This window comes from Sinohyriopsis cumingii, chromosome 3 (genome assembly GCF_028554795.1).
Source record: "Sinohyriopsis cumingii isolate HCF-2022 chromosome 3, ASM2855479v2, whole genome shotgun sequence".
In the NCBI taxonomy this organism is placed as follows: domain Eukaryota; kingdom Metazoa; phylum Mollusca; class Bivalvia; order Unionida; family Unionidae; genus Sinohyriopsis; species Sinohyriopsis cumingii.
Window position 1 is genome coordinate 145,036,405 of NC_142963.1, and position 72,089 is coordinate 145,108,493.

At 37.4% G+C, this 72,089-nt stretch overlaps 1 protein-coding gene across 3 annotated transcripts; it reads right to left on the reverse strand.

Annotated features, from left to right (window-relative positions):
- Nucleotides 1-9,552: 9,552 nt before the first annotated feature.
- LOC149804069 (orexin receptor type 2-like) lies at nt 9,553-36,674 on the reverse strand. 3 transcript variants are annotated; one of them, XM_089953955.1, is made up of 2 exons: nt 36,384-36,674; nt 9,553-12,423 (listed from the first exon to the last, which is right to left on the reverse strand). In XM_089953955.1, exon 2 carries the CDS (start codon nt 12,405-12,407, stop codon nt 11,163-11,165), a length of 1,245 nt encoding a protein of 414 aa, XP_089810081.1. In that variant the 5' UTR covers nt 12,408-12,423; nt 36,384-36,674; the 3' UTR covers nt 9,553-11,162. The 3 variants fall into 3 exon arrangements, with proteins under 3 accessions (XP_089810081.1, XP_089810080.1, XP_089810082.1); XM_089953954.1 differs by lacking the exon at nt 36,384-36,674 and adding an exon at nt 33,793-33,910; XM_089953956.1 differs by lacking the exon at nt 36,384-36,674 and adding an exon at nt 20,536-20,644.
- Between the last annotated feature and the right edge of the window lie 35,415 nt (nt 36,675-72,089).

A 72,089-nucleotide genomic window follows, 5' to 3' on the forward strand; every position in this document is an offset into this window, starting at 1 on the left:
GGACGCCTGCGATCGTCGTTGCCACGGAAATACAAATAGTTACAGTTACCGGTGCCATCATTGTTATCGCGGATAATATTATTCCAGCACCAGCAACGGCCGCGGATACCGAATAAACAATCACGTCGATGATAACTAATCGTCGCTGATATTTTTTTATTTTTGTCGAGTATACGTCGATGATATTTTTCTGCGATAACTGCCACGCACGCGCTTGATTTTACCTGTACTTGGATGCACTCATCATAATTACCTAGTAAATAATTGAGGTGATTCAGCTATGAACTCCATGACCCACCAATATGATGTTGGCGCTTTTGTTTTATTGGTTTCTAACGTAAATGTTTCTTCGATGTTTTTATTTAATAAAACAGTCAGAAAATCAAGAAACCTGTCACTGGGATGTCTCCAGTCGTATTCTTTAGTTATTATTCTGAATCTTATATTGGAAAATATATATAATCGGTACACGCCAGTTATCGCAGAGGTGTATTTGAAAGTATTATTTTCTGACGTCCACGTTGATGATCCCGTCAGTGTCGTAAATAAAATATTGTCTATATTTATTCCTGCTGGAATCTTAACGAGGTTAGTTTTTCCAATAATTCCAGGAATTAATAATTCAGTTCCTTTAAACAGATCTATGCTGGTATTGATGTCAGCGAGTTTTTTGTTAATTTCATTTATTTTTTCAGTGATACCACGGATTTTAATATTTTCTCCGAATATCCTTGCGGTGTCATCATCAATTTTTGTATCAGTAATTTCGTCAGTTTTTTTGATATTTTTTTTTGGAAGTGTAGTAAAATCATCCACGTGAGCGTTATACTCGGTTCGTCGAATTAGGTCATTTAATTTGATATTACTTGTTTTTAATTTTCCGTGTTGATCTTGAAAAATGACAACTTCTTAGGATCTATTCCTGATATCGCTAAAAGATTATTAACGTCGTCCTTTGTTGCATATTTCGACAAATCCACGTCGACGGGTTTTTTTAACATTCGCGATAACAGAGTTTTTCCGTATATGTCAACCATTATAATAATGATTGATTTAATTTATCAGAAGTATATTCGTGAACAATTTTATGAAAAGGTTTAGCTGATTTGGATATCGCTGCAAGAACATTAATTGCTTCACGGCCACATATAGGAGGATCAGCAAGTGTCTGCGTCGGTAACGTAGAATACCAGGTTGGGACATTTAATTGTTTCACATAATTTAAAAATTCTCGCGGCGGTGCTAGCCCGTACGAGTCAAAGTAGATAATTTCACGTGGATTAATCGCGTAAGCAACCCAGTGCGTGCCAGCACCAATACTGTCATCGAGATTTATAATTCCCGTCTCGGTGTTATTTGGATGCTCCGGTAGCTGATCTCTCATAAATACACCTCCGAAGAACTTTATTTTTAGTTTTTTAGCAGCGTCGGTTAAATCAAAATTTGACATCGGCGTTATCATTTGATTTTAGGATACCACTGCGGCGGTGTTCCTGGCAGTCGGAGGCCTTTTCCGTACCATGAAAGTGTTCCTGGCAATCTTAGGCCGTGTGCTTTTTTTTCCGTATTTTCCTCCTGTTATTTTTTGTGCTAATTTGCTACCAGCGTACCCGGCAGCACCTAACGCGGCTGCTTTTTCCGCGACAGGAGCAGCTGCCGCTAACAGCGCTGGCAACGCAGCTAGCAGCGGAAAGAAACCACCTGTCTTAACCATGTTTTTTATGGCGCCCGCGGAGAGATCAATTTGAACCCCAACATCTGCCGATTTAGCTTTATTAAAATGTTTTTGTTGAGTTTTAGTTAGCGATAATTTATTTGGACCACCATGAATTTGATTGTTTTTTAACGTTAATTTTACACCGCAGGTTTTTGCTGCGTTTGATTGAAGTTTTTTCATCTGACCCGGAGTTAGGGTCACACTAACATGTTCGTATGACATTATTTATAAATAACTCGATTGATCTAAATTTAGATCACATTTTTTCCACGGGGGCGTCATTGACTCTAATTCGGCCACCAGTACCTTCAAGAAGCATAGATTTATCGCTAAGTATAACAGCAACCGCTCTGAATTCATCAACTGCATTTGGTTTATTTAGTCTACATTTGAAATGTATATCAATAACGGTCTGTTTTATTAAATCAAAATGTTCCAGTGAAAAATAATAGATCGGGTATAATGTTGTGAAATCCAGTTGGGATATTTGCAAACCAGTATCACTATTTTGATCTCGCCCCATGTAACTCAACAAGCGATGATGTACACGTGCTACTGAATTATTTTCAAAATCTATTCATATTTCTTCAGATGGTTCTTGATGTCCATTTATCCGTAATGATACTTCAGAAACACCAAGTTTATCAAATATCATATGACTTCGATTTTGATTATCTAATCAATCTGTATTTTGAAGAGCGATAAAGATATGTCTTGGCGCAGAAACACCTTGATGTGATGATATATGCCAAGTGAAATCGCCATTTACCCTACTAGGGATACTATCAGTAATTGTTGTTAACCATGATAACGCTGATTTACCACCTTGATTCATAAAAGAAAGTATTTTTGTTCTTCATCTATTGATGGAGTCATTACTGGCATCCATAATGTAAGTTTAGATAATACTACATTAGCATCAGCAGCACCAAATTTCCAGATAGCATCATTGCTATTGCCTTTTCGATAAAGAATAATTGTGTGTTTGGCTCCAAAAATAACCTTTCTGACATCTCTGCAAAATCCCAAAATGTGAGATAATGGAATTGCACATGAGAATCTTTTATCATCGTTTAACATTTTGTTACGTGTAATATATCCCAAATTCTGATTAAGATTTTGATCATACGGCAATGTAAAATAACCAGCTGGTCTAGGTACTGTTCCAGGCGCGGCAACAACTGATGCATTGTGATTCATTTGTATGTAATTAAATGGTGATGTGCTAGGAAGGTTAGTGTTATCCTTGTAAAACATCATACTTGGACCAGCTGATCTAGTAAAATCATCTGAATACCTCGGTAAGCCTATAATCGTTGTAGCAACATCAACATCATTATTAATTGATTCAATTTCTTTTCCATCAATCATATATATGGCACTTTTAAATAATGCCATAATACCATTATTAACAAAACCAACTATGTTACCGGCTGCGTATCGCACATTAACATTATTAACAACGGCTGTTGTTACAATTTCACCTGTAATCTCGATAAATGCCTCACGAGGTAAAAAATACCTACTTGTATCCTGAACTCGTAGTTCAATTCGCCCATCCTTATTTGGTTCAATTGTATCATATGAATAATGTTGATAATCTCTCTTTGGTTCATCTTTACCTACTAATGCATCCATGTCAAAAGCTGGGTCGAAGACCGTTTCCTGGTATTATACTTGTATTTATTCGTTCAGCTTCTCTCATTAGCTTTGATAGTTTTTGATTTTCTGTCTCCTGATTTATCAACGATGCTAGTTTTTGATTTGCTGCATCATTTATTACCTTGCTGTCATTGTTGGGCATCAAAGCGGTGCTGGGTAATCTGACCGGGACATCAGCGTTAGTTTTTACCGGTTGTTTTCGGCGTGCTAAATTTAATATCCTGTCTTTGACGGCGCTAAACGCTTTACTGGCAGCGCTACCAATAGCATCAGTGGTTTTATCACGAATAAAATCCATAGCTTTCATTGATAACTGTTTTACAATAAGTCCCGCCTTAGGAGCTATTCTTGTAACAAAACCTTTAATAGTATTACCAAATCCATCTCCTTAAAGGAGACCAGAAACCAATGGAAATATAGAATAATAATAAAAGTACTATAGCAGAAAACCTTATTCTGAAGTATCATCTGCGACTGGAATGCCAATATTTAAATATTGGCCTATCTTCTAGGAGCTGAATTTCCGTGACCTCGTATGCAAAATTTCCGCGCCTATTCGGTTACTTTCGGGATGTGACGTCATAGTAGCGACTCCAGCAACCCAAGTGGGAGTTGCCAGAGTAAAAGACAATACCGTTTTGCGTTGCTTACGTGTGTAATAGAACATTAAGAAAAGCCTGTGAACATATTTTTTTTTCTTTTCCGAAAGATAAAGGCATCATGAAAGAATGGGTACATTATTACAAACGAGTCGATTTCAAAGCAACACCATACAGCACTATGTGCACGTTACATTTCTCAAAGGAATGTTACGAGAGGGATCATGAAAAAATAGCAGCTCAAAGATACGCAAATGCTAGGCCTAGACTAAAAGTTGGCGCTGTTCCAGACATACCTTTGAACATTTTAAATCGTGGGAAAAGCGTTAAACGTGTGAGTTACGAAAATGGGCAGAAGGACGAGTAAGTGACCACAAAATGCAACAATCAATCCACATATCTTTAGCAGTGCTAAAAACAAATCTGATAGCCCGACACCCTGGGCCCCTTCTGGTTTTAGTTCCGGCCCATCCTGTATTCAAAGTGAGGTGCCCGTCAGGCTTGTCGAAACAAAAAGTGTTTGCCTGAGGAAACTTTGATCGCGCTGGTGAAATGAGTAAATGTATTTTCAAGATGTTGACATACATGCCTTAACACGGCACAATCTAAATCAAATCACCACTGTCGTAGGTGAAATTTAGATTTGATTTTAATCAAATCGAAGCTTTGCTAAAAATAAGATTCTAAACCTGTCGTGTTTCAAGAAAACACAATTTTCAGTAATCTTATAAAAATTAAATTTAAAAAAAAAATGCATTGTATACTGTAGTATGCATAAACGGTAATCTGTATTAATTGGAACTGATATAAAACTATTCCTTGGGCAGTTTAAAAAGGAGCGATTAAAAAAAAGGTCAAAGTTTCACATTAACTGTCTGACAATAGAACGGGGGAGGGACTATTGACCCCCCCCCCCTGCCCCAATGTGCGACCGCCCATTTGACGTGCCTTTTCTCGCTGTGATACGCCTTATTATTCCCCCATGACAAGCCCCTTTTGCACACTCTGGTCAGTTCTGGCTAAATTGCAAAATAGCTAAAGTTTTGATTTAAGTACGCAAACAATAAAGCCTGTGTGACTAATGAACAGAATCCTTATCCTTACATTGATCTTGTGAAAAGGACTGCCCTTCGGACATACTTCCAAGAAACCATGTTCGACAGTGTGTGTATGTATAAGCACCAGCAATTGATTACCAAATAAACGATGCCTATTTTGTTGTTACTTACGATGCCATGGACTTCATTTTAACAGTTCAAATCTGCAGTCACAAGTTACCGTACATCTGGCAACTGTTTTTCTCAAGTTTTATGCCCCACCTTATTTTCTTAGGTTTAAGTCTTAATGCATGTAACACTGTTTGCTGATTAAAATATTTATTCAGAATTAGTTCTTTAGGGCCACATATACTGCATGGTATATTTTGTTTTATTCCTTGTAATTTAATCATGGTAATTAAACTTTTCATATACGGTAGAGGAATGTCAGGTGTTAACTGGCCGAGTTTCTTTGGCGGAAATGGAGATGCGATTTTGTTCGCAGAGAAAATTTCAACGTGATCATTCATTAAGCTAATTGGTGACAATTTTATTCTTTTAATTATTTTTTTTTACTATAGTACTGTTGTAGTTGTTTAAAAAATCTGAAATTTACTTGAATAATGTTTAATCTTCACGTTCTATTTACTGAAGAAGAAAAAAAAAAGAAAAAAAACTGTTGTATGATATTAATTATTTCGTCCAGTGCCGGGTTTAGACGTGTGTGCGTGTGATTTGAATTTTTAACGTAGCTTTAACAATTTTTCAGTCATATCGCTACGATGTCAGCAGTGTGGCAGTTTAGACTGTGGATTGCATACGTTATATTTAAAAATGGTTTGGGGTTGGGTTTTTTCTTCTGACAAATGAAAATTGACAGACATAATGTAATAATCGGGACTTCGCTACGCAAAATTGAGAGATATTACGAGATCGGGATGTAGATGAGGAAATACCCCCAAAATCGGGAGGTTTTTCTCCCGGCTTGAGAGTTGACAGGTATGAACTGTCCGGGCTTGTGGAATTTCATTCAGGACTTTAGTTTATTTAAGTCACCAGCCCGGGGCCTGTGCCTAACAAATTTCTTTTAGTACTTATCAGTACAGTACATAAACTATTATATCAGACTGCAGATTCAACTTTTGAATGTGCAACCCAAATGTGGTCTCCTGTCTGCCTCGCTCGCCAATGTTTATGTTTGTATTCGAGGACTCGCTAGTATAGCGTCACGGTACCACGTGATCTGTCGTCTCATTAAAACTCGGAAAAACTCGGCAATTTACGGAATCGTGGTATCTTCCACGCAATATAATCACTACCCGCTTACGATGTTTCATTTATAAACATTGCAGTCGAATTAAAATCTGTAGAGAATTACATACGTAAAAGGAAAATTTTGATTTCTAGTCTCCTTTAAGTAACCACGTACACTGGTAACCGCGAGTTTATCACCCGAACAGGCATAGGTCTGCGGTGATTTTTGTGTACGATCATTTTATTTAATTGTTTATCTTTAACAATTAGTCGCTGTAATCGTCAATGATTTCATCGATGAGATCACGGTAAACACTAATATCCATGATGCCGCCGCTAAATAATCTTCTACAGATATCAGTTGCTTCATTAATTATTTCCGATGAGTTATTTCCAGCTCGTTTTCCCCCAGTAAGAATTTCTAATTGTGATACATCGTTGACAACGTTGACGGGACGAATAGAATTATTTCCAAAACCACTACCAGTAGCACCATTATTTGAAGATTCCGGTGATGAAAAAACTGAAGGATACTCCGGTGGTGAAACATCAGTAAAGGGCGGTAGACTTACTCGTTCAGGTTCATCACCATATGATGATCTTAAAAATTGTGGTATTTTAACTCGTGGTGATGATTCTGGTAAAACTGGTAGACTTGTTCGTTTAGGTTTATCATAATGTGATGATGTGAAAAATTGCGGCATCTCATCAGATCGTCTTCGAGATGGTTGAGGTCGTTTTGCTCTTTCTTCGAATACTTCATTTACAAATTTTTTAAAACCCGGATCATCTAAATCAATACTTTTTGATTTAGAAGCAAAATATATTGCTGGAATCCACCTTTCTGCACCTATTGTGTTAGCATATTCTGGTTTCAGATAAAATTCTTTTAGTTTATAATTATGTGCAGCAATCTCAATTGCTTTTTTTTTCGCTTTAAAATCATTAATAGCATTTGTTCTAAGTATATCAGAAGGAGATGGTTTCGATTTATATGCTGCAGAAGCTGTTTCTTCTGATCCTGGATCATATTTTTTTCTAAATATGGATCTATTCCTGTAGGTACATCTGTTTTATGTATTCTGTAATACTCTTTTACTACTTGCTCATCTGCTTGCTCAATTTCTTCTAACAAGCTTTTTTGGTCTGGTTTTGGTCTATCTTTCCTTTTTTCCCTTCCCATCTTTTTTCTTTGTTTTTCTTCTTCCTTTTCCATCTTTTTTCTTTCTTTTTCCGTTTTTTTTCTTTCCTTTTCTTCTTTTTTTTCCATCTTTTTCTGTCCTTTCCTTTTTCTTTTTCCATCTATTTTATTTCCTTTTCTTCAGCAATTTCTCTCTTTTCTTCTTCTCGCTTGATCGATTCTTTTTTGTGCTCTAAATCCATTAGAAAAAGCACGATAATCATCAGTACTTTTATTAGTTATTCGAGAAACACCTAGCCTTGCTTTGTATATCCAATCAGCCCATTGTTCACTACTAGCAACCTTAACATCAGTTTTTAAGTAATCATTTTTACGTGAAAAACTTTCATAAGCAAAAACACCAAGTTTACGAAAATCTTCAAGATCATTAAGTGGATGAAACGCTATCCTATTTATAGCTGTGGCAGTAAAATAATCGTCGTAAGCAAGTTTACGTTTTTTAGGTTGTTGAGGTGTAGTTTGAGTTTGAACTTCAGTTTGATATGGAAATAAAGGTCCAGGTGGAGGTCCAGGTGGAGGTGGAGCCTGAGGTTGAGGTTGAAGTTGTCGATAACTATCAATAATATCTCGAGTCATAGCTATATCAGTTGGAAGATCTCGTAAAATTCCTTTTATTTTTTTAGCCCTTGACGCAGTTTTTTTAACACTGGAAGAATACCTCTTTTTCTTTCTTCGGGATCTTTAATATCTCCCAGTAGAACTTGTTCAGTAGTCTCCGTAACTTTTTCAGCAGCTTTTTTAGTAGCTTCAGTTACAGGTTTAAATAATAACTCAGATGACTCCGCGAAATCTTCCATTGCTTCACTTCTTGATTTTATCTTTTGTTTGTCAGAATTTCTTAGTGGAATATATTTCTTTATTGATTCTAATCGCTCTCGTGCTAATCTAATAGTACATGCTTCTCCAACATCCATCAATATTAATATATCAATAATTTTAATTCATAATGATAAACAAATTTACGAATCGGCCTCGATAAAATATTTCGATAATACGACAGCAGCAGGGAGGGTCAGTCCTAAGGTTGTTTTTATATTCTTTCACGATTTTTAATCATCGTGGAAGCGTTTATTTTGCAAAATCAGCCCTTTCTTCGAACGGAATTTTCGTGGAGGGTTTATTTTGGAAAATGCTCCTTGGTCTGTTCGCCCACCCTGCTGCTTTAGCAGTGTGCTTAAATCATGTAAAATTTCCAAAAGTACAATATCCAAAAGAAATATCATCCACATTACATTAATGTAGCATAGAGGTATGCCAACATTCTCTCCATTGTGCATGTTTTAAATGCGAACTACTTCACCTTACATACGTCACTATCTCAAAAGTACATATTATCTGGTGAGCGCCCCCTTAATGCAATAATATGTACATTATTAATTTTACGGCAATAATATGTACACTATTAATTTTACGGCAATAATCTGTACAAATTTATATTTTAATGCAATACTATGTACAGTATTAATTTTACGGCAATAATATGTACACTATTAATTTTACGGCAATAATCTGTGCACATTTATTTTTTAATGCAATAATATGTACAGTATTAATTTTACGGCAATAATATGTACACTATTAATTTTTATAGCAATAATCTGTACACCATGACCATTAAACAAGATTTTGTTTAACGATAAAGAAGTGTTTAAATTTCATTAATGTGTCTATAGCCTGTTTCGGTAACCTCATTATCTGCCCTTTCTTTTCGAGCTCTTTCGTGTATGGAGGTTGCGCTAGAAGCATTTCCGGTAGGTATTGCAACTGGTCGACATTCACTCATTACAAAACAAAACGAAGTGAATGAAATTATATTTCGCGTCATGGGCTAACTTTCAAATTAAACGTCCTAAATAAATGCGCGATAAAGTAATTAACGAATTATTGTTAGGAACAATGAATAAAATCATATATCAGTGGATATGTGGATAACCTGTGCAGATACTTATAACTGATCTTTTTTTTAAAATGTCGAAGAAGATAATTTAGAAATAGTAAAATAGTGAACACAATTCCTTGGCAAATCAACAACAATAACAACACGAATATATAAAAACAAAAACAAAACAACTACAGTTAAGCTGAATGTTGAAAGTAGCATTTTATTTAAGAAAGTCAGTTATGAACCTTCATTCATGATGATGTTCTATATTATGCAAAACGCTTAGAATATTCACCTGATGATGAAATATTCCCGTTAACTTTCCTTAATCAAACAAATCACTTAAAACTAAAATAAATAACTTTCACTGTGTACTTTATTTCCATTGTGTTAAAGCTTTATACTATCCATAAATTCGGCAATCAACATTATTTAATGTGATAGTTTCCATTTGCTAACGACAATTGCATACTTTCTCAAAAGGGCACTTTTCATCCAATTATTATCGTCAGTTTTAAAAATGAATTCCATTTTCTGTTGTACGATTCAAACAGATATGCATGCATCTGATGATTGAAAACTTCTTTTTAATTTTTCAATGAAAAAAATTAAAAAGAAATAATTTCCATTGTTTATTTCATTTCCATTGCGTTTAATTTTTTCATTACGTTGTTTTTGTCATACCTATCTATAATCTACTTATCACGTTCCTCACAAGCTGGACCGTGTATCACAATTATTTTGCTAACGGCAAGCTGTATCCTGTTTTTTTTCTTGGCACTTTAAAGGCATTAACGAGTTTCTGTATCCCCCAAAGTGTTGGTTTTTGTTTTCCTGCAACAAATCAAAAAGAATTTTGAAGAAACAAAGTATTTATTATTCTTGTTCATGGGTTACTCATTGCTATTTCCATATTATTATTTTACGATGTGTCGTACTGACAATGTCCCTGGAGCTGGTCCCTTTGTTTTCCTTCCTGGTATATTTATTTATGACATATACTTCCTTCCTCAGACACTAGGTCTTACGACTGGTGTCTGTATCAGGGTCCCTAACTTTTAGTAATCCTGACCAAAGATGAATCTATTGTACTGTGTATGTTATATATGTATGCTATATTGTTTTAATCATGTAATATTCTGTTTATGTTAGGAATAACCACTTTATATATTTTAATTGGCACCACATTTTTTATATACTTTGGTGTTTTTTGCGTACAAAAAAAGAGTGTAAATTATAATAGTCTATAAAAGTATGTGTTGTCATTGTTCTCCTGTTTCGGTCTAGTAATTATTTTCTAATAGTGACGAGACCGTAATTTTTCTACATAGTAGTATAAACATGTAGTTCCCTAGTCCTTTACCCCATTGCAATTGTATGATGTGAGAGGGGCTAGAAATCACTCATGCGTCATGATTAACATAACTAAATACAAAATACTAGGCAAAGACTCTTCGTTATTAACCATAGCATTTATCTTCTTGTCCAGCGGCTTAATATACCGGATGTAGTATATACCTTATACGAGAGGGAGATAATTAGGTTATTGAAAAGGCCCATAGGGACATTTTTTGTCATACAACTCAAAGATATACAGTATATAATTTTATTGGCGGGCACATATTGTAATGACTCACGAATTCTGTACAATAGGATTCCTATCAAACGTTTATTGAATACCGTTTCCATGCATTGTCTATTGAATACCGTTTCCATACATTGTCTATTGAATACCGTTTCCATACATTGTCTATTGAATACCGTTTCCATACATTGTCTATTGAATACCGTTTCCATGCATTGTCAATCATTACACAGCATCAACATCTTTATTACTTCTACTACTTCTGTTACTTTTCAAAGAGCTTGTTTTGAATCCAGATCTCGCGTTGATACCAATCTTGCACGAGAATAGTTGTTTCAGCAGCTTAAAGCTGTGTCTCCTAAAAGTAACGTTCAGAAAGCTATATATGATTGGGTTTGTAGCATTGTTTAGAAAGTAAAACTTTGAAAATAGCTTTCCAATCACGTCTTCTGCATCCGTCTGTCTCTTTTCAATGTCTTTAATTATTGATCGAATTGCCATAATAACGATAACGGGCATGTAGCTGACGACAAAAACGACTGTAACGATAAAGAGCATGACGGTCGTTTTGCTGACTCGAAATCTATGAACAGCTTCCGCTATGCTTTCCAATTTTGGCCTTTTTGTAGTTCCTTTCCCGTTTATCATCCTGTTTCCCGCTGAATCATCATCGCTTTCGCTTGACAGAACAGTATCACGTTTGGTCGGCACAACTGGGTGTATTGGATCGGAATTCATTTCAAATTTGCAACCCCGTTTGGCGATGTAGTCCCCAATAACCATGCTCTTTCGCTTCCTGATTTCAATCCAAATTCGGATGTAAATTGAAGTCAACAAAATCACACTGAAGATGAAGACACCGCAAAGAATGAAGTAGTAAACCTTTGAAAAAGTTCCTTTCCTGTAGCTTTCTTCTATTGAACAGTCAGCACCAAATATTCCGTCCATATGCGTTTCGGTCTCTGAAATTCCAAACAGAATCACCGCTGGAATAGCAATCAGAAGAGCGACAACTCCTGCAATGATGCAGAGTATCTTGATAGTTCTAATTTCCATCATCATAAGCGGCCGACATATTTTGAAATAACGGTCGATGCCAATCTCAAGAAGAATTATTACAGAGCCATAGACAGTCACTGACTCCGTATAACGCAGAACCTTGCAAAGCACAGAACTGAAGAATGTATAGGTGTGGGTCACGTCGTATATTTCAGTCGGAAGACCAATGACACAAGCCAGAAGGTCAAATACTGCCATGGTAAGAATGAAGTAATTCGATGACGTTCTCCTGAACTTTTTGGAGTACACATAAAGAACCAAACAATTTCCAACGAGTCCCACAATCATTACAGCAAGCAGGAAGACAAAAATTGGAATATACAGTACAGTCTTTTTGTCATTTAATTGCTCTAACAATATGTGAGAAGTTCTCGATTCGACTGTTGTCGCGGATTCATTCCCTGTCGCCATTGTATCGTTTAAAATTCTGAAATAAATGAAAACAAGGCCACATCAATATTAACGTTGTTTTTATTTACTTACATTTTGATATTGCATCAGACCATATAAAAGGGTATCACTAAAAAGCGTAAAAAAAAAACCCCAGAACTCGTCCCGCCCCCTCAGCTTGAAGAGCGCAGAAATATTTGACCGTCTTCTTATCCTCCAAAATGACATCTCGGGAACCTTTTATCTTCCGATCTCTTTTGCATGCCGAAAGTTATTTCCCTTTCTATTTCTTAATTGGATTGTTTTGGCCAAATTTAGTCCTTTCTAGATGATAGCGTATTAAATACTTGCGAGTACTGTGTACAATTTATTTAGCGATGACTTTGATATAGTTGTTTTTCGTGTTTTGGTTTTGGTTTTTAATCTTACGATATGTTTTCAGTACTGGAAATGTGACAGTTGAAATGGTCCAAACAAATAATGACTGGCGCAGTCGTGATTATTGAAGTGCAGGAAAGCAATTTACATCAAATTTAACAGCTCTAGTTCAAACGTGATACCGACCCAGAACAATGAAAACATATGGTGAATGGATGTCAATTCCATATTTTGACTGCCTTCGGCATTGATTTTTCGCATCATGTTAACCTTGGCTGTGCAATGTGACACAGCAAAATGATAGGATGAAAACGAAATGAATTTAACTACGCGAAGTGGTTTGAATATTTCCTCATTCTCACACATCCGGATGTACACACCTTCATCCATGATAACAGTTCACCATGTCGTACATTGCAATGCTTGTTAAAATACAAAATAACACTACAGAATTTGTATGCAATTTTTTTTGCAAAATAAGCATTTTTGTACTGAAATTGCGTGTACTTTAGAACCAAAAGCTATGTTCCATTGATGGCAAAGCGAAACCTGTATATATTAAAACGTTATGAGCCGCTATATTAACGACAGATAATATACAAAACGAAGAATACTTCAGGGCAATCAAGAGTTTAAAAAGTGTCACAGACAAATTGTATTCGTCAACTTTGAGTCAAGTGTGTAGAAAAATGTAAATCCTATATCGAAAATATAGACTAGTAGTAGAAACAATGTTTGTATAAAGAGTCTGTATAGTTTTGTATTTGCCGTCAGAATGTGCCTGATACAGCGTTGTCGGAATATTATTACTTTGTTTACTTTCTTACTTGCACGTGATCATTTGTTGGTAGATATGGTAGGTAGGACGTGCAGTCGGTCTGTAAGTCAGTAGTAGGTGGTTAGATTGGTAATTTTGTACTTACTGCTGTTTAGTTCTCTCTCTCTCTCTCTCTCTCTCTCTCCAAAGTATTTATATGTACACGGATTTCCCATCGGCATTATGTATTCAGTTATTCATTCATTTATGCAACAATGTTTTGCATATGCATTATGTATTGTACATGCAATATGTAATGTATATGCATTATGCATTACATTGATTTGATTATGTGCCGTTTTGCAAACGTCAAAAATCAATAAAGTTCTCTTCTGTTTGGTTGGTATATTTGTGCGTAATTATGTATGTCTATGTAATATAAACCGACAAGCTGTTTTGTTGGGGAGGGGGTTCTGGAGGGTTGCAATTGCAAAATTTTATAAACTCGCACATAAGAAATTTTTAATTGTGTGTAGAAATAGGTAGAATTTGCCCAGTAAAAGACGATCCCCACCCATAAAAACAATATCAAAAAAAGGGAAAAACCAACGAACTTAAAACAGAGTTTGATGTAGTCAGTATATATGAAGGCTGGACTTACATAAGGTGGTCAATTCTGAAACAAACAAACAAAAAATAACACCAACCCCCAAAAGTTGAGACTGTATATTAATTACTCATTTTCCATAAATTACGTGCTGATAACAACGATGACAACTGAATCGTCAGCAAACTGCATTAAAATGTACGAACTAGATGAATGTAAAAATGTTCTCAACCGTTCACGTCAGTATATAAGATGATCTGAATGTTTTTTCTTCAAAAGTTTTTATTTGAAACAGTTTCAAATTTTGATACAGTTTTGCAATTGAAATGAATTTTCACTGATTAGAATCGGATGCTTGTCTTATTTACAAACAATTAAAGCCGTTCGCTTTTCTACGTCTCATCGAACTACTTAAAGAACATGTAGAATACTTCTGGCTTTTTGGCAGTGGCATTATGTCAGCCAATCACAACAAACGGTCGGTGTCGGAAGAAATCAGAGCTGCATAGTGAAGAAAAACAACAGAAATAAATAGATATTACGTTAGTTAGTTAGGTGCGCTATATACATTGCTTATAATAAAATTTAAGGGTAAATTTTGTTTCCACTCAAACGCAACCATTGTATACAAAATGAAAACAAAAACACTTTGTTAAAGCTAAATGTAGGCCCCTAATTTTCTATATGTAATATTTGTGAAAACAATGGCGTTCATCATGGGCATTAAAGAAACAGCTATCTAATACACAGACCAATTGTTTCAATTGGCTTGGATTTCAATATAATGCAGAGAAAAAAAATGATCCAAATGCCAACGACATAAATGGCATGTTTCACGGTGTTAAAATTTGCTCCAATATTTAAACAACTACTTCAATTACAAGTTTATGCACAACATGTCTGGATTAGTTTGGATAAGCCCAGTGTAAGATGGGTTATCTGGTTTGGTTTGGACTAAGTCTGTTGTAAGGTGCTTTGTCTGGATTGGTTTGGACTAAGCCCGCTGTAATATGCTTTATATGGTTTTGTTTGGACTCGGCCCATTGTCAGGTGGTTTGTCTGGTTTGATGTGGACTAAGCCCGCTGTAATATGCTTTATCTGGTTTTATTTGGACTAAGCCCGTTGTAAGGTGGTTTGTCTGGTTTGGTCTGGACTAAGCCCGCTGTAATATGCTTTATCTGGTTTTATTTGGACTAAGCCCGTTTTAAGGTGGTTTGTCTGATTTGGTTTGGACTAAGCCCGCTGTAATATGCTTTATCTGGTTTGGTTTGGACTAAGCCCGTTGTAAGATGCTTTGTCTGGTTTTGTTCGGACTAAGACCGCTGCAAGATGCTTTGTATGATTTGGTTCGGACTAAGCCCGTTGTAAGGTGGTTTGTCTGGTTTGGTTTGGGCTAAGGCCACTGTAATATGCTTTATCTGGTTTTGTTTGGACTTAGCCCGCTGTAAGGTGATTTGTCTGGTTTGGTCTGGAATAAGTCCGCTGTAATATGCTTTATCTGGTTTGGTTTGGACTAAGCCCGTTGTAAGGTGGTTTGTCTGGTTTGGTTTGGACTAAGCCCGCTGAGCCTGTAATATACTTTATCTAGTTTGGTTTGGACTAGCCCGTTGTAAGGTGATTTGTCTGGATTGGTTTGGACTAAGCCCGCTGTAATATGCTTTATCTGGTTTTCTTCGGACTAAGCACGCTGTAAGATGCTTTGTCAATTTGGTTCGGACTAAACCTATTGTAAGATGCTTTGTCTGGTTTGGTTTGGACTAAGCCCACTGTAAGATGCTGTATCTGGTGGAATTTAGATACCTCTGTACCACTTTAAATAATAATATTATTGACAAATACTTAAGGGATACTCCAGTTTCACAAATTTGGGACATCGACGACATTCAAAGAGCTGCCGATCGATTTATACTAAGCAGTGTATGTCAAGTTCTGAAGAGAACGTACTGTATTGTCCTGTATTTATTACAACAGAAATGAATGTACACACACACACACACACACACACACACACACACACACACACACACACACACACACACAGGCCTTCCTTATTTGGCTAGATTTTCAAAACAAATCGAGTATAAATAGCTTGCTATTTTGCCAAGGGGCGCACTAGGGGTTTTTAAATATTGTCATGTATGATCATTACGCATGTTCTGGTTCAGATGTGCACGTGATTATCAATTTCAAACATTATGACAGTGAACAATAGTAGTTTTCTGTGTTGGCTATGTGTGTTCTTTTTCTTCCTTTCCTTTTCTTTTACAAAGTACACACGAGTTCTGCATACCTTTCTGGTGGAAGACATACTTTATACGTGACTTCTGTTCAACTTTGATACTTGCCAATAATTAATGATAATGAAAATGTCAGAAAAATGAACCGAAAAATTAATTTGATCACTCAGGTAAATATCAAACCTTAATAAACTTTTATTCTTTGTGTTGTTATTGTTATTATTGTTAACAATAACAACAACAACAACAATAATAATAATAACAATTACTATTACTATTATGATCATCTCATTATTATTGTAAATTATTATTATGATTATTATTATTATACATTATTATTATTATTATTATTATTATTATTATTATTATTATTATTATCAAAAGTGTCAGAACTATTGATGCTACGGTTAATTCCTGGCAAGCCTGGAAGTAATTCAGATTCAACTAATTATATCTTCACATATTTTTGACAATCTACGATATACATTTATTACATTTGTTATTATTCGGCAGACCCAAAATATTCCTCCTTTATCTTTTTTGAGTAGTCACATGTATTTGCCCTCATCGACTACTTGAAGCAAGTGAAGCTAATTGTTTGATCGATTTTCGTTTTCAAGTGGCTAGAGTAGTATTATTGCCGCTTACTGAAACATAGTGAAGCAGGTTAGGCCATGTAATTTGTGCATGAGAACAGAAAAATCAATTCAGTGACATTCGAAAATTTCCAGGACTCTGAAATGATTCCCATACAGAATGGATAAGAAATATGGAAAAACCAGAAAAAGCTTTTCCTTTCGTATATACCTTTATTTTAGGGAGTAGCTAGAATTTACCAGAAAGGGGTAGGGGTGGGGTGGGGAGGAGCACTCAATAAAAGGGGGTTATATCTCTATGGTACAACTATACATCTTCTGGCAGGGTATAATATCCTTTGTAAATGTAATAGAGAGGGGTCACGTTCCCAAGTAAACAATCTCAAGTCCACCCCATACCCTCAGTGAGAATTTACCGCTTCCTTACCTTCTCGATAAAATGTTTCTTTATCGTATATCTCTTGTATTTTGTGGGTGGGTGGGTGGGGTGGGTGGGGTAACAGAACAAGTAGAGTTTAGGGGTTAAAATGTGTACAATATTTTTGTTTGTTTACATATCAATTTAGCTATTTCAGTTTAATGATGGCGTGTTTAATTCGTAAACCTTTGTAAACTTGGATGGTACATTAGTGTCCGGAAAGCTCACCCGTGGGCACAACTGTTGTATTTCGGAGGCGAATTTGAGTTTTACTGTACAAATCAAACACACCCATAGTCTTAATTCAATCGAAGCAAAGATAGCCGGTTTACTCTTTAAGGTTTTCGACATGCAAAAGGCAGCTCCACATCCGAATGAGAGATGAATAAAAGACAGGGGTTACATCCAAATCAAATATAAACACATGCTCTGACAAATAATTTACCTTTATTGATGTGAATCGTATCTGGGCACTGTAGCCAACTATATTAGTATAAAATGTTATAAAATATAACAAACTCAAAAATCTCGTTTGCCATCTATTATTGCCTGAAATGTAGGAGAATTTGAAAAATAATTGTAATCTTGTTTTAAGTGAAATTTGTTGTTAGTTTTATAATTCAAATGGACGTTTTCAATAGATGATGATGATGATGATTATTTTTATTATTATTAACACTTTGACAAAACTTTACTAATAGAGCATGTACTTTACAATATTTAATACATTATGATCGACTTTCAACCTATCAGACGAAGTTTTACATTTGTAATGTGTAACAAAGCGTGCTATCACACTCATTATGAACATCCGGAACTCATCAATTTGTTGTCATATCTTAGCAAGATAAACAGGCCATCTCGAAAACTATGCTTTTATTGTGGACATATGGAACAATATCAGATGTATTATTAATATTTATGTTTTTTTGTATTCTCTGTTTGATTTCAAGAATAGCGAGCAATATCTGCTCGATTTTGGGTAATGTTTTGACCCCTTTGCCTAATAGATTAACCCCTTTGCCTAATTGATTGACCTCTATGTCACATTTAACTCCTCTGCATGTACAATGCTGCTTCATCTACAGCCAGCTTATAAAGAAATATTACATTGTCTTAGAAAGATAAAAAAATTATTAAACAAAAGAGTTCAACACCCCACCCACCATTAAAAATATCGTTGTATTTTCGATGTGTTTTTATTACTATTACCACTACTACTATTAAAGTTATTACTTGTGCTAGTAATACTACTGCTGCTGCCATTACTACTACTGCTACCACCACCAACACCACCACCACCACCACTACTACTACTATTACTACTACTAATAATCATTATTATTATTATTATTATTATTATTATTATTATTATTATTATTCAAACCAACCAGCATACAATATTAAGCAGTATTGGTTTCCTTCAAAGGAAAAGTAAATTGAAAATGCAAATAGGACCAGGGTAACATTAAGAAAGATAATAAACAAAAAAGATTTTTAAATATAAATATTTGAACAATACTTCAGTCAAACTTCCTTTCTTCCGTCTTGCACAAAAATTCCCAAATCATCAATTCAGGAATTAAGAAATCGAAAAGTGGATACATATGTAACTGAAAGAATGTATTGTCTCCTGTTCTGCAGACAAATCAATTTAATAAGAGAGATCATAGTTAGAAGAAGACACAAGTTATCCATATACTTAGCAGGCGAGACAAAAGTAAGTTAAAAAAACACTACAGCAAATGAATTAGAACTGCATCAAAATGTTCTGTCCACCAAATATGCAATCAAGACAAGGGCGAATTTGAAAGATTTTAGAGATCTGATATTTCATACACATCAATATATTGACTATATCTCACAATGCAGTGAGTATCGTAGTTATGACAGGAAATGTCACATCATGTTATTCGATTCCTAGTAGAATACCACAGAACGTTAAACCTCTGTATAATTTGTTATAGCATCAACTAATTGTCTGGTTATTTCATTTCTCTCAGGATCATTTTTACTTCGACAAATTCGTATAAATCAACGACCACAAACGGGGATTATTCGTTCTTTTTTCCACATATGTTCAGTAATTGCCGTGGTTTTTATTAATATTTCTATTTTCTTTATTATTTATCTATAATTATTAGGCTGAAGAGTGACTTAATAATGCTGAACATAAGCGAACTGATTACCGTTGTTATTATTATCATTGTTATCTCTCTCTCTCTCTCTCTCTCTCTCTCTCTCTCTCTGTATATATATATATATATATATATATATATATATATATATATATATATATATATATATATATATATATATATATATATCGCATAATATAATATAATATAATATAAATATAATATAATATAATATAATATAATATAATATAATATAATATAATATAATATAATATAATATAATATAATATAATATAATATAATTTTGAATGTGAATCAACATATCCTATCCCGAAACTCCGGTTGTTGGAAAAGTGATATATGTTTCGGACCTTTCAAATGACCATATGTGTTGCCCTTATTCACCAGTTACCATGACTACGAGGAGTCTAATTTGGTAACTGAATCAATAATGGATCATGCAAGTGAAATAATCCTTTTCTGCCGAGGTTGTGCTATGATTTGTATCTTGTTAGCGACGTTTATCCATAGCAAGCAGATAAAAAGAAGAATATTGCCAAAATCAAAATAAGCAACAACTGAAATATTAATTTAACATTACCCCAATATAACTTATTAGATCCCGCAAATAGATCCCGTCTCGCCACCCTATATATATATATATATATATATATATATATATATATATATATATATATATATATATATATATATATATATATATATATATATATATATATATATATATATAATCAAAGACAAGTAATTCTAAATAATTTTGCTATCACACATGCAACTCTGAAATAAATATAAAGTTTTCAAGCTCTGTGCCGCAACCGTTGTACCGGTATATACATTTTCCCCACAGGTATAAGTGTTGACAGCCATTTGTGCTGGAGTTTAACACATTATAATGATTAATCCACTATTCCTACAATACTGCAATGGTAATATCAAATTTGCAAACAGAGCTACGCTTGTTAAAGCTTATCGAGAAATTCGTTTAGTGTCAATTACCCACGATATTCACATATGCTACAAACATCTTGTTGAATCCTAATCCAGTCCAAAAGATGCGAACGAATAACAATGGCTGACGAACGTATATGTCGATCAAATGTTTATATCAATATCATGTAGTAAACAGCACTTATCCTTCTCTATGTTATAATTATAAAGGACAGGATCCTAAATGTCACGAGGGTCACAGGACCCACGTATTTCCTATTTATGCGAGTAAGCACTGAGACTGAAAACGACGATCATCTACCGTATTTACCTGCGTTAATATCAGCATGCACAGGCTATCTGTAAAGCATTTGCAGATATCGGTCTGAGGGGTATAAACCCCCACCCCACCCCGACAATAACGACGCACATTATCGGTTTGCTTACATTAAACGTATACGTTTTGATCTCGTACCTTTAGAAAGTCGTGATAGTGCTGAGATTATCATAATGTACATGACGTCATAAATACGTTAGGTTTGTTTACAACTAATTAGTTGTTTTTTTTTTGTACCTTAAAGGAGTGAAATGGAATGATTTGTTTTCTTTTAAATTTAATTGAACTTAATCAACATGTACAGAGCCGTTTCAAACTCTCTCCAGTTAGGTAAACAACGCAACTGCAGGCACAGACCGTTTAACTTGGAGAGAGGAGACGGGGTGGTGGTGGTGGTGGGGGGGTAACTCAGCCTCATTCTGAATCGTCATTTCAGTAAGTTCAGTGTTTGAATGTTGGCAAAAAGATGAAAATAATGACAATAACAATGATTGCTGGATCAAAGCTTACAAATATCTGTAGTTTCTGTTACTTTCGCAAATCGCTTGCAAAAGGAGACAAAAACAAAACTAGACGTTTCTGAGTGGCTTTTCGAGACAAGCGAGAGCGCCATTCTGGTAGCAGCTCGGCAGCGTCTAGCAATATGAGCAACCTTGTCCTTTTCCGATGAGAGTTGAATAACTTCGCCTTTCTCCGCGAAAATAGGAGATCATTATCATGAATCTTCAGAAACTGTTAAATTTTCGATAGCCTGGCCCAACCTGCCCGCCTTGGCTTTCATTATGCAACGGAACGTCACGCCGTCTAGCGCCCTGAGTTTGGGGCGCCTGGTTCTCCTTTCACTTCGCTTTAATCCCAAGGTCCTTTCCTGACTATCGTTTGTATAGCGATGACTTTCGAAGTGGCACTAATGACCCAAGGTTATCAAACTGCTCCCCAGATGATGTTCTTGCCTCTTTCGAAACGCAGCTGCCACCACAAGTTATCTGCAATTTTCTAGCAGTAACTCCTGCTGTAGTTTTACTCCCACTTTTTAGGACATTGCAAAATGTAATGGAATATATAACAATTTTAAGCTTTGGTGTAGCAATTCTAGCACTCTAATTGCTAATTTTCTTTGCTACAAATTTCAACGCAAAAAAGACTGAAATGTCAACTTAAAGCATGTCAGATCCCGGGGTCACACGATCTGTACTGTCAATGGTCTTGTTTACCCTACATCACAGGGCAGTTTGCCAGGCCATTATCCCAGTCGGAACGTCCTCAGTCTTTTCAGTCGCATGCTAGAAAAAGGTATCAGATGTAACCATTTGGAACGTCCTCGTCCATTTTCGATGCGAGTAAAATAATTATAATCTCCGAAAGAGACGTGGCGGTAATCTAGTCACCTTTACGTTATTGATGCTATTGTGACGTAATAAGAACTACGGGTTTGACGTGAAGATCAAAGTGTAAAAGGATATTATTTACATCTGATTTTGTCTTTTTCTAGCATGCGATGGAAAAGGCAGAGAACATTCTGACTGCGGACGTAGCCTGACATTTGCAATTTCAAAGTGAGTCCTACGGAGCATGCATTGAATGCATGCCGATAGTTGCATTTCGTATACTTCAGTTATATGCAAAACAAAGATTTATCGAGAAAATGCAAAGGCATCGAACTAAAAAAGAAATTTCATTCGTAACTTCTAGAACCTAGGCCAATCCTACCGTCTTTCCAATCGTACAGATAGCTGAGATAGTCCGAATAGGTTGCGGTTTATTTGTTTGCGGAGAAGTTTCAGGCGAACCAAATGTATAATTGTTCTGAAAGTGATTCTGGTGACTTACATTTGAGCCGTAATTTTGCCGCGCACAAAGAGCCGAAGACGTTCGAATTGGTAGCTTGACCGACCTGGTCCGTGTCGGCTTTCAATGCTATGTAATGGAGAGGCAAAACACGGCCTGTGTGGAAAAACATGACGTGAAATGAAATAGAGATGGCCCAAATTTGGAGGCCCTATACCACTTCATAAAAATGTTTAAAACGTTATATATATTAGTTACGGAGAATGTTATATGAATCATTAAGTTGCATATATGCAAACCTATCGTCTTGTTGACGTCATGCACATTATGATATCATAATCTCGATTTGTTACGTCATGCACATTATGACGTAATAATCTCGAATTTTTTAACCGATTTTTAGAGAACATGTCAAAACAGCAGGGCACCTCAGATGTAAATATTAGCCATTTTAAAGTGCCTTCCAGCTCGTGTTGTTACGTCATAATAACTTCATCGATGACAGAACGACTCGATGACGTCTCAGCAGCAATGGCAACGTTTCAGGTTTCTTTGCAACGCTTTACTGCACAATGTATATTTTGCTTCCAACACTCTTAACCGTGCAATGACCCGATTTAACGCCTTTATTGAGAAATCCAATTAAGATACCCAGTACTACGAAAATAAAATCTATGCACCCATACCTATCACTTATACGGCTGAAAAAAAAAAGAACCAAGAAAAGTTAATAAGAAACGAATCATTAGATTATAGTACAAGACACACGGGTAATTTAGGCATTCAACACCGACTATTTCATTAATGGGTGTCATAGTTATGAATCTGATTTTTCATACCTTTTAAGTGGCAAGTATTCTCTTCATTTGGATTCGTATACATACATATTTCTTTAAAAGGTCATTATTTAGACACCCCGAGATGTACATAAGGCAAAATCAATTGAAAAGAGCGTAGACATTTTGGACGAAATGAACCTAAATGTGTGATCAGGTACAATGCGGATTGAATGTCGCGCGCTCTGATGTCACAATGAAAGCTACCCATATTGATAAACAAATTCGTACTACCCTCGATTGTGACGATTCCACTCGACGCGCTCTTATTTTGACCCAAGTTTAGTACATGGTCACCATTGTAAATGTCCATAGCGATAGTTAATTTTCATCTGGAAGTTTCTTGGTGACAGTTACGATGTAGATCATTCAATAATCCGGATTGAATAGACTTTGGTGACAGAAAAATAGTGTTAAATTTAAAAAGAATGATTTAAATTTAAATTAAAATGAGTAAATGTGCATACATGACCCATGTGAATTGTACTATAATCGCAGGGTTAAATTAACTACGATGTTTAATCTACATTTGTTCAATGCATTATCGTGTCCACTATTTTGTATCCGGCGGTTGCGACGTGAAATCAAGATTTGAATATTACAGTTGCAAGATTGTTTTGATAATACAGATTGGAATATGCCATTTGTTGAACCAGTTCAGCCCATTATTATCATCAAAACAGAGAAATTATAAGAGCAAACTTCCAGCTTTGGAATAAAGCTCTGTGCTAAATATAACTTTACATATGTACACCGCTTAAGTTTAGGTCCGTTATTTCAGGAAAAAGGCAATACCAAGCAATACGAATGCAAATGAAGTCCTCATATATTCGTCGGTTTTTAGAAACAAACAAAATACATTAGTCACATCGCACGGAAAATTCTACTCAACTCCACTAATCGATAGAGTATGTTTATCAACGTAAAATCGAGGAGTTATCTTTAGAGAAATGTGTGTAAATACTTTTTAAACTTTATTTAATGTCACATAAAGTTTTATTTTGTTGAATTTTGCAAGAAAGTTGAGATAGGACAGTAAGTTCCTCATTGAGTAAACCAACTACTCCACATAGCAAAAACCATTTATATCGTTACATGATACTAGAAAGTGCAAATCAATACTGATTATTGTTTTAACAGATTTTCAAGGATTTGCAAAACCTTAAGTTTTCAGTCAATACCAATATCTAATTACTGTTTCTATTACCACATTTTATTTTGGTAATGCATTGATAATGAGAGGATAGGATGGTTGACAGATTATCAGATTTCGAAATGCGAGAACTTTTGCCAGCATAAATAAAATCACAATAAGATAAAAGTTAAACAATTGGTTTGCACTATTAAATGACACAAAGATTATATAAATTAATAAATTAATTTGATCTTGGTCTTTGAATTACTTAAAAATGACAACAGCCATATTACAATGATATAAAAATACAATGAGGTATATATGACACGTTATTTTTTATGTTCTAGTTTCATGATTTTGCTAAGCAGGAAATATGTGTTGCTTTGAATTTACGGAATATAATACATAATATATGATAAAATATACAATACATAAAAGTACTCTTACACAAATCAATTTAGAAAGTTTGAGAATTAAAAATGACTTTATCTGTGCATTTAAGAAACGTCATTTCTGCAGCAGGCATGACATAATTCGGTCATTGAGTCAAGGGGGTGAGCAATGTTTTTTATTCTTTGTCACATATGCTAAAGGACACATAATAACAATATAATCATTAAAATTGTTTGAGGCAAATAAAATGATTTATGAAATTATTTAGCTTCATTCTATAAAGTTACTGTCGGTGATTATTTCACGATATCATTATTAAGTTATATTCAACTTAGCTTTATTTAACAGCTTTTCCTATAGACAGGCAAATATTATTTATTTATTTATTTATTTATTTAATTATTTACTTATTTATTTATTTATTTACAATATTTTAGGTCCAATTAAATGCTTTTTATAAGAAAACATACAAACTATGTGCCTTTATGGAGTTATTTTCAGTGATGAGATAAATTTAAAAAAATGTTTATACAACTTTAAATGAAATGTATTTAATATAGTTATTATTCTGAAAACGATGAAGCTGTCATGATTTCAGAGACATACATTCTCACTTGCACTGACTGTCTCCAAATACGATATTCTTTCTGTGAATGCTTATCTTGATTGTAAACTGTTTACTGATATTTATTTATGTATCAGTAATGATGATATTCGTCCTCTCCATAATTACCCCATAATTAAACTATGTTTAATAGCAACGAAGAGCCTAGTATATCCGATTAATCATCTGATAATGTCTTGTCTTAATTCTCTTATTAGTCTATAAAACGACAATGCGAAATGAAAGACAAATGAACCATCTTTGTTCTTTGCGTTATTTCTGAGTTGTGCGTGATTCCGACATTGATCTTTGTGATTGTTTCATATATTTTAAAGACATTTTCAACAAAACTAAATCTTTATTTAGCAGTTCATCATATTTCTTACAAATCTCTTCAAGATTTCAAATATTTGTCACCCAGTGCTCCAGTTAGTTAGGAAAAAACTGTGCTCAATTTGATCATAGTGACCTCACACTGCCTTATATAGCATCCCATTCCCCACACAGCCCACATCACTTAAATACTTGTTTTAGTCTGTTCTGTGTTCTATAACTTTCACATTTTATTATGTTTTATTTAATATAAAATATTTGTACGAGTGGAACTTTGTTCTTCTATTTCAAAAAGATGACATCCTATTTTTTTGAAAAAAAAGAATGTTCTTTGATTAAAAAAGAAATTATACTAATGTAGTTGTTTAACTACGTTTCAGAATTGCCATTTTTTAAAAATCATGCCACTTTGTAAACAATGTACATATGCAGATCCTTCAATATTAATTGGTTTATAACTTGAGTGTTCAGGTAAAATATTTTTAGTAAGACAGCCTATGTGTTCAATCAAACCCTAAAGGAGATACCTTCTACTGCCCATACATACACACACACACACACACATATGCACACACACCTTAATAGTATCGCTCTTACTATAGTAACTAGGCAGTTTTGTATATAATATTTTTTAAAATTTTGTTATACTAAAATACGTTCTTTATATTCTAAATGTATGACCAGTTCAGTTTATGAATGAAAATATAAACACAGAATATACAGGCCAAACTTTAAGTGTTCAGTCTTGGAGCTTCACTGAAAAAAAATAAATACCTATCATGCCCATAGTACATGCAACTCGAATAATTTAAGTCAAATCTTTAGAAAATATTGGTCTTCTTAATCATAAATTAAGAAAAGTTAAAGCATGACTTATTTGGTCAAGAAAGAGGAAATGTCAGTTGAAATTAATACTGAAAATGTGTAATATTTTTGTAATGACTTTTAGACATTCAATGCAGGATTCGGTTGCCATGGCAACTAACCATTTCATCCCCTGCAATGTGTAACAAATTATATCCAACATCCATCCAGTGTCCACAACAAATTTTCCCCTATACAGAAGATTATTTTTGCGCAAAAGGTAAACTGGATAGTGATGTGAAATTACAGAATTAATGAATATGTCCCACACAAATCATGCAGTTCGACTACAATATTGATGCGCAGCAAAGGATTAAACCAGATAAATATTTTAAAATATTGTTTTTTTCCTTTAAAACTGGCAGGTATATCATTCAAAATTAAAAGTGCAGGTATTTCATCGCTGTTTGAAACGTCTGTTATATTTCAGTACTATTTTTTAGAGGATTATTATCTAGCTGAATGCTCGTCCGCCAAAACCATTCCGACCACTACGGAGGCCGAAGTGACTAGAGGTCCGCCTCGTATGTGAGAGGTAGCGGGTCCGAACCCCGGCCAAGTCATAACAAAGACTTATAAAAGTGGTACTGGATGCCTCGCTTGGCGCTCAGCATTAAGGCGTTAGTGTTAAAACTCGTCGGCCTGGTGTCAGGATAATTTGACTGGGTGTGACATGATGCTACATGTCTGCGGTATGATGCTCCAGTGCAAGATATCACTATAAACTGTCACACTGCAGACTTCGTAGCGATATGATTGAAATTGTTTTGAAGCTACTTTAAAAATCCAATTCACACACACACACACACACACACACACACACACACCAAAACCATTCAAAATTCGGGAAATATGGTTACGGTATCCATGTGTTACTTGTAGTGAATCAAAGTTATGCGACAATCATCGGAAAGAGAAGATACTGTTCCAATTGCCATTACCTATGAATATCATACATCCTGATCTGCCGTCCTATAATACGCATGCAGATCGGGATCGACGCTAATGGTTTTCAAACCATAGGGTGTACCCCCATTTTGCTGCAAACTATGCTACAGTAGATCTGGGTCTGCGCTGTTCGCAATTAGGTGTGTCCTGTATCTGGTGTAAATACGGTACATCATAAAATTAGAAGTTGTTTTATTGGTTTGTTAAGCGATTGTAACCATACACAGAGTTCTAATAAGTTAAATATTATTCAAACTTTTTCAATAGCCATTTACATGAGATCACATATTCAAGCTTTTTCAATAGTCCTTTAAAGGAATCGCTTATTCAAACTTATTCAATCGTCCTTTAAAGGAATCGCTTTTTCAAACTTTTTCAATAGTCCTTTAAATGGATCACTTATTCAAACTTATTCAATCGTCCTTTAAAGGGATCACTTATTCAAAATTTTTCAATAGTCTTTTCAATTGATCACTTATTCAAATTTATTCAATAGTCCTTTAAAGGAATCACTAATTCAAACTTTTTCAGTAGTCTTTTAAATTGATCACTTATTCAAACTTATTCAATCGTGCTTTAAAGGGATCACTTATTCAAACTTTTTCAATAGTCCTTTAAAGGAATCACTTATTCAAACTTTTTCAATCGTCCTTTAAAGGGAACACTTATTCAAACGTTTTCAATAGCCATTTACACGGGATCACATATTCAAGCTTTTTCAATAGTCCTTTAAAGGAATCACTTATTCAAACTTTTTTAATAGTTCTTCAAATTGATCACTTATTCAAACTTTTTCAATCGTCCTTTAAAGGGATCACTTATTCAAACTTTTTCAATAGTCCTTTAAAGGAATCACTTATTCAAACTTTTTCAATAGTCCTTTAAATTGATCACTTATTCAAACTTATTCAATCGTCCTTTAAAGGGAACACTTATTCAAACTTTTTCAATAGTCTTTTATAAGGGATCACATGTTCAAAAATTTTCAGTAGTCCTTTAAAGGGATCGCGGATTCAAACTTTTTCAATAGTCCTTTAAAGGGATCACTTTTTCAAACTTTTTCAATAGTCCTTTATAAGGGATCACATATTCTAAATTTTTCATCAGCCCTTTTTTTACACGGGATCACATGTTCAAACTTTTTCAATAGTCTTTTATAAGGGATCACATGTTCAAAAGTTTTCAATAGTCCTTTAAAGGGATCACTTATTCAAACTTTTTCAATAGTCCTTTATAATGGATCACATATTCAAAAAATTTCATCAGCCCTTTTTTTTTACACGGGATCACATGTCCAAACTTTGTCAATTGCCCTTTACAAGGGATCACATATTCAACATTTTTTCAATAGCTCTTTTTAACACTGGATCACATGCTCAAACTTTTTCAATAACCTTTGAAAAGGGATCACATATTCAAACTTGTTTCAATAGCCTATTACAAAAGATCACATACTCAAACTTTTTTCAATAGCCTATTACAAGAGATAACATATTCAAACTTTTTCAATAACCTTTTAATAGGGATCACATATTCAAACTGGTTTCAATAGCCATGTTCACATAGATCAAGATCAGTTGGCACGTGATCAAGATGGGTAAAATATGGCAACTCACTAACGTAACATCCTCAAGATACGTTCAATGTACGTTTAATTTAAAATTTTACTATCTCATTAAAGTACTAATTTCCCACAACTGAATGAAATACAATGTACTTATGGTTACATTCATTTTGATATGTTTTGTGAAGATAACATGCCATGTTGGTCTCTAACCATACACGTGCAGGGTTATATAAACGTCAGGGCTGATGCTCTTATGTAATGATAGCCTACTATTAAAATGGTCATCCGTCCAGTTAAATTTCAAATTTCCAAATATTGATCGATCTCTGACATGTGGACATCTTATTAGAGTCATGCAACTTTATAACAACTATCCAGTGGCCAGCTGACCAATTCGATTGCACGTGGGACTCATCGCATACACACCTCTGTGCTCAGAACCTTGGAAATAAAATAGTTAGAAACCTTGGAAGCTTACTATGGTAACATATACCAATTGATATAGTTATAATAAAAAAGTCTCACATTAAATACTGCAGTCGAAGCATGTATGCCAACTATTCCAAGAAAAAAAATCTCTTCAATTTTAAATAAGTGCATAAACTTAGGAGTCACTGACTTTTAACCGATACCTCTGCTTCAACGTCAGTTTATTTAAAAGTGCAGATTTATGCACTTTGCACCATGTCAATGTTTTTTTACTTTGGTTTCTAAGTATATCAAACAGCCCTATTTATCTCTGTCGACATGCTTCAGATAAAAATTACCATTAACAGATTGTACAGATATGAAACGAAGTTATTTCTGAAAAATGGCTGGACTTTTTTTTACAATATCAAGATTTGAAATTATTATTATTATTATTATTATTATTATTATTATTGTAATCATCACCATCATGAGTGATACGTACTAAACTAAACTAATTCACTCTCTAGGACATACTCTTTATCAACCACTCGAACACTGGGAGTCTATGGACACACTCTTTATCAACCACTCGAACACTGGGAGTCTATGGACACACTCTTTATCAACCACTCGAACACTGGGAGTCTATGGACACACTCTTTATCAACCACTCGAACACTGGGAGTCTATGGACATACTCTTTATCAACCACTCGAACACTGGGAGTCTATGGACACACTCTTTATCAACCACTCGAACACTGGGAGTCTATGGACACACTCTTTATCAACCACTCGAACACTGGGAGTCTATGGACATACTCTTTATCAACCACTCGAACACTGGGAGTCTATGGACACACTCTTTATCAACCACTCGAACACTGGGAGTCTATGGACACACTCTTTATCAACCACTCGAACACTGGGAGTCTATGGACATACTCTTTATCAACCACTCGAACACTGGGAGTCTATGGACATACTCTTTATCAACCATTCGAACACTGGGAGTCTATGGACATACTCTTTATCAACCACTCGAACACTGGGAGTCTATGGACATACTCTTTATCAACCACTCGAACACTGGGAGTCTATGGACATACCCTTTATCAACCACTCGAACACTGGAAGTCTATGGACACACTCTTTATCAACCACTCGAACACTGGGAGTCTATGGACACACTCTTTATCAACCACTCGAACACTGGGAGTCTATGGACACACTCTTTATCAACCACTAGAACACTGGGAGTCTATGGACACACTCTTTATCAACTACTAGAACACTGGGAGTCTACGCACATACTCTTTATCAACCACTAGAACACTGGGAGTCTATGGACATACTCTTTATCAACCATTCGAACACTGAAAGTCTATGGACACACTCTTTATCAACCACTCGAACACTGGGAGTCTATGGACATACTCTTTATCAACTTCTAGAACACTGGGAGTCTACGCACATACTCTTTATCAACCACTCGAACACTGGGAGTCTATGAGCATCGCGATTTACCCAGGCCCATTAAAATATCTGTTGTGGGCCAAATGATTGACGATTCCACCCGAGGACGAGTAGAACGTTTTTTGTGGAATTGTAAATGAAAATAAAGAAAACACGTCAAATGCAAAGTACATAAGAAGGATAAGCGAGATTAACCTGCATCATTTTGAAAGCTTTAGCGTGTGACATTCAGTAAATTGACGGATATATATGTGTGTGTGTGTGTGTGTGTGTGTGTGTGTATTTATAATTCTTTATAATTAATTATATATACCTTGATTTGTTTCATAGGAATCCGGAATGACTGTGTAGATACATGAGCATTAATTACTAAGTCGTCATGCGATTGTGTCTGCTACACACGAGTGCATATAACACTGATTGAGTAACATCATTTTTAGGTGATGTGTGCTTAGTCGTGAGGGATTATGGATGGTCTGATGTGCGCAGGCAAGGAAATGGGTGCCGTTTACCCGCATCCTGGGTTCGAATCTCCATAGAGTACGAATTAAAAATTCTCTAACCGGTATGACAGTATTATTTGTATTAAAATATTAATTCTGCCTACTATAGGAATTGAGGGATAGCCCATTCCGCTTGGTGTATATTTATAATTCTCTCTCTCTCTCTCTCTCTCTCTCTCTCTCTCTCTCTCTCTCTATATATATATATATATATATATATATATATATATATATATATATATATATATATATATGTGTGTGTGTGTGTGTGTGTGTGTGTGTGTGTAAAATTAATTACTCATATACTAAATAAACATAACTTGTTGTTCGTAAACATGTTTGACATTAAAAGTGATCACATTCAATTAATTAACTGTCAGACTGATATGTCTGCTGGTTTTTATCACATATCCAAACACGCAATACTTACAAAGTATCTCCAATCCAGAATATATTGGAATATTCTGCCTCAGTGACACACTTGAGGCGTTTTATGGGGGAGCCTTCATCATTCTCAGGCCTTCCCTTTAGGTAAATAGTACCTCGAATGTATTACACAAAGCGACACATTCGAACTAGGTTCGCTCACATCCATGATAGATCATTCGGATCACCTCAACTATTTCTGCGAGACATATATGTCTCACACGTATCTACCTTGTCACCTGAAATTTCTTTGCAAATAAGAAACCGCAATCTATTCGGACCACCCTGGTAATTTCTACGATAGGACTGACCATATGATTGACCGAAAAGTTGCAAAAAATGGTAAGCACTAGAGCGCTAATATACGAGGTATGATCGATAGGATTGACCTTGAAGTTCCGAATGATGTTAACTATGATTGGTTAATTAAATGAATTTTTGACTTCTGGTATTTGACAAAATTCAAACACATTAACCACCCACCCCTATAGGATTCGGGGGCTCTCATACTCCTCCCTCCCCCTCCACCAAAACAATGGAAAATACCCGAAAATGTACAATTGTCATTGTGAAAACAAAACTGCATATTTAGACGGCAGAAGAAAACAAAATCACTTAAATACAGCTCACACGTGTAAGACAGGGTAATTTTTGCCATAGAAAATATGAGCAACGTGTACGCAGCCGAATTTCATGCCTGAAGCGCTAACACGCTGTTGTGTATGCTAAGGTAAACCGACAATTAAAAGAACAAGGACGACAGCAACAAGAACAACAACGGAACGACCCCAGAGAAGAGTTGCAATAGAGCGTGACAGATGATAGTATATGTACAATGACTGATTTATTTTCGACTGTTATGAAAAAAATAAAATGGTAGTTATTATTATTATTATTATTATTATTATTATTATTTTAAAAATATAAAGTCGACGTAACTGCAATTCGAAGATAGACCCTCCATATCACATTTCGTAAATTGTAAATGATTTTCGTAGAGGCTGCTAAAATCGTTTTCTACTTCGATCTGAAGATAAAGCAGACAAAGTAGTCACAGTCAATAACAGACTGGGTCTCTTTTCTTGATCGTCATACATTTGAAACTATTAATTGTTATTATTTAATTTTAACGATCTTACAATTCTGAATTTTTAACGTCGAATATCAATAATCTTCAGATGCGTAAACGACCTCAGAGTACTATACTATCATTTTCTTTATCTTCACATAACATATTTTTGTAACAGGTTTTTAATTTTTATACCATGGAATACACATATGCATCGTTTTTGTTTCGGGCAGAATTTGTTTTTTCCCCACTTTTTATGTACATTTTATCTCAGTGTTTTAATTAGCATCTGTAACGATCTTTGTAACTGATGTACCTGCACTTCATAGGATTTTATTTTTTAATTTTACCGTTTTCCATGATTCCAGCTGTAGTCAGTGAAACCCTACATATGGTGATATAGTTCAGAAATGACAATCGAATCATTTGATAAATTTATCCGTTTGAAGATGAAAATTATAAGTATATACTAATTTTTTTCCAATTATTTGCAAAGAATAAATTTTGCTATGAATTTCGCTCGTTCTTGACAAAAGAAAATATCCGTAACTTTTATCCGGCATCTATTTTAGGATAATGCTACTATTTCTGGAAGTGTAAAAAAATTAAATATTACCAGAAGAAAGCAAAATCTTACCTGCATCCGTAATGTGTCTTATATTGTATACATCTATCTAACAGGACGCCTACGTGTAACTCTTGAAAGCAGACGACAGTGGTTTGAATGCTGATTGCTGAGATCCTACGGGCGTATATTGATGTGTCACACAGAAGTCCGATATTAAACCGCGATCAGAGTGACGTTCCGCAAATACATGAGCACATCAGCAATACAGAATTACTTCCTGAATGATCGGGTCTATTTTGTAATGGCGCATTTACACATTCTTTGATTGCAGTTATGTGTTTGAAAGCTTACTTGTTGTACATGACAACAATCATGAATGAACAAAGGAAATTAATTAGAATTTTATATGGCCAAGGAAAACATAAACAGCTTCATATGGCCAGATGGTTAAATTGATAAACAATGAAATATAAGAAAAAGAAAATGACAGCAAAGCCAAGTATAACGTGGAGGTGGAAAAGCAAGGAAAACGATAAACACAACTATGTCATCCAAAAAAAAACATGCATTAAGAGGTTAGTGTTAGGACTGGTCGGCCCGGTGTCAGGATAATGTGACTGGGTGGGACATCATGCTACATGTCTAAGGCATGATGCCCCAGTGCTAGACATCACTATTAACTGCCACATTGCAGACATCGTAGCGATATGACTGAAAAATTGTTAAAGCTACGTTAAAAATCAAAATCACATCACACATAAAAAAACTCCACTAAAATATCGGCAGTGACAGCAGCAACAAACAAGAACAATAGCAAGAGAGAAAATGCAACTTATCTTTAGTTGTCTCTTCGATTATTTTTAATTTAAAAAAGAAAAAGCGTTTCCAACGACAGTGTGGTCTTTTATGGCTTGATAGCTACTAGCATTGTGATATTTTTGAGTTCCAAAAGTTGACGAGATTATCCTTTTCGAAGTTAAATAGATCTCAAAATTTTGACAGAATTTAAAGCTAACCAAAGGCGTTTAAAGAATGTAAAACAAACCCAAAGTGTTCACATAATATACAACAAACCCAAAATTTTGACAGAATGTAAACCAAACCCATCGTGTTGCTTTCTTGTTGTTAAACCGTAACCCTTTGCTCTAACTCCCAGGGTATTTATAATGGGTCTGACCCCTAGAGTGTTTATAATGGGTCTGACCTCTATATTATTTACATCGGGTCTGATCCCAAGAGTATTTATAAGAGGTTTGACCCCTAGAGTATTTATAATGAGTCTCACCCCAAGAGTATTTATAATGGGTCTGAACCCATTATTTATTACAAGTCTGACACAAAGAGTATTTATAATTGGTCTGATACCAAAAGTATTTATACCGTGTACGATCCCAAAAGTATGAGTCTGACCCAAAGTGTACATATACTGGGTTCGACCCCAAGAATATTCGTAATGGGTCTGACCTCTTGAATATTTATAATTGGTTCTGACTCCAAAAGTAACTGTAATGAGTCTGACTCCAAGAGTATTTATAAGAGTTTCATCTCAATGGGGTCTGACGTTAAGATTTTTATAATGGTTTCAACACAAGAGCAGTGACATTTCTCCGTACAGACTGACTAGGCCTAGGCCTAAAATGGCAAATCTTATTTAGTTATTTACTTTTTTTTGGGGGGGGGAGGGTCAGCTTAAATTACTAAAATTTTGTAGCGGACACAACACTAGTAAGGTGGCGCTCTACAGTTTCGTATTTTGCATTGGGTTAGGATTTTAAAGAAAAAGAATTTCCCCGGCTTTCCTCACTGGTTATACTGGCTATTTAAAAAAGACCTTGTATATCTTAGGTATAATTCAAAGAACCTTTAATTCCCTTTATTTTGGTGTATGATTGATGGGTGTACTATGGGTTATAGAGTATACAGCTTGGCCTTACTTCAGATGTGCACCTTTCAAAAAAGTGCTAGCTCTACTTGGTCATGTTCACTTCCTGAACTTCAGAGATATATTGTATAAAATATATTTGGTAATTCATTAATTGCACTTTCAGAAGCTGGTATTGTCTAGTCTGGCAAAATTAATTTTCCCTATTTTAATAGCTGCTATGTATAGTGTACTTTAGACTAATTTAGGCTGATTTTTAACACAAGGGAGCAGTCATTTTAGTTAGCAGTGTGCTTAAATCATGTAAAATTTCCAAAAGTACAATATCCAAAGAAATATCATCCACATTACATTAATGTAGCATAGAGGTATGCCAACATTCTCTCCATTGTGCATGTTTTAAATGCGAACTACTTCACCTTACATACGTCACTCTCTCAAAAGTACATATTAACTGGTGAGCGCCCCCTAAGGAGTTGTCGAAAATAAGACTGGCAATTTGCGACCCTTCTCTTCCTTCCGCCATTCGCTTCATGTCTATTGCGCAGGAGCGGAACTTGGAAATGTGGGTATGTGACAAAGTTACAAAAATGTCAGATTCAAATACCGGACACTAAGCTTGGTACCTAGCTTCATGTTCAGGAAGTTTGGTGATATATAGTCATATAGCTGTATTTCTAAGACAATGCGACTAAAATACTTTCTTTTATCCTCATCATCAGCATAGAGACTGTTAAAATTGCATAAATATCATGTTATTTTCGTCGTCGTAACTTACCTTTGAGGCACAGGCACGGCCACGAAGGTCGAAGACGTTTTCTACAAAGGAATTAGTCACTTGACTTCCTTGTTTCAGATTTGTATCTCACACAGTCCGCGGCTCTGACTTGATCTTTTTCAGTGTCATTACGTTTTTCATCTACACTCGTTTAAATACGATTTTGACACTATTGATTGAATTGTAAAGTAACCCGTGTTATCAAACATGGCTTGTTTCAAAACCATTGTAACGGAGCATTTACAAATAGTGCACGCCTTCAAATATGTCCTAGATTGATTGATCTTTAGAAAGTTATCAAGTGAAAACCACACGTAAGAGCCTGTCACACAAAAATCCAACGTGAACGCAGATATTGCGGAAGCTGATAAATTCAGTTTATTTCATGCCCAACAATTACGCTACTTCAGCTGCAGTAAAATAAACTGATCTGAATCACGTAGACATCAATTCAATGTTGTTGTTAGATCTCGGGTGCGTTTTGGCGGTCGAATAAAGTGCATCGGATTTATCTAGAATTCGTGTTTGAGCCATGATCTTGTAAAAAGAAAAAGAAAGAAAAAGACAACGAACTTTGTCAAAACAAAAAAAAAGAAGATTGATTTTACCATACTGTGTGTATATTTTTTATATAAAAAAATCATTCTTGATTTAAAAACGTATTGCCAACTATGCAAAGGCCCCGAATGGTTGAGTGGTCTAAAGCGCTCACCGTTATTACAGATCACTTCCATCTCACCTCTGTCTGCGTGGGTTCGAGCCTCGGGCTCGACCAATGTGTGTATGTGAAAAAGCGTGTCAGTAGCTTCTCGTGGGTCGATGGTTCTTTCCGGGATTTTCCCGGGATCTTCCTCCACAATTTATACTGTCCGCCATGTATAGCAGCCTATCTTGTGCTAAAAAATTGCATTAAAACACTTGGACACTCGGGTCCCTACTGTATTTTTAAAGAAGTCAGTGAATGGAAATCCTTTTAGTACATGGCCCCTATGATAAATATAGTATAATATGTCATACGAGACAAAGATAGTAAATCGAGAATTTGTGGGTTTACATTTAGCCCAAAATATATATATATATATACTCCATTAGTACTCCATGTGCCGTTTTAATGTTGAGAAGTTTGTTTTTCAATAACCTCTAATAAACCCTATAAGTTACATATGTTGGACTTTACCAGATATAAAGTGTCAAAATTGTTTGTTTTTTCCTTTGGTCAAATGAAATACTTTCTGCCCAGGTAACTTGTATTTTTGAAGACTGCGCAGTTTTATCGATACATTGTCACGCAAAAAAAAAAAACGAATACGCCAAGTATGTGAGTAGTTTTCGCATGGAAAGCTTTGCTAACTTTCATCTGAAAGACGAAATTTAAGAGTCTGTGCAATTTTCACTGACCACTCCGGTGGTCTAGTGGTTCGAGCGTCCGCCTCGGATGCGGGAGGTCGGGAGTTCGATACCCGGTCGAGTCATACAAAAATGGTACTAACAGCTGCCTCACTTGGCGCTCAGCATTTAGAAGTTAGTGCTAGGATTGGTCGGCCTGGTGTCAGGATAATGTGACTGGGTGGGACCATGATGCTACATGTCTAAGGCATGATGCCCCAGTGCTAGACATCACTATAAACTGTCACACTGCAGACATCGTAGCGATATGACTGAAAAATTGTTAAAGCTACGTTAAAAATCCAAATCACACACACACATATTCACATTTTTCACTAATTTTTGTACTAAAATTTAATTTAAAATTAATTTAATTTAAACTTTAGTTTAAACTTAATTTCTAAAGAGCTACTCTAGGAAGCTTATCAAAATAAAGATTCCGGATTGATACAAAGGGCTGAAATCTTATTATATTAAATTAAGACCAGCCAGCTAGGTTATCTCAGCACTGTGTGCTTTCCAAATAGGTCACAATGGCATGTATTGTGTGAAACTTGGTGGAGGCTGAGACACTTAAAATGCGCTTTTCAATGAAAAGTAACGCCATTCTTCTTGCTGAAAGTAAAGAAATACCATACTTATATAACATATTCTGTTAATGCCTTTACCTTTTTGACAATGAATAAAATATATAAATCGCCTTGAAAATTTCGGTGACATACGGCAAGCGTAACATGAAAGACAAAATATCACAAAATGTTATCATTCTCTGGCTCTTAACTTATCACAGTTATCACAAGTTTAGCACATCATGGTATGTGACCGGTAACGGCCATAGCAAACGCGGGGCCCGATGGATTATTTTTGCGGTGCCAATGCATTTACGCGCGGGGTGTGGTCACCAGAAAGACTTTGAAAGTAGCATTTTCTCTTTACAGCGAAAATGAATATTGCTACCGTATCATACAAATACCGAATCATAGAAATACGGAATTATAGAAATACCGTATCAAAGAAATATCGTATTATAGAAATCAGGCCGTATTAGAAAAATCATTAGATATCTGAAAAGTTTCCAAGAAGAATATAATAAATTATTCAAACTTATTATGCTAAAACCTGTTTCGAGTCTCTTCCGTCAATATCCATGGCGGATATTCAATATCGAGTCTCTTCCGTCAATGTCCACGGTGAATATTCAATATCGCGTCTCTTCCGTCAATATCCATGGTGGATATTCAATACCGATTCTCTTCCGTCAATGTCCACGGTGAATATTCAATATCGAGTCTCCTCCGTCAATATCCATGGTGGATGTTCAATATCGAGTCTCTTCCGTCCATGTCCATGGTGAATAATCACGAGGCACACCAAGTTAGGCAAGGTTTTATACATATATTTATAATTTTTCATCTAAAATTTTTATTTTTATTTCAAATACTGTTTAACTGTTTGATTGAATATTGTGCTATTTATTTTTATATTAAATCTTAACCGACTCCATTTTCTCTCAAAAACGTATTCTTTTAACTTTTTCTTTCTTTTGTGCGTTTGATTTCCAGAGAACAGACTTAAATTGTATTTCGTATATTCTGATAAATGCTTTGTTCAGTGTCTAATGCATCACATTGTTTGGTTAACAAAAGACATAATAAAAAAATGAACTTTTTATTCACGATTTTTATATTCATGAATTAGTTATATATTTTCATCGGGAGCTTGGCAAATAAAATTGTATAGTAGAAAGGAGCTCATTCGAAGCGTGTGCTACCTAGTAAAACATAATTGTACACTTGTCCTGTACACGTGTACACTTATAAAGGACAGGTGGAATGTGTACGTCCTAAAGAATGAGTCAAGACAAATTTGTCTAAATCGGCCATGCCCTGCACAACTATACCAAATATTGCCTATCAAATGTTTCCTTGTTATATGCTCTCCTGATCCTTAATGAAAACGGGACTGGGATTTCATTAACGTTCTCTCGAGTTTGATTACAGCCTGTTTATTACCGATATTCCCTATTGCTACGGAACTTAATTAAAACTCTCCTTATATTCTGTACGTAATGACCAAAAAAGACGTTGAGTCTTGGTTAAGTACTCATATGTCCATATCCATCACTAATATACCAGGCGGAAATGAATCCATACGCTCTTGTATCTAATTGGTTCCAACTGGTCTGAGGAGCGTAATTGTTTTCTATTTGTAAACTGTTTGGACGCAGATTTTTTTTTTTTTTTAAATCGTGAGGAGGACTATGTCGTGCGAGCTAAATCAGATCCTTGGTTTGTGGATTTAACGCCATTTTTCAGTACATGTTAGACTATACATGGTGGCCAGTATAGTTGATGGAGGAAGAACCCGGGAAGACGCATGGAAGAACCAAGTTTTCTCACATAATAGTAAAACGCTTGTACATAAAACAGAACAAAGAAAGAAAGAAAAAATATGCACTTCTCGACACTATGTTTGTATTCCAAATACTTATTTGCCCAAAAAGTAGAGCAGTTAATCTAAATTATTTTATTATTATTATTATTATTATTATTATTATTATTTATCGCCTTGCCTTTAGAAGCTATAAGCGGTTTTCAGTATTAGATAACACATACAAACATACCACGACAATATACAACAACAAACACCGTGAAATTACACAAGAAAAACAGGCTGACAATGATTAAGGAAGTAAACATTATTTAGTCTGTAAGTCCGTTCTGTAAGTCGAAATAGGCGGGGTTTTAGAACACTTTTGAATGAGATGACATGGTGCTTGTTTCTAACAAGAATGGGCAACTCGTTCCGCGTAGTTAGTCCCGGTACGCAAAAGAACGTTGTTCGTATGACCCCGTTTTAACTGTGGGAACAATGAGAATACGATTATCGTAAGAGGGGTGCAAACTTCTGGATCAGGTATACACATCGATGAGGTCAGATGGGTCTATTTGGCTGGAGCCAATCAACGAAATGTAGCATAGTGAACGTATTTTGAGTTTGATTCTGGATGGAATGGTTAGCCAGCGGAGGTTACAGATCTGGGAGTGGGGTTACTCATTTCCTTCGTACTCTAAGGACGATCCGAGCAGCTGTGTATTGAACGTTTTGAAGTTTCTGTAGTATATACTGAAACGAACCAGACAGAAGGGAATTTCGATAGTCCAGTCTTGAAAATGCTAAGGAACAATCACATGTTTTGATGCCATCAATCGAAAGAAAATTGTGAATGGGGTTGATGCTCAGCTCTAGATATGCCACTTTGCATATGTTGATGACGTATTGGTGTAATAAGAGATTACTGTCGAGGGTGACACCTAGGTTTCGTACTGGGACTGTTTGAATTTAATGTTGCTATCGCTGATACTTATTGTTTGTTACACTTCACACTGGAAATGCACCCCTCTACGCCTTAGATGGTAGGTTCATCTTCAGTTGGGCAGCTAGATTTGTATATTTGAGTGTCGTCAGTGTACAATTGGTGAGGCACTTTATTTAAACTTTTCCGTACTCTTGTAAATAAGCACTGTACACACAAATATCATGGGAGTTGTATATTTTTTATTTTTTCTGTATTCAATTCACAGCTCTACTTGAGTTTAATTTTTGATGTGCTTATTGTCAAATGAGAAAGAAAAGACTTACCATTAACAAAAATGGGCAATTCAGAAATTCGTTTTTTAAAATAAAAGGGATCATTGTCGGAAATATTTTACAAAAATAAAAGAATAATTTGTTATAAACGTCATTCTTTGAAGTGCACTTATTAAAATGGTGCGATGCAACATCCGACTGACTTCTGGGTCACCGTCAAACCCCTCCTATCATAAAAGGCAAGTAACGATAAAATAAAGAAAAATTATACTTCCTGTGGACAAAATTATACTTCCTGAGGACAAAATCATACTTCCTCAGGACAAAAAACGTGCTGTGGACAGCAAATTAATAACTGACCAAAATATAGAATGCAATATAAAATGAATTTTATGTAAATATTTATAATAACAAAGCCCAACATTAAAATATTTTTGCAATTAGGATGGAGCGTTGACATATTGAAATATTTTAGTTAAACCTCTCGTAGAAACACAAGTATAGTTATGCAAACAAAGCAAGAGGACTTGAGAATACACCATCAAAGATAATTAATGCCGATAAACATTTTATATCAAAGCGAAATTACTAATGTTTTGTTGTTGTTGTTGTGGGGTTTAACGCCATTTTTAAGCACATGATTGGCTATACATGGCGGCCAGTATTAATGGTGGAGGAAGAACCCGGGAAAACCCTGGAAAGAACCACCGACCCACGAGAAGCTACTGGCAAGCTTTCTCACATACCCACACTGGCTGAATTCGAGACTCGAACCGGCGAAGACAGAGGTAAGATGGCAGTGATCCGTAACGGAGAGCGCTTTAGACCACTCGGCCACTCTAATGTTTTTCTTAATTGTATATAACTAAGTATGACTTTAGACGCTCGGGCGTTTATTTTTCATATTCTGTCTTTAGAAATATATATATATATATATATATATATATATATATATATATATATATATATATATATATATATATATATATATATATATATATATATATATATATAGTGTGTGTGTGTGTGTGTGTGTGTGTGTGTGTGTATGTATGTATGTATGTATGTATGTATGTGTGTGTGTATATATATATATATATATATATATATATATATATATATATATATATATATATATATATATATATATGTGTGTGTGTGTGTGTGTGTGTGTGTGTGTGTGTGTGTGTGTGTGTATGAATGTGCGTGTTTGTGTTTGTGTTTCTGTGTGTATAAGAGTGTACAGTCACAATCACACCTGGAGAGTATAAATATGGAAATCCACTCATTTCTAAAACAAAAACTACAGTCTAGGAAGGTTGTCATCTTGACCTATATGTAGCAATGCTTCCTTTATTCAAATAATCTTTACCGAAAACCAGCGAGAGTTGTTACGGTTATATTTGCATGTAGACACATAGTGGCGATGTTTCCCAGAGAAAAAACTGTTTCAAAACCACATATGTTAAAACGTCTAGCTCATGAAAAGTTATGATAATGTCTGAGTAGCTACGATTGTGACTGATCTCTTTATTCTAAAGAAGCTTACTCCGTGTGATATTTGCCACTGCTGCCCATAATCGATAGTCACTCACCTAATTGTCGTAAACGCTCTCGGCAAACTGTTTTAATACCCAATTATCTCAAATGATCATTACACACGGTAAATTATTTCTCTATCTGTCAAAAAATAGTGCAGCCAGACTTCAATTAACCCGGAACTTGCATTGCATATTGCTAACTTCTGGGAAACCAGACAAGAAAAAAAAAAAGTTTGATTGAACTAGGTTTAAAGAAAGGCTGATAAAAGCATCGTTTCCGGTGCAAAATGTATCAACTGATACGCAGATATCGTGCAGTATATTTATTGGTTTTCAAAAACGCAAAACAAACGAAAAACATTTTTTCTATTGTTTGTTGTTTGATCTATTTATCTATTAATGGGCAGTAAATTTTCTGTCTTGCTAACATTTTTTTAAACTCATTTCGGCCACAAATGAATATATATATATGGAGGTTTTGCTTGTTTTATTTGTAACTTTTCTTCTATCCGTGTTTATTTATAAGGTATTGATTTTTAATGATATAAATGCGTTGGCAATTTTCCTATGAACCTTGATGACAAATTAAATATTTCCCTTTAAACATGCGTGCTCGGGGATGTTGAATGGGGACGATCAGCTTTCTTGCATAGCGTAAGAAGCAACTAAGGGAGGCGAAAGCAACGGTTGCTCAGTTGTTCGTGTGCCAGATTCGCGACGGAAAGGGATCGGATTCGGATCCTACCATTGGATCAACCTGGGTTGGTTATTGTAGTGTGTCCTTGTAAAGGCACTTTATTCTATCTGCCTCAATAGTAAACGACCAACTTGTTCTAATGTGCAACAAAAACACCAAGCCGAAAACAAATCCTTAAAAATAATGTATTGACTTGCGACTAACATCCATATGAGTAAAATATACGAATAAACCCATCCTAGTAGCCGTCATTACAATCAAAGAGGAAATGGTATGCTGTGATATATTACATTCTATAGAATGAGTAAAAAAATATGTAGTTGGCCCATTGGATGTTCATTGAGAGAGGGCAGTTATGTCCCTACAATATAAAGGCGAGGCAATCAACGTCATTATTTTATCCAGTGACAAGGGTTTTGATGTATCATACATTCTGCTGGAAAGTTACCCCTGAACAAATAACCTAAGTAAATGCCCATCAGCCGCTTTACCTGTCATCATTTGTTTTACATGCAAATAAAACTTTCCTTGCACCAGTGACAAATCAGGGAATTCAATCATTTTGCTGACAGTATGAATAATTTATTCGCAGAAATGCTACGCGGGCATCGATCGAGAAATTCTCAGAATTTCATTGTCAGTGAATAAGTATAACTGTACTGGGCGTTTTTGTACCACACCTACACTTTCTGTTAATACTTGTGTTGGAGACGAGACGGGAGGTTTTAAAATTATTTTTTACAGATCACCACTTCCCTCACCATTGTAGTCTACAAGGCCAACAACAGCACTCAACATGTATCTCCTTCAGCAGGTGTATGCTAATTAAACGTTATTTGAAATCTTGTTATTACGATAAATGGAGGCGATAAAACGCCACAATTATGGCACTGAAATATCAACAAAAGAAAAAGGTCAAAGGGCACCAACGTTGTAGAGTTTGTTCATTTACGAAGCAGCTTGATTGGGTAAGATTTAAATTTATCGTACTTTTACCTGCTTTATGATAATGATGATTATGCATTAACGCGTTTATGTGTACGAACCATTAAATGCATATAGTTCCACCAACATGTTAAAGCAAAAATACAAAATACGAACAATAAAATGAAGAGTATATTAAAGACAGGCTAGAAAGAAAGAATCAGGGAGAAATAATATGCTGATGCCACTAACAAAGGAACCAGACACAAAGAGCGATGTGTTATGATCTACTATCTAAGTGATAAAGGCGATTGCTCATCAGACCATGCATACTTGAGTATATTTACATACGTATTTAAAAAATTACCAGCACAGTTAGACTGGAGGGCTTTATTCCACACATTAAAGAACTGTTAGACCAGCCTGATTGGATGGTATTTGAAAAATCTCTAAAACATTGTTTCTATTACATCACGAAATATAAAATAATTGCATTATCACGAAAAGATCTGGGAATTCATTTCGTAACTACTTGAAAGAGCAGGGAATTTACTGTGGTGACAACCAAGATTTGTTTACATTTTGTAACTGATGTTGAATCATATTTGAATATCACTGGAGACAGTCGGAATTTTGATTCATTAAAGGGCAAAACATAATTTGCCTGTACCGAATGACCTTACTGCATACGTTACACAATGCAATATACCTTTGATGTATATCATTTAGACAAAATTACAATTGCCTCGGTTGGAATAGCAACACACTACTGAAACAAATAAATGTTTACCTTCGTAGAATACAGACTGAAGTACGATAAATTACTGAATTTTCGCTAGACATTAAAAACTGAGTATGTTGTGGAAAAGGTTATAGAAACGAAAGGACATTTAAAAAAAGAAAACAAGAAGCTGTTGGTACTTTACCAATGGCGAAATTTGACAAACTCAAAGACAGATGTAATCATAATTTACATAGACAGACAGACAGAGAAGACGGCGACTCTCATTTATAGACTACCAATTTCTGTAATAGCGTGCAAAATAAAACTGTCAGACATGTTCCTACTGATATTTAACTATGTTATTAAGTCTCGGACGTCTACAATACCAACAATCTTTAATTGTTCTTTGTTCCATTTCGTTTGGTGATTCTTTTCGTGCCACAATTATATCATTTTACCATGTCTTCATTTGGCTTTAGTAATAAGATTGAAAAGAGTTGGATATCAGTAGTGAATAGGGATAGTATAGCGTCAATGGGACTTATCATTAAAAAGACCCTTGGGAACATATAGCGTCAAGGGAAATTTAACATGGAGAAAAATCGTGGGAACATATAGCGTCAAGGGAAATTAACATGGAGAAAAATCGTGGGACTGTTGAGCGTCAAGGGGAATTTAAACAGGGTGGGACTGTATAGCGTCAAGGGAAATGGAACATGGGATTTTTTTAAAAAATTTTTTTAAAAAATTTTTTAAAAAAAAAAGGGGTAGGCAATTCAAAGACTATCTCTTTTCGAGAAATATGGCTGGCCCTGAAAAGGGCCTTTGGGTTTATGTTAATATTAATATTAACATAGATGGCATCTCTCACATCTTCTTCTTCTTCTTAAACTCCTTCTAACTGCCGGTCCATACACAAGTACCCTCTTCAGACATCCTTGTCTTTCTATATAAACTCTCCTCATCCATAGACTTGTATCTGTCCTATCAACAACAGTCCACTTGGACCGGACATACATGAGCATGTCCGTCCTGAACATCATTGTTGACACAAGGGTTGAAGATTGAACGTCTGTCCACATCTTGAGGCTCCGAGAAACAGGTGAATCAATGCAGTGAACGGCGCTTATTTATAGGCAGAGGTAGGATTGAAACGAATTGAGTTCATTCACCAATCCGAACACGCGTTACAAAATTCAGCCAGCCGCATCCAATCCGAAGAGAGCAGTCTGTGACGTCACGTAGTCAATATAGATTTGCTAGCGCTTGTGTGCAGTCAATCTATGCGACAGTGATTCAACATGACGGAAACTCAGAAAACGATCCATTGGGGTGCACCAGCAGGGGAGACTGCCCAAGGGAACCCGGACTTACTTTCAGAAGAGGTGAATTGGGATTTTGTGGATTTTCTCTCTTCGCAAGAATTTGTTCCGGAACCTGCGTTACCTTCTTCATTACCGCAAGTGGAGAATTTTAGACAGAGACAGAAAGAAGAATTGGAGAAATTTATACAACGACAAAAGGAAGCGGAACAAGCTTTTCTCCTACAGCAACAGCAAGAAGAAGAGGTAAGAAAAAAACAACAGCAGCAACAGCAAGAAGAAGTAGCAGCAAAGAAACAAGAGGGTGAAAATCAAACGGTCACGGTACTGTTGGACATTTTAGCGGAGTTAAGAAGTCTGAAACAAATGTATCAGACTTCTTTATCACGACCGAAGAGAATACGACCTTCCCGAGCTAAACACGTCAACCCTGTGACTAAGCCTACCGTACCACCCTTAGTGATTTCAACTCAATCATCATCAACATTACGTAGTCCAGAAGTAGGCCTTGGCCGTGGCAAAGGCTTAAGGCAGTTAAAGTTGATTGCTTAAACTCACCCCTGCACCAAAAAAGGCCCTTTTCAGGGCCACCCACATTTCTCGAAAAGAAATACAATTTCAAATTGCCAATAACTCAAAAAAATATTCAACAGCCCATTTTACCCTTATAGTACGTGTCTGTGTATGAGTGCGTGAGTGTAGTTTCTTTTTTTTGAAATCAAAACTCAAAGACACTTACCTTATATCATTAATTTATTCTTTTCTCCATTTTTTTACAATCCAATTCACAATTCACAACACAACACTTTAATTAAAAGTTCATTCACTTCTTCTGTCTCCTTGTTTAGTCTCTCTGTTTTTTGAATTTTTTCACCGTCACACTCTTTTCCTCTTCTTCCTCCTCCTCGCTTTCTTCCCTTCTTCTTTTTTTCTCCTGTTTCTTTTTCTTCACCTGTCTTCTTTCTTCCTCATAAGAATCCCTCTCTTCCTCTGAAGAATCCCTCTCTTCTTCTGAAGAATCCCTCTTTTCTTCTGACTCCTCTTGTTTCTTTTTTGGGCAATCTGGAGACCAATGTCCTTTTTCTTTACAATAATAACAGGTATCTTGACTTTTGTCTTTTTTAGTCCCTGTTTTTGTTCTTTTTTGACGGTCTGGACACTCTGAAGACCAATGCCCTTTCTTCTGACAGATATAGCAAGTATCTTGACTTTTATCTCTAAAGGAAGGAGAGTAGTCCGTAGGCTGGTCTGAAGAGAATTTTCTAATGACCCCTCGCAAAGCTCTGACGAAACGTTCCATCTGGTTAGTCTCTTCCATCGTTGTGCTCGGCTTGAGAGTGAAATGAATAGTGAAAGGATAAGACACACACCCTTTTATATACGCTGGTCTGCTATGACTATAAAGTAGCTCATGGTGTTTGAACTTGAGTCATTTGACTTTTTGCTTTCAAGATGAAACGATCCCATTCATTTGAGAAGAAAGAAGAAGAAGAAAGTAAGAGGCAGAAACGTGATCTATCGCCTCGTACCAGGGCTGAAATCTTGGCACAAATTCATGCCAGTGATTTTGAAGAGGATATGAGTGAACCAGAATTTGAAACCTTTAAACCAAGTTCACCACCCTTAGTCAACCCTGAAAAGTACTATTCCATTCGAGAGACGGAAAAGCGCTCCTCTAGAAAATTTAGAACCACGGCTTACAAATACACAGTGAAGTTTAAAGATTTCAAGGCTGAAGTGCCGTTAGAGAAAGCAGAAGTGTTCATCACTGAGGTGTGGGATTCTTTGCTCACTGCACTCAAGCAACAATGTCAACCCAAAGAAGACGATCGCTTGAGACTTTCCATACAACACGACGGTTTGAAATCCCCTGTTTGGATCGAGTTTAGCACCCCTGCAGAATTGACCGCTTCCAAAGTCATGGACAAGATTCAACACGTGCAACAATCTAATGACCAGTTTGACATCACCGATGGAAAAGCCACATTGGACATGACCCACGTCTCTCCTCCTCAAGGGACCGGACGCAAAAAGATGTTATTGGTGAACGACCTTCGCAGCATTAAGCGTAGCCTTGTCCAAATTCACAATCCTCATGACCAGATGTGTTTAGCCCGTGCCATCGTGGTGGGACGAACCTATGCCAACAAGAACTACACGGTAGAATGGAAAAGAACCTGGAAAACTATTCAACAATCGGACCGAGCCAAACAACGAAATGAAGCAGAACTCCTGTTGCAACAAGCTGGCCTGTCCAAAGACACACCCTGTGGCATTCCTGAGATGCAAAAATTGCAAGATGCCCTAGCTCCACGATACACCTTGAAAGTGCACCCTCAAGAAGTGCGCGGGCCTCTGTTGTTTCGAGGGCAAGATTTTAAGGACGGAAAATACATTCATGTTTATCATCACGATGACCATTTCGATACGATTACCAGTATCACCGGATTCCTGGGATACGGTTATTACTGTGAGAAATGTGACCATGGTTATAATAATCGAGAGCAACACAAGCATTGTGGATTGAAATGCTCAGGATGTTTGGCCTCTTCACCCTGTCTGAGCGAAGAACCAGTGCCTTGTTCAACTTGTCTGCGCACGTTTGTCAGCCCTACCTGTTACCAACAACATCTGAAAACGCAAGGTTCACAGAAGAAATGTGCTTGTCAACTCCTGAGATTGTGCCCTACGTGTGAACAAGTCATATGTACCAATGCTGCCAAGGCACACGTATGTCGAGGAAAGAAAAAATGTCACATTTGTCACCACATCGTGGACTTGGAACACCAATGTTACATGCGAAAATACCAACCCCCACCAGAGAAAGAGGATGGTCACAAGAAGAAAGGCAATTTCATCTTTTTCGATTTCGAATGCATGCAAGAAACCGGCATTCACATTCCTAATTTCTGCGTGGCTCATCGAGCGTGCGAGAAGTGCATTCAAGAACCTATCTTCAGTCATTGCCCTCACTGCAGCAAGATTCCTGGAGGGCGTGAAAAAATCTTTCGGGGACCGAACACGTTAGCCGATTTCGCTCGATGGGTCTTAGACCCCATCGACAAGACGTGGAGCCAAGAGGACATCGAACGTTACGGAGATTGTCATCGTCATGCCACGGTGATGGCTCACAATTTCTCCGGATACGATGGACAGTTTCTTTTGAGGCACTATACGGAACAAGGCACCGAGCGTCCTAAAGTGACTTTGAACGGAGCCAAAATCATTTTCATGCAAGTGGGACAAGTGCAGTTTAAAGATTCGATGAGCTATTTGGCCATGCCTTTGAGTCGAATGCCTAAAACGTTTGGAATGACAGAAATGGCTAAAGGGTACTTTCCACACTTTTTCAATACGGAAGCCAATCAACACACCGTTCTACCCCATTTGCCCGAGGCTCACTATTACGACCCTGACAACATGCGTACCGAACAACGAGAAGCTTTCTACGCTTGGTACCAGGCTCACGCCTCGGACCCTTTCGACTTTCAGGAAGAAATGCTAAAGTATTGTCGTTCCGACGTGGACATTTTACGGCGTTGCTGTGGAAAATTTCGAGAACTGTTCATGGAACACGGAGGGGTCGATCCTTTGAAAGAAGCTTGCACCATTGCCAAAGCGTGTTCCTTAGTGTATCGACAACGATTCATGCCTGAAAACACCGTGGCTGTCATCAGCCCTCAAACGATCCACTTTGTCAAACGTCAATACTCGGTCAAAGCCCTACGCTGGTTACATTACTTGTGCGACAAGGAAGACAAGTGGATTCAGCATGCCCGCAACGGAGGGGGCGAAAAGACCATCGGAACGTATTCGGTCGATGGCTGGGACTTAGAAAACCCCAAGATCGTGTACGAGTTTAACGGTTGCTTATTTCACGGATGTCCCGTCTGTTACCCTGACCGTGGCACTAAAAATCAGTTTTTACAACGAACCATGAAAGACTTGTACCAGGACACTTGTCAGCGGCGCCTAAAGTTGGAACAGGAAGGATACCAAGTGGTAGAAATGTGGGAACACGAGTACGATCACCGTATGAAAACCGATCCCGAGTTTAAACGCCTGGTGGAAAGTTACCAGTTCATGGACCCGCTGAACCCAAGGGATAGTTTGTACGGAGGAAGGACCAACGCCACCTGTTTGCTGTACCAAGCCGACGAAGAGAAAGGAGAAGAAATCAAATACTTGGACGTGTGTTCGCTGTATCCCTACGTGTGCAAATATTGTCGCTTTCCTACAGGGCACCCGCAATTGTTGACGGAACACATCGACCTGGTCAACATTCGACAATACGAAGGCTTGATCAAGTGTAAAGTTTTGCCTCCCACGAACCTATACCATCCCGTCTTACCTCACCATTGTCAAGGCAAACTGATGTTTCCATTGTGCCGTACTTGTGCCGAAACGTGCAACCAAGACCAACCTTGTCAGCACACCCAGGAAGAACGTGCCTTGACGGGAACCTGGGTCAGCGTAGAATTGTTCAAAGCTCTGGACATGGGATACCAACTGTTAGAAGTGTACGAAATTTGCCACTTTCCCAAGACACAACAGTACCACAAGGGTGACCCTACTCAGAAAGGCATTTTCGCCGACTACGTGGATGCCTTTTTGAAACTGAAGCAAGAAGCCAGCGGCTATCCTTCCTGGTGTCACACTCCCGAAGACCAAATAAAATTCAAAGAGAAATACTACGAACAAGAAGGCATCACTTTAGACCACATCGAGAAAAACGAAGGCAGGCGATCGTTTGCCAAAGTGATGTTAAATTGCTTGTGGGGTAAAATGGCACAACGACCGTGTTTACCCAAGACGGAATATTTGACAGAACCTTCCCGCTACTTCCAGATGATTCACGACAAAACCAAATACATGAAACACGTGGACGTCGTTCGAGAGAATTTAATCTTGGTCAATTACGAAGAAGATCTGGACTTTGTACAAGACGACCCTTTTGGAAATGTCATCATTGCGGCTTACGTGACAGCCCATGCTCGCTTAAAATTGTACGAAGCTTTAGAACTGTTAGAAGAAAGCGTCCTGTACTTTGACACGGACAGTTGCATTTACATCCATCACCCGAGTCAACAGCACCCTGACATCGAAGGAGACTGTTTAGGAGCATGGACAGACGAGCATCCCGACGACAAGATTCTAAGTTTCGTCAGTGGCGGCCCCAAAAATTACGGCTACGAATACCTGGACAAACAAGGAGAAGTGCACACGACGTGCAAAGTGAAAGGACTGACTCTGAATTAGCGTACCAGTCGAGTGGTCAACTTTGGGGTATTGAAAGAAGCCTTGCAATCGGGAGAGGATGGAAACTTTAAAGTGACCACCTATCAACCGAACAAGATTGTACGTTTACCCACTCACCACATCGTCAGTCGACCCTTGGAAAAAGTCTATCAAATTGTATACCAGAAGCGAGTTCGACTTCCCAATCATTTCACCTTACCGTACGGTCACGTCGGTATTGGTCTGTATATAAAAAAGGAACCCTAGGCAAGATCGATAGTTCATTGTGACTACCAAGACCGAGCGAACAAGATGAATACTTTCAGAGAAACACAGAACAAGTTGTTTAGAAGGGCACAATTCAAGTGTGAGGCTTCGGAAGTGGAATGCGATTGTGAGCCTTGCGATGGGTACGATGCTGTACCTTGTGACCTGAGCGATGCCGTAAAGCATCATGGGAACTTTAGTGCCCCTACCCCTATCATGGAAAGTGATGCTGTGCGTGTCAAACCTGTGGGATGCGAAAGTGATGCCGCTCGTCCTCTTGGACATTTTACTGGGTTTCGTTTTAAAGGGGAATGTTCACCTTCACGTCTACCCCCCTACGGATGTCATCCAGCCCTGAGCAAACTCCTACCCATGTCACTCAACCCTCATCGAAACGAACCTGTGAAAGACGAATATTCGTTCCCTGTGCGTTTGTCGGAATACTGCGACTTTGAAAATCGTCTTCAATCGTTCAAAGGAAAATGGCCTAAGTATCTGGGAGGACCGACCCCCGAAGAATTAGCCAGAGCCGGATTTTTCTACTTGGGCGAAGGAGATAAAGTCAAGTGCTTCAGTTGCGGTGTGTCACTTCACCACTGGGAACCGCAAGATTCGGCCTACGTAGAACATGCTCGATGGTCACCGAATTGTCATTACTTACCCTTAGTGGGACCGAGACATTGAAGTAACTTCTTACCATAATAATCTGTTCATGGATACTTTACAAGAGAACATTTGTGCTTTGCCTGTGGAGTTGAGAGAACGCATTTATCGAGAACTGGTCAAAATACAAGTGAAACGTAAAGAACAATTGCATCCGTTACGTCACCGGTGTTTGAACCACTGGTACCTGAAAGCTATACAAGGATTGATTCAATTGAAAGTGTTCCATCGAACAGACATTGATCAACGATCCTCTAGCTTTAAAAAGGATTGGTTTGGTATGGACGATTGTAGTTACATCATTGTAAACGTACTGCATCGAATTCCAGAGGAAGAGTTAACGAATTACCAACATCTTGAACACAATGTCAACTTAGTGAAAGAGGAAACTTCTGAACGAATTGTAATGTGTAGATTAGTGACTCAACGATTTAAATTCGACACTGAAGTGAAACCATGTTTGTGCAAAGAGTACATTTCTTGTGTCAGACCAAAGAGGATTTAGTATGACCTATTCATGGATACTTTACAAGAGAACATTCGTGCTTTGCCTGTGGAGTTGAGAGAACGCATTTACCGAGAGCTGGTCAAAATACAAGTGAAACGTAAAGAACAATTGCATCCGTTACGTCACCAGATCTTTAACCACTGGTACCTGAAGGGTATAAGAGAACTGATTCGTCAGAAATTGTTTCAGTGGTCAGACCTTGTTCAATACTTCCAGGCCCCCGATGATTCACGTGTTGATCATTTTGGTTACTTCGAGATTCACCTAGAGCAACCCATTGAGGAAGACGAGGTAAAGGATTACCAACATTTGTTACGTGGAATCTACTTAGCGGAAGAGGAAACTTCTAATCGAACTCTGACGTTTCGGTTACAGTATGCAAGATTTACATTCCCCACTGGAAAACGAACATCACTGGCTAGAAAGTACGTGTATTCTTTTCGAAACAAAGAGACTATAAAAACAGGCAGCTATGCCACGACTTATGTCGTATGTAATCCAACAGATTCCGTGGAAGGAACTCAATGACCATATTCAAACCGTGGATCATTACCATCGATTATTACAAGAACTTTATCCATTCAATTTGGGACGACAAGTGGTGTGTGTCTTAGTGACTTGTTTTCTGGGATTTCGTTTACCAGCCGATTCTTTGTGGACTCTTTACGATCAGTACTTACCACCTCCATGGCCTTAAATGGTCACGAAAAACTCCTTTTGCTCAAAGCCTTGCGGTTTCATCTGGATACTTCTCGACCTCAACAGGAAAAAAAGATTCGTCAACTTTTAGCTACCCAAGACGTGTATGACGATGTGTGTGTAGCTTGTGACTTACACCCTCATTGGACAGATGTTCGTGACTGGAAAAAGGGGGGTTTTGAGGCTTGGACCCAAGAAGTGGCCCAGTATGCACAAGAGTTGTTTAAGGAAAAAAGTTACTTTTCAACCTGTGTTAGTGACGGTGCCAGAAGAACCCGTCACCGAGAACAACCACTCGCTTCAGGACAGGACTGTCATGGACATTCCTGAAAGGTCATTCCGGGAGGACACTTGTGTGACAATACCTCATGTAGAGACTGTAAGAACATTACACACTGTCCCTAGGACATCTTGGTTACCCAAAACATGTTGTACAGACACTTGTTTATATTCCACTTTGATCGCTTTGCTGTGTTTTATATTCCTGTACATCACTATTTGGGTTGTATGTATTTTTGTCTTTCGTGTTCATATTTGAAACATTCAATAAACGTGTTCTGAAAAAAGTATATAAACTCTTGTCTTGTTTGTTTTTCGTGTCACAAGTGACATTTCTCACACCATGGCTACCTCTGCTGTCTCTGCTCCCTCTTCCTCTACTGTCAAAGTCATCGACGAACACTTAGATCGTGCCAGTTGGGAGGCTTTGTATCTTCGCCATCCCTTTAACATGCTCATTGCTGGACCTAGCGGTTCAGGCAAAACCGAATTCGTCAAACGTTTGATCGAACATAAACATCATTTGATCGATCGACCACCTCAACGGATCGTGTGGTGTTACAAAGAGTGGTAATCGGCGTACAGCCTTTTGCGAGAAAGTCAAGGCGATTCCATCGTGTTTGTGGAAGGCATTCCTAAAGAAGACGACGGCATCGTCTCTGACTCCCGTCAAACCCATTTGGTCATTTTCGACGACATGTTAAGAGAAGACGAAGAAGAAATTAAATTGTGGTTCACGCGCAAAGGGCATCACCGTAATGCCAGTGTCGTTTACATCACCCAAAATTTGTTTCAACAAAGTAAAGCCCATCGCACCATCAGTCTCAATGCGCATTACGTGGTCTTGTTTAAAAGCCCTCGAGATAAATCGCAAGTGCAAGTCTTAGCCAAACAGTTAGGAACGCCTTGGCTGACTCAGGCGTACGACGATGCCACTCAAACGCCACACGCCTATTTACTCGTCGATTTGAAACCTACCACTCCCGAGGATTTGCGATTTCGTACCCACTTGTTTCACCACTGGTGCCAAGACGGAGGGCCTGTCCTGTACACGTCTCCGTCCTCGACTTCATTTCACTTCCCATCAAAAAATCTATAAAAACCTCATACCCTTTTTCGTCTGTCTCACACTCAGTGCGAACATGACGTCCCTTCAGTCGCATCTTCCCGTCAAATTGATTCGTGCCTTGTATGGCATCAGTCGAGAAAAAGATCCACAAACACGAGCTCGTGTCTTAGAAGCTAGTCTCAAAGAAGTCTTACGATGGTTCACGGTGACGGCACGTCAATTACTCCAAGGAATCATTCAGATTCCTCATCAAACCCAACGCTTTTTCGATCGAAACAAAGTCGCTTTGGTCCAACTGGCCGATCCCCGCATCGACACTCAAACCAAAAAACAAATCATTTTGAAACCTGGAGGGAGCGGTACTCTAGGAGGGGTCATCATTCGCTCACTCTTAAGATGGGATCCTAATGCCCCCAAAGTTATCCCTAAGACAAAAGTTCAACGAAGCCCCAAGAAGAAAAAGACCAGGTCCCCAAAGAGAAGAACTTCTCCAGTGGCGGGACCCTCCTCTTACCAGACACCACCCCGAAAAAAGAAAAGAAGCCCCCAGAAAAAGAAACAGAGAAAAAGTCCTCAGAAAAAGAAAAGTCCACAGAAGAAGAAAACTAGTCGCAAGAGAGGCACTGCGGCCAGGACGCAGCCTTACACTCGCAAACCACGACCTGCCACAGCGTCTCCGACAGCCTCACGTTTGTCCACTTCTCCGTTGATGTCACCAGGAACTGAAGAGTACTTGGAGACGTTGATTACACCAAGAACTTCTCCGTTGATGACCCCCAAAAGAACTTCCCCAGTGGCAGGACCTTCCAATTTAGCGGCAGTGGCTGCTGCTCACAAAGTACCTTCTCCCAAAATCAAAGTCCATGAAAGATCGGGCATGTTACAAAGTTTACTGGATTTGTCCAAGCAAGAACTGGCTCGATTTAGTCCGTTACGTACCCCTGCACGACGTGTCATGCCTGTCCTCAAACTGATACGACGTAAAGACAATCAATGGCGACGCGTTCCAGTATAAAAAAGGCCTGTGACCAAGTAGGGTATCAGTGTTTTTTTGGTGCTCCTGAAGACTCAAAGATGTCACCCTCCAGAAAACCCCAAGGAAAGAAAAGGAAAGGACTGCCACCACGTTTAGCCAAACATGGGGACCTGTTATCTGTCCTGTCCAAAGCTTCTCCACCCCTACGAAAAAAACTCATTCAAACGGCCTCCAAAGAGGTCATCGATACCGTGTGCGAATGTTGTTTGAACGTTTTGAAAGGCACGATCCCTTTGTCCAAACACCAGAAACAATGCTTAGGCAAACATCGTCACGTTCTTCGGAAAATGGTTCAAAAGAAAATTCCCATTCGTCAAAAAAAGAAGATGTTGGTCCAACGTGGAGGCATTTTACCTCTCTTGTTAGGCCCCATACTGAAAGGAGTCTTGGGAACCATGTTGGGAGGACTGGTGGGAGCAAGATAAAAAGGCCTTCGGAAGTCCCAAGATCTCAGAATCGACCCCTGACAACCCCATGGAAGGACGAAAACTAGCTTTAGTGCCTTACAAACGATGGATGGAATACCATCGGTGGCAAGAACAACGCACCCCGCATTTACCTCCCAATCCCAATTTGAGCGAGATGTCCCAGTTACAACACGAATTGCAGTCCTTGATGGATCGCCAAGATTTGTCCGAAACAGAAAAATCGCAAAAGTACGGTCAACTCTTGCAACGACTGCAACTCTTTCACCAGAAAGCTTTAGACGAAACAGCTCTACCCACTTTGAAAGATTTTAAGACCTTGATGAAAAGTCCAACACCATCACCAGTACCAGTACCAGTACCGGTACCAGTGGTCAAGACAGAAAAAGGAAAAGAAGAAGAAGAAGGGTTTCAAACTCCACCAGAAAAAGTACGCAAGTTAACAACACCACCTACCTCCAGAATTGGATGGATTAAAAAGATGATGGCCACCCCTTCTTCATCACAAGAGAAAAAGAAAGTGAAGACAGAAGTGAAGACAGAAGTGAAACAAGAACCGATATCCCCCGCTCAGACATCCTTCTCCTCTTCGACACCTATTGCTGGCCGCACACGCAAAGCATTGCAATCCAAGAAAATACCCCAAGAGAAAAAGAGTAGCATCCTCCAAGAGTGGGTGTCTTATTAACACATCAACCAACACAAAAAATAAAAAATGGAAAAAGTCTTAGCCAGCATTTACTACGATCCCTCCCATCCTGCAGGTTACGCAGGAGTTCAAAAATTGTATCGTGCTGCCAAAACGCGACTGAAAAGTCTCCGTTTACCTCAAGTGCAACGATGGTTACAAGAACAAGCTACCTACACTTTACACAAACCCATTCGACGCAAGTTTGCCAGAAGTCGCACCCGAGTGGAAGGCATCGATCATCAATGGCAAGCCGATTTAGCCGATGTCTCTCATTTGGCCAGCTACAATCGTGGCTACAAATATTTGTTTTGTGTCATCGACGTCTTTTCCAAATTTGCCTGGGTCGTGCCCTTGACTTCCAAATCGAGCAGCGAGTTAGTGCGAGCCCTGCAACGAGTGTTGAAACAAAGCGGTCGTCACCCTCTTCGATGGCAAACGGACAAAGGCACCGAATTTCTAAACCAAGCTTTCCAAAAAGAATTAAAGAAACGTGACATTCATTTTTTTACCACCAAGAATCCCGAAACCAAAGCCAGCATCGTGGAACGTTTTCAACGCACTTTGAAAGAACGCATGTGGAAATATTTTACGCATCACCACACTCTGAAGTACATCGACATCTTACCGCACCTGGTGCAAGCGTAGAACCAATCTTACCATCGAAGCATCGGACGTGCCCCGCAGGACGTGACTCCCGACAACGAAGTGTTGGTGTTTGAACGCCTGTTCGGTACGTCCCCGACGAGGGCTGTCCCCAAGAAAAGTGGAGAGTTGGCCGTAGGAGATTGGGTGCGCATTGGCAAAACCAAACGCACTTTCGACAAAGGTTACTTACCTAACTGGACGACCGAATTGTTTCGCGTCACTGGACGAGTGCATGGCCGTCATCCTGCCGTCTATAAATTGGAAGACATGAACGGAGAAGTACTCAAAGGAACGTTTTATTTGCCCGAGTTACAACGTGTCACCAAAAAAGAAGACGACGTGTACGACATCGAAAGCATTCTCGAACGCAGAACCCGTAAAGTGGGCAAACGACGTGTCAAAGAAGTCAAAGTACGTTGGAAAGGATATCCACCCAGTTTCGATTCTTGGATCGACGCTTCGCAAGTCATCGACTATAAAAAGAAGAAGTGACCATCATGCCCTTTCACACAGCAGACGCAGCTACGTCGACCAGTCCTTCTTCACCCAGTTCTTCTGTGCAAGATTTACAAAAACAACCCTTGTGGGTGTGGTGTGGAGAACGTGTGCCTAAAACGCAAATCGTCTTTTTCTGCCAAATCTTCGTGGTGTATTGTGTCATCGGGGCAGCCATTGCCAATTTGAGTTTGCAACAAGGAGACAAACAATTGTGGACCATTTTATTGAGCAGTTGCATCGGTTACCTGCTTCCCAATCCCTCCCTGAAATTCTCCTCGAACGGGAACGTTGTGTCCAGTGCCAGTGCCAGTCACCACTCCAACCACAATCAGAACCCCATTTTGGGCGGAGACACGCCTCTGACGTCCATTAATAACCCCTCGGACAGCCACAGAACTCTGGAATTATGAGTCACCAAAACCAATTTTACTTAACCTTACCCAGTGACAGTTCCATGGAGGTGTTTCCCCACAACACGTTGTGCTGTTACACGGCCAAATTACCTCAGACCATCCCCTTAGATCACGAAGCCCATTGGGAAGTGGCTTTAGTGGAAATGATTCACCCGACCCAAGTCCTCAATGTCCTTCCCAATCAAAATGTTTTTGATGTGGAAGTTCATGACGAACAATTGCAACAGTACTTGGATACCTATGGCAAATATGACAAGAAAACCCCTGGCACAAAAAATCAAAAGTACACCACCTATCACTTGTTCATTCCCCCAGGCTATTATTTTAGTGGTCAACATTTGGTGAGCACCATTACCTCCAGGTTTAATGTCGTGTTTCTGAAAGCTTTGGAAAGTGTCAAAAAAAGTGTCACCATGGAATACCACAAAACAGCTCGTCGCTTCTTGATGAAATTTGACGGGAGTAAAATCCTGTCCATTTTATTTTGTCCTGAATTGTTTGACATGTTGGGCGGAGACATGGACATGAGAATGGCCATGATGAAGAAAAACGAATCACCCATCGTTTACGACAACGAGTCTTTTAGCAAGTTATTTCGTGCCCCGGTAGAACTGAACCAAGGACTGAATTTGATGTTTGTCTACTCCGATGTGGTGGAGTATAACGTGGTGGGACACACCTCTGTACCGTTACTGCGTGTCATTCCTTTCAAAGTGGATTCTGCCACGAACGCTGACGAGGAAGGTGGAAACACTTATCACGTCCACCGCGAATTTGTCCATCCTCACTATTTGCCTGTCAGCAAGTCGTATTTGGACACGGTCAACATTACTATAAAAGGAGATTTGGGACAAAATATTCCATTCACCAAAGGAAAAGTCACGGTGAAACTCCATTTTCGAAAAAGGTTCTCTCACGATTCGTAAGTAAGTAAGTCATGTATCCAGTGTACCGAGGGGTTGCTCGACAGCGAGGACACGGTTTAGGAGACATGCTGAAATCGGCCTTTCGTTCGGTGGCCCCGGTGTTGAAACCGATGGTGACACGCGGATTGCACGCCTTGAAAGATGCGGCACTGACGCAAGGCAAAGAATTTCTCCAAAATGTCATCATCGACAAACAAAACCCTAAAGAAGCCTTCATGAGGGCAGGCAAAAATGTCTTGCTGCAAACGGGTAAAGACATTTTGGGCCGACGAGACACACCTATAAATGCCCTGCACGCTACCGAGTCAGGCATTCAGCAAGGACAAGGCAGAAAGAGACGATGAAGAAAACACCCTTTCACCAGACTTCAAGCGAGAAAGGCCAAGAAAAGAAGAACCGTTCGAGACTTAGACGTTTTCGATTATTGAGAAAGAGAAGAAAATGATGCACCGAGAGTCTTGTGCTTGTTCCAAGACGGAACTGGACCTGTTTGCCATGCCCCCCACCATGATGACCATGCAAGAATCCCAGTGGGTGGAATTTCATCCCGTCTCCTCTTTGACGGAATCAGCTCCCATCGAGTTTGAAATCAAAGGACAACCCGAAGATTACATCGATCTGAATAGCAGTTACCTGTATTTGAAAGTGAAAGTGATCAAAACGGACAACACCAATCCAGGAGGCGATGCTAGAGTAGCTCCTGTCAACAATTTCATGCATTCCTTATTTAGCGAAGTGGACTTGTACTTGAATAACAAACTGGTCAGCAGCAGCATGGATACTTACCCATATCGTGCCTACTTGGAAAATCTCTTGACGTACGGAAAAGAAGCCAAGAATACTCATCTGGATGCTTGCGTGGTATGGAAACCTGACACAGCAGGTGTAGGCACGTTTAGCGACACAGTCCTGACAGAAGATGACAATCCTCACAATGTGGGGTTTAACGACCGTCGTAAGAAAATTCTGCAAGGGCGAAGTTTAGAACTGATGGATCGTTTGCATTTGGACATGTGGTTACAAGAAAAGTATTTGCTCAACGGGGTGGATATCCGTCTGAGACTGAATCGTAGTAGTGCCACTTTCCATTTGATGGCCCATGCCAACGAATACAAAACTATCATTCAAGAAGCCCGACTTTACGTGCGTCGTGTGGAAGTGTTACCTAAAGTGGGAAACGACGTCAGTCAGACGTTGAGCAGAACGACTGCCAAGTATCCGATACGACGCGTAGAAGTGAAAACGTTCACCATTCCTGCTGGACAGCGATCTATGATCGAAGATCATCTGTTCCAAGGACAGTTACCCAAACGTTTGATTGTTGGTATCGTCAGGAATTCAGCCTTCAACGGAACCCACGATCAAAATCCTTTTGAGTTTCAACATTACAATGTGTCCAAGATCGAAGTCAGTCGCGACGGCAAGACCTTGTGTACCCGACCATTTGAGCCCAGCTTTGGTGTCGCAAAGAATTATTTGAGATCGTACTTGTCCCTGTACGAAGCCACGGGACAGTTAGGAACCAACACCAGTCACGGTATTTCGTACGAGGATTATGCAGGAGGCTATGCTTTGTGGGGTTTTGATTTCACTCCAGACCAAGGCAGTGACGAGGGACATTTCCACCCTATAAAATCGGGCCAGATTCGTGTGGAACTTCAGTTTGCAAATCCACCTCCAGATCACACAGTGAACGTCATCCTGTATGCAGAATTTGACAATACCATAGAAATCAACAGTTTGAGAGAAGTCATTCTAGATTACTAGAAGTCATGGAAGACTGTTATCCCTCTTTACCTAGTGGAGAAACTTTGGACATGAAATGTGAGGAGACTGTGGAAGAAGAAGAAGTGATCATAATGAAGTCGAGATGGCCAGAACAAGAAGCCCATTTAGTCTCCTGTTTTGCCAAACACTTGGTCGATAAAATGACGGAATTGATCAAGAAAAATTGCTATGGATGTCAAAACGATCATCCCAGTCAAATTCAACACGATAAATGCCTAATGTTAAGTCAAGAAGAAAAATTGGACGAGTATCTGGACGAAGCTTGGAGTCTCATCTCGAACAAAGACGTGTTGCACCAGTGGTATAAAGACTTGCGTGAACATTCTTGTCCACCATTAACCACTCAAGAGATCCATCGTATCGAAGCTCTCCTGAATCAGAGTGAGGAAACAGAACGAATAACCGTTTATTCGTCAGACATTTTCAAGCAAAAAGTCAGGATCGAATTGACGACTTATTATTACCTGTGAAGAAGAAAACACAAAACAATGGATACCTGGGAACTTTATTACCTTTTGAACCACAGTTCGTATACGGCTTCTTGGAATCCTGTCGTCTGTGCTAAAGATGAACTCCCTCATCGCAAACCTAAAGACCATCAAGCTTACGTGATCAACACGGACGACAGTCATCTCCCAGGAACCCACTGGGTAGCCGTCTACTTTCCTCAAGAAGGATGTGTGGAATATTTCGATTCGTACGGATTGCCCCCTTTGGAAGACGATATCATCGACTTTATGAGAAGAAATGCTCAAACCACCCGATTCAATAACGTAAAATTACAAGGCACAGATTCTTTGGTGTGTGGACAGTACTGCGTGTATTTTCTGCATCATCGCAGCCTGGGCTATTCCTTAGAACATTTAGTGACTCATTTTGATCCTCGTTCTTCTGCTAGAAACGATGTGAAAGTAGATCGATGGTTTTGTGACCATTATGCTTATCTTTTGTCTCAAGCTAGGAAACGTAGTGTCCATCAATGGCCTAATGATTTCCAACAGTGGAAATCACAATTTCATTCACAACGTTGTCAGCCCTGTTCAAAGTAATTAGTATTTGAAGAAAAAAATGTTTGTGATTAGAAAAAGATTGTTTGATGTTATAGTATTGGATTATTGTTAAAAAATGTTAGAAATGTTGATGTTTAGTGTTAAGTGATTTTTGAATAAAAAATGTTGTGTTTAGAAAAAAATGCCTTTGTCTTTTGTTTAGCTATAAGAATGTTGGATTGATGCTCTTTCATTTCTTCCTATCCCTCTCATGAACGTTGCGGCTCAAAAACCGTGTGGGGGATGTTTTCCTTCACGTCCGCGCTTTGACTTTAAGAACCGGGTTGTTCCCAGTCTAACCATCCATTGTCGACTCATCCTCCTACGAAGATGTGCTCCAAACTAGCTAAGCTCAACGAAGCCTACGTGAATTTGCATAGGGTCAGACACAGTCTGATACCGAAGCCAGAAGAAATAGAGAATGTGAGAATGTTAAAAATCACTGAAGACCTGATAGAAGAGCTCTTCAGAGAAGAAATGAACAGGGAGAAAGAAGAATGGACAGAGAAGTACAGACTTCAGAGACAGCAGCAACAGCAACAACAACAACAGCAGCAACAACCTGAAGCTGACAGAGGCTTTGTCGATTGTCGTATCGACACCAAAGAGTTCTTCTTCTCTTTCCGAAGAAGCAGACCTATCGCCAGAAAGTCTATCCTCAGAGGACATCGCATTCTTAGAAACTAAAAAAGAATGCCATAGCAAAAAACAAAAAAAACAGCCCTTTTCAGGGCTACCCAATACTCTAGAAAAGAAATAACCATCAATTTGCCAATGTGTGTAGGTAGAGTAGTGTGAAAATAAACACTAACTCTTTTTCAAAAAAAATGTGAGGGTATGTGTTTGTGTATAGGATTGTGTGTTTGTGTGTTTGTAAGTGATCAAGTAGGTTGGTGTGGATAGTAGATTAAAATGATGTTTGTTCTTTTGGCTGTTTGAGGTGTATATTTGGAGTTAGATTGGATTGCTTTGAGTATGTGGATAGTCTATTGGAGTGATTTATAAAAAATTTTAAAATAGTGATGGGTAGCATAAAAAGTGAGTGAGTGTTTCTTTTAGGTCCGCGCGTTGCTGTTTTTTTTTGGTCACGATCTAGGTAAGATCAATTTTATGTTATTAGGGGATGTTTTCCATCACGTCCGCGCTTTCACTATAAATTGAAACTCGCTGGGCAGTCTAGCTACCCTTGTTGATTGATCAACACCAAAAATGAACACGAGACTGGAGAAACTGTTGGAACTTCATGTGCATCTGGAATATGCCAGGCGCATATTAAATGAACTGGCCGCGGAAGCCATTGTCGAGGAGGGAAGGATAAGAGAGGAGGAAAGAAGAAACAAAGAAGAGGAGGAGAGAAGATATAAAGAAGAAGAGGAAAGAAGATACAAAGAGGAGGAGAGAAGATACAAAGAAGAGGAGGAGGAAAAGGAGAGAAGAAAAAATTTCAGAATCCCAGAGAGCGAAAATTGGGATTCTGAAGCGACATATCCTGCCTCTGCTCTCTCCCCCCAAAAGGTAAAAAGTAACTGGGGGATAAGATGTGTATGTGGTGCCAGGCCTGGAAGGTGCCACCATTAACCAGGTGTCCATGAAGTTCCAAAAACAGCCCTTTTCAGGGCTACCCAATACTCTAGAAAAGAAATAACGATCGATTTGCCAATGTGTGTAGGTAGAGTAGTGTGAATATAAACACTAACTCTTTATTAATAGTGGGAGTGTATGTGATTGTGTGTTTGTGTTTGTAAATGTTGAAGTAAGTTTGTGTGTTTGTGTTTGTAAATGATGAAGTAAGTTTGTGTGAATAGTAGATTATGGGTTTCTTAGCGTATGTGGAGAGTATAGTTTGGGTTATATTATATGAAATGAAAAAGTAGGGGGATGTTTTCCTTCACGTTCGCGCGTTGTTGGGTCATGATCTAGGTAAGATCCATTTTATGTTTTTAGGGGGATGTTTTCCTTCACGTACGCGCTTTAAGTATAAGAACCCACAGTATTCGTCGTTCAAACCATTCTTCATAGAAGATGGCTTCAAACCACCTGGATAAATTTCAATCATTGCAAGACGTCCTTGACAATTTGGGAATGATAGAACAAATGCTCGTACGACTAGTTGAAGATCACTATTCTTATAGTCCGCATAGAGTAAAAATGGAAATTAATAATTTAAGAAAAGCAAAGGATATGATAAGTGGTGTGATGAAGGAAATAAAGGAGGAGAAGGAGGATGAAGAGGAAAGGACAAGGATGAGAGCATGGAATGAAAAAATTGAAAAAGAAGAAGAAAATGAGAAGAGGAAGAAAGAAGAAGAGGAGGAAGAGAAGAAAGAAGAGGAGGAGAAAAAAAAGAAGAAAAAGAGTGTAGGTGAGAAAATAAGAAGTTGGTGGAGGAAAAGAAGAAATTAGAAGCAGAAGAAGAAAACCCAAAGGCCCTTTTCAGGGCCAGCCATATTTCTCGAAAAGAGATAGTCTTTGAATTGCCTACCCCTTTTTTTTTTAAAAAATTTTTAAAAAAATTTTTTAAAAAAATCCCATGTTCCATTTCCCTTGACGCTATACAGTCCCACCCTGTTTAAATTCCCCTTGACGCTCAACAGTCCCACGATTTTTCTCCATGTTAATTTCCCTTGACGCTATATGTTCCCACGATTTTTCTCCATGTTAAATTTCCCTTGACGCTATATGTTCCCAAGGGTCTTTTTAATGATAAGTCCCATTGACGCTATACTATCCCTATTCACTACTGATATCTCCACCAAAATAGGTATATAAATACTGAGCCGTGGTTTTCGTCTTGCAGAATATCTCAAGACCAGTTGATTTCCAAGTATGTAGTTGTTTTAAATAAAAAACACCCTAGGTCTTACTGCGCACTAAAGATATGAGCAGTCCAAAATGTTCAGACACTTTCCTACTATGACTTGTGCATTTAGTAAGTATAAGGTTTTAAATTTTGTGTCACTGTTTCTTGTACATTTGTTCCCTGTGATCTTCATCGTTGACTTTTTTGCTGGCTTATCAATGTCTATCTGTAAGCCTAAGGTTAAATGTGACACAAATAATCTTTGATTTATTTATTATTTAAACTAGAAAACAGACAGACATTTTTAATTTCATCCTTCAAAACGGTCCAGTCCCATTAAATGTTTTATTTAAACTCTCTCTGTATAGAAGAACAGTATTAAGATCGATATTTGTAGACTTCTCGGGACCACTTTTGTGGAGACTGTCCCATGATTTTAAACTGTAAAGGTGGATAACGACAACTATGAATCGGCTGAGCGGATTGAACCGAATGTTAGTAGTGCTATTTTTGTAATATCATTTCGATTCAGGTTACTATATATGTCATATTTAAATTAGGGTTATGAATCAGTATCTTCTTTTACTTCTGAAAAAATTACACTAATCTCTATCCTCGAACTGTAGTAGGTTGACATCGGCATGATGCATAATGGGATGGACATCAGGCGAAGCGGGTGCCGTCGAAACTTTATTTTAATTTTTTTGCAGCTGAACTTTTCATACTATATCATCTTCGCCTTAGTGTAACGGGTGCCATTCTTCTCAAACAGTTTCGGGAGGGAGTTCCCAGCTGACATAAAAACTATTCTCTGTACTAAAGATGGGACGCAACAAAATAACATTGACCCGGGCGCCCCGAACCTACGCGCACTGTGACGCATTTGTTAGAGAACTAAAATTTTAATAGTGCAACGGTAATTTAAACAACAATCAAATATACCCTGTAGTTTTAATGCTGGCATCATTGCAACGGAATCAGCATACTGTTGTAAATTATACTTACCTTCCAATGCAACGATGTTCAAATACCGGTGTGATGATAGTTTCTGTTGTTGCAACAGTACCGTTACAAAGGTATTTGTGTTGTTACAGCGTTTTGTATCGGTGCAAATATGAAAATATAAGTTTAGCTCTGCGACCATAATAATTTCCGCTATAACAAACTATAGTAACGTCGCAAGAAATAAAACATACCACTGCAACGATACAATATTCTAACAACAAAATAATATAACACCGGGTTTTCAATATCGTTTCAACGGTCAGTGAGAATTGTTTCAACGGTATATGAATACCGTTGAAACGTCTATAAATACCAGTTAAGAAACTTGCCTTGTAACGGGGAAATGTAATCGTTGTCACGGCAAGAATTACCGTTGCACCGACAAAATTTAGTGCTGTAACCATAATTGAATACAGATGCGACACTATCTGCATATCGTGTTAACGGTATCAGTACTAATCCGAGTTTTCGTGCATCATATACGTTATAAACCCAAACAAACCGTTCATGTACGTTGATATATACATTACAACTTCCGTTTAGATCCGGTATGGCGACCATAGAATAGAAAAGGTCAATATTCATATTTGATTTCGATCATATATAATTTCTAGCCAGGAAACAATTTGTATTTATACAATTCCGACTTGCTGTACTAATGAGTGGAAACGGAAGCAAAGAAGAGATAATACTAAATAGGGTCAAAGTCCGGTCTATCCTCAGTAAGCCTTCATCTGAACTGTCAGGTTTAAAGGTTAGCTAGGAACCCGGATGGCTTTCAGAGGATTTGGGTCATTTACGTACCTAACATATATCACATAGATGTCTTTTGTTTTACTTGTTCAATCTGATATCCATAAAAATGGAGATATATAAGAATCAGCTCTCATATTTGAGTCCTTAGCAAGGATATAATATAACATTTCACCACTGCTTTAGCATTCCTAGATTTATCTCATATTGATTAATATCTTTCCGACCTCAAGAACGGAATTTTCCCGGCATAATGGAATTACAGTCAACTTTATTTTTGATCGATGTCCTATATTATTTTGAAATGAAATACAACAGAAAAATGAAAACAACAACTCTTTTCATTTTCGTACACATTTTATCCAGGTTGTATACATGATTTTCTTTAACTAGATCCTCACACGAATACTCATCTGTTACATTTTCATATTCCGCACATCCGGGTATTGTGAATTAAATAGCATTCGTAAAAGGCGAAAGTCTTGGTCATTATCCTAGCGAAAAAACCAAGTTTATGACCATTGACCATCGAATCGATCGAAATTTGTTTTACATAACAAACAAATCTATGATATATATATATATATATATATATATATATATATATATATATATATATATATATATATATATATATCGTTGAAATGGTATATTTAAATTGCTGTACAGCTATAAGAGTAATTTTAAAAAACTCCAAGAGATCAATACGATTAAATACAAGTAGTGCACTTTACGAATGAGTCCACTATTTTCTTTAAAGATCAAGGAAACAATGGCGGACCTAGGAATCGAGAACATCCCTAAAAGGAGGTATGAGCTTATTGTTTCACCCTCCACGATATTAGTTGATACAACCAACAGAATACTTAATATGATCATGGTTTCTGTATTAAATGATTTTTCAATGATAATGTCGTACGTGTTGTGGTACTCCTTGTGCGGCTATTAAATGTCAGTTTTAATATCCACTACTAAACGACATTGTCGACTAAATCCATGTTTATTGATCCCGGTTAAATCCCCATCAATGCGACAAAATCCACGATATCATGGTGTACTTTGTATCTTAAGGCAGCTTTGGAATGCTGAAATAATTGACCTCGGTTCATTGCGAGAGAGAGAGAGAGAGAGAGAGAGAGAGAGAGAGTTGTATAACAGAGACATACCCCTTGTTGTGAAAATAAGAATCGCTCAATATTCTATGTGCTGGAAGAAACTAACACCGTTGCAAATTTAATAGAAAAAAAGTAGATGAGTCTTATGTTTGATTTTCTATCACTGCATACCTAATACTAACACCGCATACCTAATACTAACACCGGATACATAATATTAGGTGTTTGTTGCCCTATTTTATTATCGAACAGTTCTATGACTTTTATCTGACTCCGTTCCACAGACAGACATAGAGAAAGACAGAAAGACAGACAGGTAGGTAGGTAGGTAGATATATAGATACAAATTATATAAATAGATACAGAGCGATACATTTTGATGACACGAGGAATAAGAAGCAAGGTCATTCAAGTCATCATGTCCGTGTCTGATTGCACTTCACTAGTTTAGCAGAATTTCTGTTAAATGATGATTGATACACTAACTATCCTGTAAAAATGGGAAATTCATTTTCACTGATTCCGACCTTAAAACATGATGATTATTGAAAACATCAAGGCAATTGCATCTTACAATGACTTTTAAAATGGTTTTGATATGGTTTGTGTACCATTACTACTATCATCAATCTTATTTTAGAGTTGACAGTTATATTCACACTGGAAACTAAGTATGAGGACTTGTTTCCAGAACAGACAACCAATCAGCCAGCAAACATTTCATCCTCACTGGATAATGCAAAGAAACTTCCAAATATTTTCTGAACATCACTTACAACTGCGTGAGTGACAGTCTGAATCCATATAAAGTTGTATTTGCTCACTTATTACCATAAAGGACGGGGCTAATATAGAAACACAGTCTACCACACTCAATTACTCGCGTATGTTAACAAATTGTTTTGTAAATTCTTGCTTGTCAAATTTTCAACGAAATACAAACAAGTACGTTCACACAATATTATCATTCAGCTTGCTTATGATGAAAGAGACATAAATAACATACGATCGTACGAAGTAACAATTTCTAATTTCATCTCTTTAAGACACATTAGTGCTGTTGCACTTTTAATTACATTGTGACGTCATTATGTCGTCATCCAGCGCGCTTCACATCCTGTTCCCTTTATACCATATTGAACAAAACTGACTGGCTGATTTTTTTTTATTCTTGTGTAACAGCTGCATATTTTTCGCGTAAAAAAGCCACGGCAATTATGTCAGTATAGCATATATGGCCCGCTTTTGTTTTTGAGAAAGAAACCTAAAATTAAAAGAAAAGAGTTGAAAATAGAACCCAATTGCCAAAGCCTTCAATTTAATCTTTATTTTTCACACTGATCATGCAAAGAACTTATAAGAAAAATAAATTGATCCTCATTGTTTCGTAAGTGCATGTGCACTATTTCTGGTATCGGAGAATGAACTCTTCATGGTTTTAACGTAGTGATAGTTTGGTTTATGCACAAAGAGGACCTTTTTCTTATGTGTTTCATTACGCAAGCATAATCAGAATACCCTCGGATTTTGTGTCAAAATAATTTGAAAGAACCAAGTATTCCAAATACTAAAGCAGTTAAAGATGGTTGTCTTCCCGAGTATCGCCATTTTTAAAATTCTATCTATGGACAAAATGTTTGGTAACGTGAAATAAAATTGGTGAGCCAGACCAAGGCTTCAATCCCCTCCCCCCCCCCCAAAAAAATAAATAAATATGGTTAATGCATGCTTAATTTAAATTGGTCAAAATAGGGAACATAGAGTTACAATCCGAGGATGCCAACATCTGCGCTGATGAATATGAAATCCATTCCAAGTTATAGGACTGGAAATTGTCACTGTTTTCGTTACAATAGGGCAGAGCTTTTCTCTTAACTACCTAGTCAATAAAAGTATTACAAATTTCGATGTGATGTGCATCGAAGTAGTTTGATAGTGTGGATGATTTGAATACATTATATCTTTATTCTCTCAACAAAGTATGATCATAGGTCGTGAACCAAAAAACTTCAGAATATTTTTTAAAAAAATAATAGATAAATAAATAAACAAAATAAACTAAATTCTTTCTTATATGTATAGTCTAATGAATAAACTTTGCTTTTGCCCCTACCGTTTCTCCCTTTTTAAATTGTAGTATAAATTATTTATACACGTATTATATTCGAGTTGTCGGTGGTAATAAGTTTATACAGCGTCGTGTCTATTGTAATGGTTTTATATATGTCCTGTTTACAGTATTGTTGATCCGAATAGTTATATAAGCCGACATCTAGAGTTCGTAGTGTATTGAATTTATATATGTATATAGTGTCTTAACTTCTTCCATAACGGTATTGTGTAACTATAGTTACCTAGTTTATGTCCATTCTTAATAAAAATGGATCTGTAAATTGCATGTGTATCGTACATTAGTTGTGTGAGAGTTACATGTCGCAGATATTTATATCACACATATAAATGCCTAATGTTCTGCACATCGCATATGTTTTCTATCGTGCATGTAGTTGTGTGAGTCATTGTTCATCGCATATGTTTTCTATCGTGCATGTAGTTGTGTGAGTCATTGTTCATCGCATATGTTTTCTATCGTGCATGTAGTTGTGTGAGTCATTGTTCATCGCATATGTTTTTCTATCTTACATATAGTTTGTACGAGGCTTTGTACACAACATATAAATACTTTGTACATCGCATATATTTTCTGTAATGGTGTGTGGGAGGCTATTTAGATGGCATTTGTTTATCGTCTACATACAGTGTTTGAAATCTTTGGTGAAATCGGCTAGCTTTTTCGAAAATGTCATCAAATGTGGAAATCTTTCTTTCAAGTCCTACCCATGACCAATTAGACCTTTTGAAGAAGATGAATTGATTCAACTTGCCAGAAAATATGATCTTTCTGAGGCAAAAGCTTCCTTAACGAAGCAAGAAATAAAAAAAATATTGGTCCAGTATTTGGTAGAAAAGAATCTTTTGGACTATTGTGCTTTGGTTTCGATCAGTAAGTCTGTATCGGACTCTCACATACAAGTAAAGGAATTAGGATGCAAGGTGAAATTGGCGTTGAGGAAGCTGGAATTTGACAAAGAAGAAAAGAAATGCAGCTGCAGTTGCAATTCGAGACAGAGAAAGAACTATTGAAATTGGAAAATGAGAAAGAGCAAATGCAATTGGAGAACAAAAAGAACAAATGTTATTACAAAAAGAAGAAAAACAAATGCAGTTACAATTTGAGAAAGAGGAAAGAGAGAGAGAGAAAGACAAGAAAGAGTGATAAAAAACAAATACAAATGCAATTGGAAGAAAAGAGAAAGAAAGACAACTGCAGTTACAAAAAAGAAGACATCCAGTTTCAGTTGAGGCTATTTAGATGGCATTTGTTTATAATCTACATATAGTTGTGTGTGTGTGTGTGTGTGGCTATTTACATGTCATGTTTATATCCTACATATAGTTATGTGAGGCTATTTACATGGCATATGTTTATATCCTACATATATTTATTTGAGGCTATTAGCATGACAAATGTTTATAATGTACATATAGTTGTGTGAGGCTATTTACATTTCATATGTTTATATCCTACATATAGTTGTGTGAGTCTATTTTCATGGTATATATTTATAATCTACACATATTTGTGTGAAGCTA

What these genes read in the sequence shown, in the direction of transcription:
- LOC149804069 (XM_089953955.1), bottom strand. Translation starts at nt 12,407, where the DNA reads ATGGCGACAGGGAATGAATCCGCGACAACAGTCGAATCGAGAACTTCT.